Genomic DNA, 72,089 nt, shown 5'->3' with positions numbered 1-72,089 from the left:
GCGTGCCTTCCTTGCAATGTTTTAATGCTAATGTTTTAACGCAGACATAAATTAGGGACCTGGAGAAGGAAGGGGAAACAGTCCTGATAAGTTTGAGCGATTGTGGAAGTATCTTTTGGAGGTAGAATTCTAACTTTATCTGCATCTTCAATATTGTCCTTTTTCTCTGGGGATCCTGTCTTGGAAAAAATATCACATTTCACAATCCAAGGTAATTAGCCAACAACTGTGATCTAAATCATCAATTACAAGCATCTCTGCTTACATATGACTCTGCATTGACCTTTGTATGGCTAGATGAAGTCCTGTTGCACTGCTTTCTTGTATCGTTTCATCATCTTTTCTGATCAGTCTCTTTCGTCCTTACGGCATGTTGTCTTGCTGTGCTTTGCCTATAGGGTATTTCAAGCCAGGAAGCAGCCGTGTGCTGCCCTCTTCACAGGCAGTTCTTTGACTTGTGTCCCTTCCCACCGGCATGCTCGATCCTCGGTGGCAGCAGTGCCTCGGCGCAGAAAACGATGGTTGGCAGATTATCATAACACTGTCTTCACAGTGGCAGCCAGGTGTTAACCATGGCAAGAGAAAGAAATGTTGATTTTCTTTTTCTCAGTGTTATCCACTCCCTTTCAGTTAAACAAGAGGTGAACCAGGCCCAGCCAGTGCTGAGATGTCTGCTGATGTTCTCCAGCTGTGCATTTATCATCTGCTTCTATTCTTTATTTCCCCCCCCTCCCTTTTGCAGGATGAAAGTAATGACAATGTGGGATTCTAAATATATCCGAGCCACTTGCAGGTTCTGTGATTGCGCTGTAGGCTGTGTGAAATCTGCAGGCAACAGTACGCCCGCTTGCAGTGTTGCTTTAGGTGAGAATCTGTTTAGTGCCCTAAGACAAAGTCAGAGACATACAAAGACCCAAAGGATAACACACGTTCAGGCAGTATCTGCCTGAAACCCTCTGTCTGTTAGCAGGTAACGTCCCTGCCAGAAAATAATGCGTGCATTCAGCGGTAGATCTCCGTTACAGTGAATTAGACACTCACTGGCACACAAAGATTCATCAAGTGAAGCATTTCAGGGAGAGAGCACATCCATCCTCACAAGGGCACCCTAGGAGTACTTGATCCCAGCAAGGTAGTTATTTTTTTAGGCTGCGGGCCTCAGACCTGCTGAAGCAGTCCCTTCTGCTCCCTCACCTCCTCCTGCTTCCAGCCCCTCCTTCCCACTCCCTTACTCCTCCTTCTGCTATGCTGGCACAAGCATTTGGGCATGTGGTGAAGTGCAAAGGGAGAGCTAATCTGGCTGAAAAAATCCTGGCTGAAAAAGAAGGGGTGAGGGGGTTAGCCAGCTCAGCTCCCTGCTCCGATTTATTTGCAGCAACCTAGGAGGTACAAGGAGGAATGATGTAGGAGCAGGCACTCCTTAAGCAGACAAAGCTGCTGAAAATAATGCTCATCGGGCTATGACAGGATTTCCTTTTTGTGATGGCTTCTTCCTGCCACCTGCAAGGAGACAAGACAGCCCTGTTGGAGTTCGCTTGAAGAGGATGGGGAAGAAATTGCCTGCTCACAAGTGCTGGACTCCAAACTGGGCATCCAAGGGGAATTTAGAAGAAACTGTCAAGTGATGGTCAAGATCCTCCATATTCCTGTTTGTCTGGCATATAGTTCAATTTAAAATAACAGTTTTTAACTAGTGAAGCTCTGAAGTGGTTTGAACCTCACTACCTCCAAACAGAGGAACTGCCACTTAGTTCAAAGCACTGATAACAGAAACCAGTGGACCATTAGAGAATCATCTACCGAAGGGGAAATGTCTCCTTGGTTTATATCAAGGAGTACTCCATTTGTACTCAGAAACTTAACGGCTTATGTAATTTGTAAAATACCTTTCTATGCTTTTTTATTGTGGTGTTAAATATTATCGTGATGTTTATATGCATATATACATATATACCCTCCCCTCTTTTATTTTTCAATCCTGCTTACCTCTTGGCCTGAAGAGATAACTGGAGGCTCTAGAGAGCATTTTCAATGAGTCAGTTTGAAAGTTACTCTGGGGATCTGAGGTCACACAAGTGCTTTAGAAAACACAACCAAGGACTCAAATATACCCAGTAGCTTCAGGCACTGGGTTAAAGTGAAATAATGCTTCAAAACTAAGTCCTGGCCATCAGGCAGTGATTCCAAGCAGCTGCCCCAAGTCCTGCGGGTCTCCACATAGTAAGCAAAGACAGAGAGCTCAGATGGCACATCAGCGTGCCTGAGGCAATACCTCTCTTTCTGTGTGTAATGAAAACCTATGGGATGATGAAGCCTGTGGGCTGAGGAAGAAGCTCTTGGGCTAGCCGATGGGAAGTGATGGATGAAGATGTGTGTGAGACCAGGTGCTTGACTTGGGACTGCCTAAAGGGTGTCTCTCTCCCTTACAGCTCAAGAATACTGAGCTCGAGGAAGGTAGGCCTCTTAAATGGAAAAATACAAGCAGTCCCTAAGTGAGAACCAGATTCCTGCCTTCTGGAGATGTTCATCAGTAACGAGTAAAATTCATACTTACTTTCTCACTGGCCCATCGAAAGTTGTCTTCCTTGCAGCTCAGTGCGCCAGCTGCAGTAGGAAATGCACGGGAGTGGGACTGAGCACTTTATATTCTGATGGCTGGAAGATCTTGCTGAGAAGTGGGAGCTGTGGAAAAGAGGAGTCTGGGTCTTCAACATCGTAGGAGTGTGCTGCAAACACTGAGGTATTATACAAAAGGCTACCACCATCTTCTCCACCTGTGTTCTGCAGTGAACTCCCATGTAAGACTCACTTGGATACACCAAGATAAACTTTTTTTTCCCCCAGGGAGTTTTGCAGGAAGCACAAAAGCTTCACAGCAATTTTGAGGCAGGGACTCAGCATGTTTCTTCTTTTTCAGACCTCAGGTAAGTTTGTAGTCCAAAGTGATGACAGCAGTTGATATTTATATACACTCACATACACATATATGTGTATACATTTAGTTCCTCTGGGAGCTATTTGGTACTGCAGTAAGTGGTCAGAATCACTGAGAGGGAGTTCCCCCAAATTGGCTGATTTAGGTGGGGAGGATCTGGCCGCCTGGCTATTAAATCAGGCTGGCATTTTTTTTTTTTTTGAAAACTGAATTGTGTTAGAGAAGTACAATATAGAACAAGCCCCTTATGTTATGCTTTTTTCTCATTCCAGCAGGAATGGCTGGGGGCAGGGGTGTGGCACACGGAGATGAGCCATGACTTTGTCATTAGAAAGTAAGGGTTTACAAAGTGATGATGCAGTGGCTGTGTTCCTGCAGTGTGCTGGGCAGATTGTGACTGCTGGATAATCTTTAAACTATTGCCTCACTCTCTGTAACTCCGAGCTCCTGAATTACACTAGAATCCCGTATTTAATCCGTAAAGCTGTGAAGCAGATACATTTTTCAAACAGTAAGAAACTTTTTTCTTTCCTATTTTTTTCATGCCAATTCCATACCTTCCTGAGGGAGCTAGAGTGCCTGGCTGAGTGGAAAAGTAATAGTGGGTCTGCAATAAATAGGTAAGAAGAAAAACTTGCTCTATTGTAAAGGGTGCATCTGCTTGACTGCGTCTGCTTATTTTGTCAGTGTGTGATGCCCACTTTCTTGTTGTCAGGCTTTGAGATTATTAGTACTGAATCTTCACCTCATTGCTTGCATCTACTGATAATCTTTCTTACTTTCAACCTCATGATGTGATAGTCTCAGCTACTGTAATCATAGCTGACTTTATGCAAAAAAACCCCCACAAACAACAAAACCAAACCATCTGAGGAAAGGCACAGCACCCACACAAGTACCACAGAAGTACTTTTTCCTTAGCTGCTCTAAAGAGTGGCTACAAACCTTAACATTCCTCTGAGTGGGATTACAAGCTAGAGGAAATTTGGTATGCAAGGACTCACGGAATAGTGGAGTGGACATGCACGTCTGCCTCAGTTGGGGGTCTGCTTCTAGTGTGGGTAAATACATTTGATTTAGCTGTGATCTACTTTGCTTGGGCAAGAAGCAGGGTGAAGAGATCAGTGGAAGAGCCACCCACTTGGTTAATCACCCACAGCCCACTTCATGCTGCTGCGTCGTCACTGCTACCCATAGCTGAGATATATAGATTAGGAACAGTTTGCATATGTTTACAGGTGCTGCAATTGTTTTTTTTTTTTCCAGTTGCCGAACAGACCTGTTGCTTTGTGGTGTACGTGAAGGTATTGTGTGAAACCAGGTGTTCACAGACTTGAAAGTCTTCGTTTTTGCAAATGCTGAAGCTATGATACAGGAGGCTTGAACCATCGAGTTTTGCCTTTATACAGTAGTAGTATCAAAACATTTTATAATTCATTAGCAAAATTCTATACTTCATGGAAAAGTCGTTTGTCTGTTAGCTGACATATATTTCAGCCCCCCAAAACAAGTGGAGCTGGATGCAGGGAGGTATTAGTGGAGACACAGGAGCTGAGGGGGAAGAAGCAGCAAAGAGTATTTGAGAAAATTACCTTTTTCCATATAGCAGAAGAAGAAAATGCTAGTTTGGGAAGATGGGTTTCCTTTGATATCTCATGCAGAGAAATATTAAGTTTTGATGGTGACCTTGTATAACTTAGAAATGCTAAGGCTGGCATAAACCTTTATGGTGCTTGGGGTAGAGAAGCAAAAAAAGCGTAAATCAATGGACGGTTGTCAACAGGACTACCACCATAGGTCCGAGCACTCTGCAGTAGGTGACAGCTGTTGGATGTTGGACCTGTGAACTTGGAGTCAAAACAATACCCCATACTCAGCATTTTTACTGCTAAATGGATGAATACTTGCAGTGAGTTAAGTCCAACTAGAGATTTTGGGGATTCTTAATCAGTTTTAATATGCAAATGCCCAATAAAGATATATTTGCTTGAGTTAGAAGTAAGGTCCATCTCCGTTTTTGTGAATCTTTTTGTGGGAAGGCCTTGGAGAAGGAATCAGCCCATTCCCCTACTGGCAGAAAGAATATGCCAGGATTTTCGTGTTACTGAAGAGAATTAGGCCCTGGCCTCTGGGGAAGGCTGCGTTTCCACCTCCAAGTACTGTGTGCCAGTACCAGCCTCAGAGCCCTTCTGGTGTGTGACTTGTTGCAACCTGAAAAATTCACAAGATTCTCCTCAAAAGCCTTTTTAAAAAACAGTTCTGCTGCTTGAGAAAGTTAAACGCAGACTCGGAAAGATATTTGGTATAAGTAGCAGGGGTTTAGGAGATGAGGAATGGCATGTTGCTTTTAATGGTGCTTCAGACCAGCTAGTGCCCTACTCCTGCGGCAAGCCTTGGTCAGACCCCTTTTTGTGCCTCTGGGATTGATCCCGTCACGTGCAGTTTGGATCTCCATGATTTTGGACAGCTGTATTCAGCTATGATAAATGTTTTCTTGAAGCCTGATTAAATCAAAATGATGTTTGTGTTGTGTGTGACAGTGCTTGTGGTGACTCGGAGAACCAAAGACTTCATCTCCACAAAGAGGCTTCTTGATATCTTTGGTTTGGCTGGTTAACAAATGCGTTTAGTAACTGGAAAAATATGTTGCTGCTTTGTTGATGTGTTGACTCATTTGATGTATTTGAAAAGAAAATAAACAACAAACTGATTTGCTTGTCCAAACGAGTCTAGCTGACATATCTGCAGAGGTAGGCTGGGCTGGAGGATGTCAAGATCATCTCTCATCAGATTATTGTGATCTCTTGTTTGCTTCACGGTCCGTATGAAGAAATCAGTTCTGTATTACCATCAACTCTTCTGGGCCTCAGATGAGGTTTCATACGGCATCGTTGTGACAAACAGATCTATGCTTCATGAACAGCATGTTATGGGAAACTTACCAAACCTTAAAGCTTGAACATGTTTGATATTGATAAAAACTACACTGCATAAAAGTTATTTGAATGGTATTTTAATGACTCAGTGATAGAAGAAAATATTCCATTCAGTGCACAGGAGACAAGATGTGCAGTTTTCAAGCTAGAGTAATAGAGGGTTAGTTCAATCTGCAGGCAATTTTATTTAAGGATGGAAACCATTGGATAGGAGGTTCTGCCCATACATCTGTGCGCGGTTGCTTTTGAATGACGCACTTCTCATAGTGGGGGTGGTTCTTATATATGTGGAGCGGGGTTATTGTTTGCATCCTGAAGTACCCCTGGAGGAACTTAAATCTCTCTCTTTTTTGGTGTGTCTAAGCAGCCTGAATTGCCATTTTTGGAACTGGCTGTAATGCATCTGTTTCCAAGCAGATAGATTTGTATGGCCATACGTGCTCCAACAAGGACAAATTTATCACTGTGTTGCTGTGTTCTGCGCTATTCTGATGGCTTTCTGTAGCCATTTTGGGCAACTTAAGCAAATAGTCCTTTACGTAGTGGCACCTGGGAAGTTACCTCTGCCATGTTAATTTGTTGTTGTCTAATAATATAGATGTGCTGATGCTGCAATCTCTCTGTGAGGGCAATACTGGCCTTTCTCTGTAAGCTCTCAGCTATTTTCTTTACACAGCTACTGGACATGTTTACATCTTTCAGGCCTCTATCCTTTACTCAAGCTTGGTTGAAGTTGCCCAGTGAGTTCAAGTTGGAGGGAGGGAAAAAATTGTCAGATAATACAAGCTTTTTTCCTAAGAATACCAAACTGAAAACCCAAAGATGGAATTTCAAAGTGAATACTACAATTAACATAAAATCTTGAAAAATACAGATGACTTTATGCTACTGCCATGTTCAATATGGGCTTCCTTTTTTCCTTTTCTTAAATTTACAATTCCTAAGTGTGTATCACTGGTATTGTTTAGGAAGATGGAGTAGGTCGTCCTTAGGTACTTGGTAGACCTTCTGTTGTTTTCCAGATTTCTTCTGAAGTGCAGAGGCAAAATCCCCTGATGTAAAAACACAGCTTCTGATGTATTATTTTTAAAACGAGAGGTGTAATGTTTGGCAAATTCCATGGTGCAGCATCACAAAGTACACAGAACTGAGTATATGGACAAAATTTTGTGTTCCGTTTGAAAACCATGTAATGCAGTTATGTCATTGTATATATACACATACATATATGTATGCAGAGTTTTACTGTATAGTTAATAATAACTAGATTTCGAGGCAGACAGGTGTGTTAACAGAGGTGAAAGTGAGCATGACAGTTTACTGGAAGTCTGCTGGTTTTGCTTGAGTTTGAGGAACTGCTGCTTTCATAAATTATGAATGTTCTATATCATAAAATTTCTCTTAGAGAACTATTCTAAATCAAAGTATATTATTTACATAGGTGTTAGAGTTACTACAGTTGATATTCTCAACTAAAACTGGGTCCTGGGTCATGCTGGACTGGCTTCAAATTTCAGACTGTTACTTGTGAAATAATTTCTCAGCTGGGGTAAGATGAAGTTGTTAGAATTCAATTTTAAAGGCAAAGAATCGGAGTGGTTTAAAATAAGCTTTGCATAGCCTCTACCTCAAAGATCCTTTCTAAGGCATTCAGCTACCATGGTGATGAATGTGGTATAAATAGAATCCAAAATGTTTCTCAGTAGATCTAAATTAACAGTGGCCATTCAGGAAAGAGAGGTAGGAAGTCACTGTGCAAAATTTAAGAAAATACACACCAATAGTAAATCTAGAGTGATTTATAGGAAGAGGAAGGTAGGAAGCAGTTGGTAATATCACGGCTGGTAAAACAACACCAACAGGAGTATTGGATTCTGATTCTGTTCAACCCTAGTACAGAAAAACCAGACACAGGAAATGTTGCAGAAACTTGAGAAGCACATAAAGATTTTTACCTGGGAGACAAAAACCTCTTTTGAACAGACGGGTGCTAGAAATGGCAACGTTCACCTGTGTATCTAGGAAGAAAGTAAAGAATCCCACAACACTGGGATACAGAACTAGGAAAGACACTCAGAAATAAGTCACCTATTCCGCAAAAGACGTACAACTCTGTCCCTGCTCAACCAAACCCTCTTTAACTTGTCTTGTAACATAAGACCCCAATATAACTTAAAGACAGCAAGTACTTTTTAGTCTGTTTGCATGGGCAGCCTATAGTTTTCTGCCACAATATATTCAGGTCAACTGTTTGGCAGGAATTGAAGCTTGTTTAGGCCCTGGTTTGCAGAGTTATTTAAATGACATATAACTTTAGGGACATGGATAATGCTGTTGTTTTCAGTGGGACTATTCATGTGCTTTAAACTGCAGGTGGACTGAAGTACCCTGCTGGAGAATGGTCTTAGAAATAGCCATGTACAGGTCTATGTAGATATAAGGAATATACAATAGGTTAATGTGTGCTCTACAGATGTCTTTGTATGAATAGTTTGCAGTGTGTTGCTGGGTTTTTTTGGCTTTGATTCATCTGCAGCCAAGGGGAAAGCTTCTCCGGTAATTTACTTTCCAATGATTGAGTAATACTCTGTGATTGCTAGTGTGTGAACACCATTACTTGGTGACCTTTCCTAGTGGTTGTATGATGACAACTGCATAACAGGTGCCCTTAAACTAGCCTCATGTTTGAGACGATCAAGGGATTAAAGACCTGTCTTTCATGCTGCTACTTTTTGAGCTTCTGAATTGAGTCTTTTTTACATTGTCATCGGTTTTGCTAGTTAGAAAACAAGTTGAGACTGCAATCACGTACTTGTGACCAAGATGTAAGCGCATTTTTTGGCTGGCCAGGTGAACAAAATCAGATGGTGTAGTTTATCTAACTCAAAAGTAATTCACTGAACACGATCTGATAGCAGTTCTCTACTACTTGCCAAAAATCAAAGTTTAAAGGAAGAGTGCTACCCTGCCCTTTATCTAGAGATTGAAATTTTAGATTTGAAAGTAATTTTAAAAAAAAAAAACATAGCTGAAATTATTTTGGATGGAGGATGATAGCTGGACAGAACAGAAACTTCAGGGAATGTGTGATGGGGCTCCCTCACCCTCATGTTACTTGATTCAAGATACCGATGAGCTCTCTTGCGAGGAGGCAGAGGTGCAGGAGAATGTTCTCAGGGCCTCTATGAAGGTGTCCGCTAAATAAGGAGTGATGAAAGCATATACCCTTGCAACTATCCCTTTAACTAGAAGTTACCATGAACATGTGGCCTGCAGGTAAATTGTTCGGGCAATGTGAACCTAAATGCCGGCAGTACAGTCCTTCAACAAATCTTAGGTCTTATCAGTACCACCAAGATAGCCTAGTGCTTTTACAGATCAGCCCAGCAATGAAGAAAAGCTGACTGAAGCTGATCTCAAGCAGGGGAAAGGTTATGTAAACAAAGAAAACCTTTTTTGTAGTCTCGTTTCTTTGAGGGTATGCAAACACAATTGGTTAACTTGCTAATTAATTTGGTGATGTCCCTGGACTCTCAGCTGTCACTAACCTTGTGCATGCATTTTGTTCAGAAACCCCTGTCTCCTCCTGGCAGATTACATATGTAACCAAAGCTGGGTTTCCATTACCCCTTCTCTGAAATAGCAACACGATATATCTGGGTATGACACTATCAGCTTTGAAGACGCATGATCACAACGTGCAGTTCATCTTAATAACACAAAGTTAGCATAGATGCATGAAAAGCACCCTCTTCTTGGATGCCGGCTTCTCATAAGCTAACTTTTTCAAAGTTATCTAAGACTTTCTTGGAGGCTGCTCTGTTACTGTTGAATAAATTCTCACAGGAGTGAAGGGTTATCATAACTTCAACACCTTCTTCTTCTTTAGATTACCTTCTTTATTGTAAACATACAGTAGCATCAACACTTTAAGATAAAAACCCTAAAATAAAAAGTAAAAAACTAATCCACTCCTGCCTACACAGTTCTTCCTTTGAGACTCAAATGAAAGAATGGCAGACATTGGCCACATCACTTAACACATTCCTGGAAGGCATTTGGATGCTGTGGTGAAAAGGGGCGTAGACAAACCCACGTAAAACAGCATAGCTTCAGTCATGTAACTCATGGCAGGCTCTACAGATAGTCAAACTGAGACTACATACACTTCTTGGGTGTCCATTTCCCTTTCAGTATAGCTCTAACTCAGCTAACTGTTGTGGCCTATATGGTGTATAGGGCGGAAGGACATAATGATCCCTGTGGGCTTAAAGCATGAAATGATAATAACAATGGCTGTGTTCTGAGGGAAGGACCATGATATCCTCCAAATGCCGCATGATGATGGCATCAGAAGAATCTATTATTGAGTAAGCTGTATAGATCAGGTGTCTCCTCCTTCCTCTTCTACCTGAGGAATTAGTTATCATTATAGTCATTTAAATAATCATTAGATACTTGATCTCCAATGTATCACCAGGATGAACGAATGTTTTCACATTCTGTAAGACCATCAGCTGATGTGTGTTATCATAGTTTCATGGCACAATTTTTGTTCCAGGTTCTCCAGGGACTTGTCTCTTTGTTACTCAGACTATGGACAGATGTCCTCTTCTGGATCCAGCTGGAACAGCTTAAGATGTTATTGTGCTTTACCCCTCCCCTCACTTCTGCTAACAAAGCAACTTGTTTGAGTGCTCCCTAAACCCACTTCAGGCACAATCAACTGAGTTAGCGCATAGCTCCTCTTTAAACTGTTCAAGCTATCTCAGCTGATTCTGCTTGAAGTGGGTTAGGGAGCACTCACACAAACAGCTGGGAGAGCTACGGGGGCAGTAATCAATGCCCGAGGGACCCTGATAAACAGCTTGAGAAGAGAAGGGCAGGGCACAAATGTTTCAAACCTCTGCAGCTGTTTGCAAATTGAATGTCTAAATAGAGCCTGTAGGCTGCATGTGAGCTATGGCAATACCTCTGTTTCCAGATGAGGCACTGTGCTGTAACAGCTAGTGACTTCTTAAAAAAAAAAAAAAAAAAAGGAAAGTTGAGAATCATAAGAAAGTTTACAGTGATGTGCCCATATAGCATATGAGCAGATATTTTCTGAGCCCAGCACAGCATATTGTGCAACAGCATGGGAGAGGGGAAATTTTGGCCAGGAAAGTCAAAGCATATTCTTTCTTTTATCTGTTGGATGCTAAAGCAGTGCCTTTCACGTGCTGTTTTGATTTGACTGGCCTGAAGAGGGGGGCAGATGATTTCTATCGAGCTTCAATTCCCCAGTCCTGGAGCCTACTTATTAGAGTCTGAGTGTTTGCTGTTTCAACCTACCGATAAGGGAGCCCTTCCAACAAACAAATTGGGCTGCCTTCCACCACACTCTGTATCTTCCAAAATCTCCGAGGGGAATGGAGTGAACAAATATGTTGAGCGAGTGTGCTCAGTTTGCGGTAAGCAGCTGAACAACCCCCCCAGGGCATACGCGCAGTCTATAGCCATCACACCAACATTGGGTCTTGAGGACCAGAGGATACATCTCATTAATTTTCTTACACAAGCCCTCAGTCTGCACGAACTTCTGGTGTAGCGATGCGGAGCTGGGAGAGGGCGATAGAAAACTACACCCTCATGGGAAACACCCTTGTTCTCGTGGTTCATGCTTGGGCCCAGGCATCTGGAGGGTCTATTTCTGGCATTACCACGCACTCACAGTATGACCAGGGCTGAGTCACATATGAGACATCATTATCCTGTATGTAAATTAGGTATCAACAACTTCGCAGGTGATGTTTGTTGCAGCCTGTTTTTTTTTTTTCAAGTGCTCTAAGTGTACCAGTATGTTGTATTCTGGGCCTGTTTACAGCCAACCCAGAGGATTTGTGGGCTGTAGCGTGGCCACCTGCACCCAGAGAAACACAGCTTTGTCTTCTTTACAATTGACTGCTTCAATGTTGGTGTTTTTTCCTGGGGCAAACCCCACCTTCACTGAAACGTGAACTGCGAGGCAAGTCTTGCTCTGAACTGCAGCAGCATCTGCAGTGTTTGCTGGGGGGTGGTGAACCCTTTCTTCCCCCCTACATGCACTGTATCCTTTGTGGTCATATATGGCTTGAAAGAAGCTTTTAAGCTGATGAAATCCATCTTGGCCAGAATGTCCTTGCTGGGGCCAGCCCCAGCTGACAGGCCCGCGGCACTGGCCCAGATGAAAGCCCACACCTCAGAAAACAGGGAGTACAGCATCAAGCCCAGAACAAGGCTACGACCCTGTTGACACGCATGGCCTCTGACAAGCTTCTCCACCCGCCTCCAGAGCCCATGACAGCGGGCCGGGGCCGTCTGCAGCACCCAAGCCCGCAGCCCCGCGCCACACTGACCCAAGATGGCGGCCGGCGAGCGGTGGGGGCGGACGGCGGCGGAGGCCGCGTCACGTGGCGGCGGCGGGCGGCGCATGCGCCCTGGGGGCGGCGCTGACAGGCGGCTGCATGGTGCCCGCCGCCCCTCCGCCGCCGATGCAGTGAGGCCGCGCCGGGCCGGGCCGGGGGAGCCGGCGGCGGCCTGGATGGTGGCGTAGGGCCCGCGTTGCCGGCTCCCCAGCATGGCGAGCTACCTGCCCCCCTGCGTGATAGACGGAGGCACTGGGTGAGTGCGGGGAGGGAGGGGGACCGGCGCTGCCAGTCCCCTTTCTGGGGAGTGGGGGGGTGTCTCCGCCGTGCCGGCGCCCCTCAGCCGCCTCCCGCTGCCGGCGTGTGCCCTCACCGGGGATTCCTTTCCCCTCTCACGGGTCTGGACTCCTGCCGTGTGTCCCGGTCCCCTCTCGGCCTGTCGCCCTCCACCGAGTACCCTCCTCCTCCTGCCCTTCCTCGCCGTTGGGAGCTTGGAGCAGGGCAGTCCGGCCGTGCCCCAGCCCTGTGTCCCGGGCAGGCCGTGTGCCTCCGGGGTTGGTGTGTTTCTATGTATCCCCTTCTCCTCCTGGGTCCAATTTTTGTTCGTGTTCTCTGACTTTAAACTACTGCATGACTAAAATGCTAAAATTGGGCATGGCTTATTTCAAATGACTGCCTGGAGAGAGGGGACGCGTTTGCTTTGCCTGGAAGCTACGAACCAGCACTGGCTGTGGTCCAGAGGCAGGTGAGGTGTGCGTGCTGGGCTGCACTGTCTCTCTCCTTCGTGCACAGCTCCGGGACCACAGTGGCCTTGCCGGGTTGCATCTGGCCTCTAGACAGCATGTACATCTTCTTGAACCTTTCCAGGTATTACCTTTGGCCAGCAGTGAGATGGCAGCTGGCTGTCTCATACTGTCGGTGTTTCTTGGTCATTAGGTCATCCCTTCTTCACCTTTGTCAAGTCAGTGTGAGATTTATTCTACATTTAGCCAAACCACAAGTTTTGTAACTCAAGTCTTTGAGGAGTAAAATGAATCTAAGTTGCAGAGGCTGTGCGCGGGAGGTGTTTCAGGAACAGGTCTTTCCTACCTGTCTGTGGCTAGAGAAGACCTATTCATCATCTGATAGACCAGTTCTGCTGTGCCTCAGGAGAGGGAGGTGTCAGAGGGAGCTGTAATGAAGGTGATACTGAATATGTGGTGTGCTCTTGCTAATAGCTTTCCTTTGGCCCAACAATTACAGACAGCTCTGAGGAGGAGAGGAGACACCGGTCCATGAGTAATTATTCAGCCAATAGCTTTACTTGACAGGCTGTGCGTCAGTGTCATTGATTTCATCAATTTATTGCAATAATAGACCTTTCCTCTGCAGAGAATTTGCAGCACTGTTTTCATTTATTTAATGCTTGGAAAGTTACCTTTAAAATTTCCAAAACTGAGCCATCTTAAAAAAAAAAACAAACAAAAAAAAACCCATAACCAAACAAAAAACCCAAACCCCTAGGTAACCAGAAGCAGCACTTTCCAACGATGTGGTGTCACACTGCCTTCTCCTGAAAAAGTGTTTCATATTTTGAAATACATCTTTATTCAACTGTCACAAAACTTTTAGAAGTGTCTTGTCCTGTTTCTGTTTGTACCTCATCTTACCAGAAATCAGCTCTGTCCCCTCAGTGGAGAATACTGGAGTCCACAGCTGGAAACTTTGGGAGTAGACTAGAGACCGGGTTCCATCTTGCATGTTATTGTGCTTGTGCATTAGATACTCCTTGGTAGTTTCCCAGGTTCCTTTTCTTTATTTGCTGAAGATATTTTAAATATCTGTTCTCCACAGAACTGTTGGTGTTACAGGAATATTACTTGACAGTTTTGAAGAGTTTTTCAAGGAAAGAAATGGGAGCTCTAGGTGGATCCTTTAAAAAGGCTACAGTATAAACTACAAAATCCAGAAAATGCATTAAATGCAATGTCTGTCTCTTGCAGGAGTTTGTGGAATGATTCCAGTGTTGCACTAACAGTAGATATTGCTGACCAACAGTGGTACAAAATAAATAAGGACAGAAAATGGTTTATTGTGTCCTTTCAGAGAAATGGTAATTTAAGTAGAATTTCTAAAATCTATTTAGTAATTGCACGGGAAAAACTGGTGGAGTTTGTGTGCGTGGGTATGTATATCAGTTTGTTTCAGGAAGGGTTCGGGTAGTCCCCAGATCACGCGACTTCATGTTTCCGTGCCTCCAAACGATCTTAATTCATATGAGACAACATGGTGTCTCTGCTGATGGGACTTCTGCTTGGCTTTGCTGCAGGGCACTGAAATGTGGAAGACTTTTCAGCAATGAGATTATTGAATTTGAAATAAGTTATCTTGCAGAATTCAAAAAGAAATAAGAGTCTGAACCAAAGCAGCCAGAAGAAGTAGCTTGACTCATTGATACGCAATCTCTGGAATTTTCCTCTGTGTGGGCTGAACCTTCTTATTGTTAGAATGAATCTACTTTGAGTTAAAAGTTTCAAACAATTCATTCAAATTATTCATGAAAAGGCTTTCAGATTGAGAACTTGGATGAGCATTGCGGAAAGGAAAAGGTATAAGTAGACATGCACTGTGCAACATTATGTATATAAAATACACTTTTCTGCTTGCATCTCTGGTACTGAATGAGGTGCTTTGTCCAGGCACTAATCCCTCTTTTTTTGTCTGTAAGGGGATTTAAGAAGTTTGTGAAAAGACTCTTGTTGTTGTTGTTGGTTTGCACGTAAGGAGCCTTTAATTTACTGTTGTTTGCAGCCATAGGCTTCAGTCCTGTAAAATGCTGGAATTTCTCAAGAAAAGCAACAACAGGTGTGTAGAAAATAGGTACAGACCTTCAGTAAGAAACATACTGCCATAGCAGGACCAGATAATGTTCCTTTTCTCTATTAGATAGATGACTTGAACTTTCTTTATTTATAAAGAGTGAACAGTTTATGACAAATTTGGAGAAAGTGGTAATAATTTGCTACCATTTTTTCCATTACTATTTGCAAATGACTTGTCCGACTTCAATTTTGATGCACTACATCTTCATTTTCTTTGCATGAGGTTTTCCTCGTGATCAGTTTACACATTGCTATCGGTCTTTTTGTGGAGAAGGGCATGCTATTTTTAGTTTTTTAGGACTACCAGGCCTTTCTGGTGTTGCTGTTTTAAGTAGCTTTAAACTTCATAACTAGTTTTATTAACTGGCATTTAGCTGTGGACATCAGAACACTAGTAGGTGGGTGTGCGAAACAAAGATGTCTTAAAATACCTCTCTCCTCTTCAGTGTGTGTATTTGCAGACACTGAGGAATACTTCTATTCTGGGTGTATTTTATTGATGTCACTCCATGTTTCTTTTAGTAAAGAAAAAGTACTTTGGCAAAGTCTTACTGATGAGCTTAGAGGTAAATACTTGATTTCTGGGAGAAGTGAGCTGGACTTGTCTTAAAACTTGAAGCTTAAGGTGGTTTTTGTTGTTGTTGCTGGGCTATTAAAGATAGCTGGAACCCCAGATCATGTTACGTTTTCCTCCTCTTACTATATTTTTGATGCTAAATGAGTTGCTTTAGCCAAGAATTACCTCTGCTCTTTACATGTGAGACTTGTGAACAGGTGTTATTGTAATTGCTGTTCTGGGTCTAAGGAGCCCGAGTTAATTAACTGTTGTTTATAATCACAGGCTTCAGTCCTGTAAAGTGCTCAAAAAAAGCATTGGCTCTAATGTACACTTTATTCTTATAGTGTCTGCTGGTGCTCTTGGGTAAATTGTGCAGACATAATAGATTTTTTCTGTTTGATATTTCCTCCTTCATCCATTCTTACTTTATTCCTGTTCCTTCATCACATCCTCCTTCATTTGAAAAGTGCCTTTTCACATCTTTATGAAGAACTTTTGTTGCGAGTTTCTCAGGCATATTTGTAATAATGATAATACAGTCTGTTTATGGCAGCATGGCATCACAGGTGTTCTGGCAGTAATAACTTAGTTATTTAGCATCTTAGCTGTCAGAGAAAGTGTTTTCTTTAGAGAGGTTATTTTTTCTTTGTTTACAGGACTTTCTTAAAACATTTTGCTGTTTTCAATCACTTCATATCTATCTTTTCAGAGCTTTTTTTGTGGATGTAACACATTGTTTTAAGGATCTGGACCAAAAAGCAATAGAAATTGAGGAGATGCTGAAATGTTCACAGCTGGGTTTTGGTCTTTTGCATACTTGTCCAGAGAAAAATTGGATGTCTTGTATTTTGAGATAGATAAAGCAACTGCCTGAGTTTGTGATTTTAAATGCCTGAATTATATTGTTGTTACGCTTTAGTAAGAATTTTCCAAAATATATCTCTGCTCTTTAAAGTGGTTGAGGGTGCAGCATCTGCTTCTAAGTTCAGTCCATTTGTATATCTTTGCAGTCATTTTTCTATGTAAGTTTTTCTGTCTTTCCAAGGTAGGACCTCAGAAGAGAATGGTTAGGATGACCATTCCTCATGCAAAAGCTAGGGAAACTGATTTGTGTACTAACTAATCACTTGGGGGAAAAATAGTATGTAGGAGACAATGCTATTTTTAGAAACTGCTTGTTTCAACAATATATAATTTCCAGTGATTTTTTTTTTTTTTAAATGAACAGTCCCTCCAAATCCCCTTGCATGAAATAGCCTTAGTCTATTGGATCAGTTTTCTACTAATCTTTAATGCAGCCTCCAGTATCCTATATTTTGGAGAGTTTCCAGTAGGTTCCTATCTCGCTGGCAATAAATCTGCTACTTTTAATGACATTAAGTTGGAATACTGATTATCTACACATTCCCTACAGCTGTCTCTGTAATTTACAGATCACAAGACGTTGCATTACCATTAGTCTGCTAGGCTGTAACCCAGGAGAAAGAAAACCATGTTTTAGATGCTTAAATATTCATTGGAGATGGGACTAGAGACCAGGTAACCTCTCTAACTGTTTAAGTCCAGAGCCTTTCAGGACAATGAATATTTAAATATCTTGTATGAAAGGGAACAATCTCTGTAGGAGGTCCTGGAAGTGGGTCACCTAAACACTTTAATGTACTCTTGGGTATGGCTCTGGGAAGTGGAATGTGTTCGGGTCCTGCTGGGCAGAAGAAAAATCTGGGACCGAGTCTGCCGCGTCCTGAGTGAGTAGGCTACTGAATAAGAAAGGGCAGCACAACCGCAGGGTCTCTTTTCTTTCTCTTCCTCAGTGGTTTTGAGAGTAGTTTGAGTTACCCTTCCATTTGGTTTTGTCAAAACACCTCAAATATGGGTGCTTGTTCAAGTCTGTGTCTTGTTTGATCCTAAATAGATTATTTTTTTTTGAACAGCAATTTTTTTTCCACTTCCTTGCTTCAACTTTGAACTGAGAACTTAGTTATTCTCATAGTTCTAGTATTAATCTTTCATGGATTAATGGCATGCAAAAGAAACCTTTCCAGATGTTATCTTCTGTGAGATGTGTTCTTTGAAGAGAACTATTTTTCACTGATACTGAGAAGTAAGCTTATCCTGTAGTTTTAACTGGGATTAATTCTGCTAGTGTAAAAATAAATCGGTAAAATATGGAGCTATAGGCTTTTGGTAACTTATAAGTTGTTCTAGTAGGGCGAGCTGATCCCTACTTGAGAGGGAAGGTAAAGCTATTGCAGACTGATAGCTGAAGTTGACTTTTAGAGGGCGTTTTCTTTTTAATACTGTGAGTGGGTGTGAGTTTAGCATGTGTGTAGAGGGGGAAAAGATGGCAAACTGAACTCACCTCTTGGCTAGAGTTTAGTTTAAGAAATGAGTTCTGGTTATACTGCAGGAACCTTGTAATTTTATCTATATGTATATATAGATGCGCACACATACATAAAAACAGTATAAAAATACATATACATACTTACATGCTTAGGTATATGCGTGTATATGTATATATTGACTCTGTTTTTTGTCATTGGGGCTTGAAGGGCTGTTTTCATGGGGGTTTTGCCTGATTACCCTTTTTTTATTCTTAGAACTAGGTCTCTTGAATCCAAAAATGGTTTCCTTGGTCCTCACTATGTGCATTTGAGCAAAACCCATTTCAGAGAGAGAAACAAAGAGGAAGTATCCTGTCATGCATCTTAAATCCCAGTGTAACTCCTGTTGTTGCTTGTTACATTTTAACAATATTCCCTAGGTAGGCCTCATTCTAAAATGTGAAGAAACCATGCAATAATAATCATAAAAAGAATTCTTACTAGTAATGGTCTTCTTTACAAATCAGTCTAATTTAATGTCCTGGTTATATTTTTTGAGAGCTACAGAAAGTATGCATAAACACTTGGGTTAGACTGAAAGCATATGCCCATATAATGATGATTAAAAATACAACAAACCCTTGCCCCCATAACACAGCCCTTGTCTTTTTAGCCTTGGGGGAAATGGCTTTTCTAACTATTATTTGAAGTCTATTGAAGCTATAGCTTTGAAGAGATGTTGGAAATATAATATTTAAATTCCAAGGTCGTTGCTAATTCAGTTTTGATTTAATTTCTTTATCTAAGCAAACTGACTCTTAATGAGTGTTTTTATACCAAATACTCCATATAGGGGAACTTAACTGTTTAAGCTGTTAATGAAGAAACAACCCTGAGCTTTAGTGATGGCATAATATTGTTTGCAAATATTGAGAGTAGGCTGTAGACAAAGACCCTGCATTCACTTTAGGACCTAGATTGTGATTGGTCTCATTTAAGAATGTCAAGGCTTTAGGTTTTCATGGTAAAAATGGATGTGAATACTGCTAGTTTCCCTCAAATCATGCTATTATTGTACTTCTATTCCCATCTAATGACAATATTAGAGAAAGACTTCAGTCTCTGCAGCCATTCAATTAATTTTGTTGGGTTTTTTCCTTTTTTTTGGAAACTGCTTCTGAATTCCCCCCCCCAAGGAATTAGAGCTGTTTTTCATAGTCTGGGATGTTAATTATTTCTAGTTGCTAAAGACCAGAACTAGCTTGCAGCCAGTAACACCATGCAGAGATTTTAGGTTTTGTGTGAAAATTCCTTTTTTTTTTTTTCCATCCCCAATTTACCAGTTTCTTTTTTCTCTTGATCCTTTACTTGTTAAAATAGATATTATATGTATATTGAAAGAGACGGACAATGCTTCATATCATTTTCTGCCCATTTCCAAAGCATTTTATCAATGCATGCTTACTTTGGTGTAGTATGTGTATATTACCACACATGGATACTATACCTGTGACGAAGTGAGTGGTTTGTGCAAGGCTTGAAAGGGAATTGTATCAGAACTCTAGTTGCAATCCCGAACTGTGGTTTGTACTTAAGACACACTATTTTTTTTTTTCCTGTGTTTGACAATATTAAATAAATATGCAAAGTCTAATGACATTTTTGGTCATGGTAGCTTTCTGAAAGGTAAGATCTGCACAGCCCTTCTTTACCAAAGGGTGGCATGTGGCCTGCCCATCTTTTGTCATAGCGGGTCAACGAGATGAAGAAGCAAGAGCTGAGTTTTCAGATTTCATAGTTCGGAAAAAACACTACCAAAATTTGTAAGCCGAAGGTGTCTGAAAAATAAATAACACCTAAAATATTTACCACTTCTGAATTTTCTTCTCAGCAGGAGGACACTTGAAAGCATAACCCAGAATATGTAGATGCGGTATGCGATTGTTTGGCCTTCACTTGAAGAAGTGTAATGAATTGAAAGTATTTTTTCTTTTTTTACATCTAAGTGCATCTAACGACCTCGTGATCATTCTTTTTCTAGGTATACAAAACTTGGCTATGCAGGAAATACAGAACCTCAGTTCATTATCCCATCATGTGAGTAATTTTTTGTCCCTCCAAATTCTAATATACACCGCTATCACTGAACAGTTTCATGAGTAAATGACGTGCTTTCCAACTCCCAACTCAGCCTTCATAGTCTCTTGTCCATCTGGGAAGTGATATTCATTGCGTTAGCATCTTTGGCTAGAGTGTAGCTAAACAGAACTCCTTGTTTGCAGTTAGCTAGGACCGTTGCTCATTAAATCAGCTCTTGGTTGCTATGACAAAGATGAAGAGAACTCCAGTCCAATTTCCTTTTTATCTCCATTATTTTTCTGCCAGGACTCTAGAGTAGACAGAATGCAATTTACCTCCTGTCTACCTGACACCATGGTTACTGCCCGGATAATCTGGGCAAGGCTTCCAATCAAATTAAGTACTAAAGTGCAGGTGGTGTCTGCTGTATTTACATTGTCTGGGACTGTAGACAGTTTAATATTCAAAAAAGTTGTTCCTATTAGAAAATGTTCTTTTTGGGTGTGTGTTTAAATTAAAATGCTTTTGCCCATTTAACATGCTTTTGTTGAGCAGATTTACTCTTAATTTTTAGTATGTTAAACTTGTTTAAAATGTTATACCTTTCTGGTGTTCTTGATTTTAATTGTTGTCTTAATAGTTTCTCTCAAATGCTATATATGTTTCTAAATAGTAGTACTGACTATGCATTTACATCTATAATGGCATCTATTATCTCATGGTTACCTCCGATGATGTTAAACACTGCCTTTTACTTTTTGTGAACTTTGTCAATTCACTACTACTTAATGCATCTAGACTGCCCTGTAGCTATTCACAGTAGAAGGTATAAAGATAAGGAAATAATAAAGGTAATCGGGGGCCAAAGAGGTGGCGGGGGACATGCTCTGTACCAGATGTAGCTGCAGTACTGGTTATAGTCCAACTATTTTAAGTATTGTAAAAAATTCAAACTTAAACCACTGGTAAAGATTTAGATGTCTTATGTTAAAGAAGTGGGATAGCAAGAGTTTCCTGTGAATTTGTTATAAATCTTGTTTCATAAAACTATAAACTTGTTGGGGCTTAGATGCATTTCCAAAAGAATTGTTTGCCTGTCAGTAATTTTTGGTGCTGATAGTATTTGGCACGTTTGTGGATGATGCCTGTCTACTCTGCATTTTCTGCTGTATGTTATTTAGATCCTGATTGTGACCTATTAAAAGAAAACTGTATATAAATAAGGTTATGTTTTAGGAATACTGTATTCCATTTTTATTTATCGCTTGCCCCAGATTTGTTTTTTGCTGTCTCATCTTCTTGCCTATAGCAGCCATCATCTGATAACTTTCGTGATAGTTGCAGCCTGCTAATGGAAAGCATAAATGTCTCCAAAGATTTCTCTGTAGCACTGCAAATTGATTTCTCCCCTCCCTTCTTCCTCCTTCTCACCAACTGGGATAATGACTCCAATACTTGTTTCTGAAGTACATAATTTATTTTGTTCTCCTCCTGTGCTCTTTCTCTTCATTCTCAGAGTTGAAACTCAGAAAATCGTGTTGCTTACTGGTTTAAAGAGTATCTCCAGTGGAATGTTGCACTTGCACAGGTTTAGTGACTGCTGTAGTCTGTAACAGAATACATTTTTAAGATTTTCTCTGAGTTATTGTTGATGTTAATGAGGAATGGGTGACCAGAATCCTGCGTGATGCAATGAGAATGAACTCTACTATATTGGCTTGTCAATAGATCGCTTACATAATTTCTACTTTCTGGAAACTATGCTTTCTACATACCAGTTTTTATTTTTGGAAAAGAATCTTTAAGTAAATAAATATTCATTACTTGGTATTTACCTGCTTTAATTTTGTTTTGATTTGTTTGGGTTTTATTTTAAGGTATTGCAATCCGAGAATCAGCCAAAGTAGGTGACCAGGCTCAGAGGAGGGTAATGAAAGGCGTTGATGATCTGGACTTTTTCATAGGAGATGAAGCCATAGATAAACCTACCTATGCTACAAAGGTAAGCATTGAGTATTTTTAAGAAGTCTTTCCAAATTTTCACATTTTTATTATGTAATGTTCTAGGACTTTTTGATAGCCATTTAAAACACACATTTGCTTTTTTGTAAAGTATTTTTGTTGCTTTTTAAAAACGGCATGATTTGGTTCATGGCTTTACATTTTTTAAAATGTCTGTTTTACTAGTGCTGTCCTGTGTGATTGGTGCTTGAACCCTTGTGTAAATATCCATTGATACAGTGCAGCTGTTCAGTTTTAAAAATTATTAGCTATTAAAATAGTCATAAACACTGAATATTTACATTCTTGCTAAAAGTGTATCCTCTTAACACAGCATATGAACTGGGGAATGTGTTGGATACTTTTGCTTCAGGGAACGTCACAATTGTTTTGTGGAGGGTTGTCTTCAGTGCAACTTTTCTGTGAATCATATTTTCCATACCCTAGTAAAGGACTTCTTGTACTTACAGAATGTTACTGGCTTATGAATTACTTGGAAAAAATCATATTTTATACATCCTACTGTATTACTTAAATGTCAGCTGTGTTCTTAACATTGAGCAAAATGTAAACATCATCCCCGCCAGAATTTTTATTGAAAAATATATAGCCTGTGTGGTCTTTATTTCTTTTTATAGATTGGAAGGCATGTTGAAGCCAAGTATGATTCTCAACTTTATAAATTACAAAATTTATACAAAAGGAGATTAAAACACAGTGCTGCAATAGAGCAATAGCAGTATCAGGAATAGAGTCTGGATTCTGGCTTCTAGTCCTGCAAGATAGAATCATGATTTGAAGTACCTGGGAGCAGGAGATAACTTTAAATAGTTATTTTTTATATACATATAAAATATAAATAACTATTATTTAAATAGTAACAATTAAAATTAGAATGGAGGATTTGATAAAGTAACCATGAGATGAGGTGTTTTCATTCTTGCAGAAGATGTAAGGGTTTGGGGACTTAGGCTGTTCCTGTTTCTGGGTTTGTTTATCCTTGTATGATCTAGAGCATTGACAAGTTTTCTTGCTTCAGTGGCCTATACGACATGGTATTGTTGAAGACTGGGACCTCATGGAGAGATTCATGGAGCAGGTCATTTTTAAGTACCTACGAGCTGAACCTGAGGATCACTATTTTTTAATGGTGAGTTAATGAGACTGGGTAAGAAAATTTGTGTTTGTAAGAGGAAAACTAAATAATATTCCAAGCACAAGTAGCTCTGTTGGAGGATTTTTCTTTGTATATGTCTTTTATTTCTTCAGCAACCAGGGGGTGGGAGAAAGGGGGAGGAGGAAAGTAATCTGTAAAGTTGCATTATAACTAAATTCTGTTCATTTTGTGATGCAGGCTACTGCAGGTTGGATTTTATTTTTGAAAAGCTTCAATCACTTTGTTTAAACTAAATTCTGTTCGAGTGCACTGAGAATTTTAGAAGTTTGATTACCATACCGAGCTAATCCAATGCATGAACCATTATGAGTCTATTGAGGTGCTTTTTCAAAACTTTTTTTTGCAGACAGAGCCTCCGCTGAACACACCAGAAAACAGAGAGTATCTTGCAGAAATCATGTTTGAATCATTTAACATACCAGGACTTTACATTGCTGTTCAGGTGAACAAAGTGAATATATACTTCTAAAGTACAGTATAGCTGCAGTATGTATAGTCTTCTGTATGCACATGTCTAAAATGTTTGAAACAGTATTTTCTGAGATTGTAAATTAACACACTCTGCCTGCTTCTAAATATAAACTCTTTCTCATGTAGGCAGTGTTGGCCTTAGCTGCCTCTTGGACGTCACGGCAGGTTGGAGAACGTACTTTGACTGGAATTGTCATCGATAGTGGTGATGGAGTGACCCACGTAATTCCTGTGGTATGTAGCAGGGTGCAGTTTAAAATTATCAGCGGTTTGGATAAGGGTTTGTTTACTATAGGTTTAAGTAAGAAGTGTCAAACTAAACTTTATTTTTAAATTTTTAGTGTTGCTTGGTTGTTTGGGATTTTTTCCTCCCTTATGATTGTTTTGAAAAGTATATATATTATTATGTGAACTTATTTATGCAATTAATTTAGCTTGCAGACTATAGGAAGGTCACTGTAAGGAATCGTCTGGGCATCTTTTAAAGGCTATTTCTATGTAAAACTTTGTCTTCCGTTACTATGGTGCCTCAGTTCTGTTTAATATTAATGCTTATCACGGTTTTGGATCTCCTGCATGCCACCAATGTCTGGCAAGAGATGTCCTGACTTTTTTGATGTCCTGCATTTTGATTTTTTAATATAGCTGACAACGTGTGCTTTTTATATGATTTTATTGTATTTTAGAAGTTAGTGAACTCTGCTTGTGTGGAAACAACTATAAACTTGTATAAATGCGTGTTCATATGTATAAATGCATGTTCATATACATGGTCGATCTCAAACGGCTTAGTTATATTAGGATGTTAAAAATACAGAATTATCTGTGCATACTGACATCTGTTCTATTGATGTCATTTTGTGTATTTCTGAAGCATATCGTATGCTTGAATGATCAGTTATTTTAGAAATGAAAATTTTGTTCCCTTTAATTTCATCTTGCATTTTGGTATTAACCTGGTCTTCTCAATATTTTCTTCATATCGGAAATATTGGGAAAAAACATATGAAACTCTGAAAAGTGTAAAAAAAAAAAAAGGGGGGGGGGGGGCAAGAGAAGAAATAACGTTGGCTCAGCCATACCAGTGTTTTCAGTAAATGCATCCTGAAAAAAATTTAGCAAATAGATTTCTTGTTTTTATTGTGCTTATCGTTCGATACTACTTCATTTGATTTTTCTTGTCTGAGGATTTTAATAAATTTTATACTTTTTCCTATTCATTTTTCACTCTCAAACAGGGCATGAGTGGTCTATTTATATTACGTTTGCTTTTCAGATCATGCCTAAAAGGAACCATCTGACCAAACTTTGTCTTCTAATGTGTGCAAGATTTTTTGTCTATTGCTTGTGTATCTATTAGATAATCAGTATCTGTTTATATGTGGTAATCAAAGTCTTTTAAATAAAAATAAATCCCTTTGCAATGGGTTGCACGTTTTTATAGTAATTTTATGGTTTCAAGATCTTACTTTTAATTAAAAATCAAAACAATTATAAAAATGAATGTTAGTTTTGCTGTTAATCATTGATACACAGTAGGTTTTTCCCTAAATATTTTTTTTTTCTCCTCCTACATAGGCAGAAGGCTATGTAATTGGAAGTTGCATCAAACATATTCCTATTGCAGGTAGAGATATTACTTACTTTATTCAACAACTCCTAAGGGAAAGGGAGGTGGGAATTCCTCCTGAACAATCTCTGGAGACAGCAAAAGCCATAAAGGTACACCCTTCTTTATCTCTTAATACATAAATAAAACTCTTTGAGCTAATTTTTTGGCTTTAACAAGTTGCCAGTGGCTCTCTTAAAAATGCAAATGTTGGCAGTGTATTGTAGTTACGCAAACTTCTGGTGGTTTATCCAATCAAGTGCGGGGGAAGGAGAAGGAGGAAGAAAATCTTCATGCTAGACTGTTTGGAGTAAATGTGTTCTGCAGATTAAATCAGCATTTTAAGCTTTAGATTTGTTTAAAATTTGCTTTTTAATTTAATGAAAAATAAATGTATGTAATATCAGTAGGGTGATTGTGCGGGTCTGATCTTGCGATGAGAGCTCACCATTGAACTTCTTTATTGTTGCAAACCTAATGGTTGTGATATTTTCATTTTGAGACTAATCTAGAGGAGTCGGTGTGCAATCTTATTGAAACAACTAGGCCACGTGCATCATCTTGTAGGCCTGAGTCTTCCATAGTCATTTGGGTGAGAACATCTGTTGAACAGCTCCATCTGTAATAATGCTCATATTTTTGTTTTCTGATTGTGTTATACTTTAATTCAATGATAGAATAATTATTCTGGCAATTTTTAATGCATGGTATTTCTTAACAGGAGAAATACTGTTACATTTGCCCTGACATAGTGAAAGAATTTGCCAAGTACGATGGAGATCCTCGAAAATGGATCAAACAGTATACAGGCATTAATGCGATCAACAAAACCAAGTTTGTTATAGATGTTGGTTATGAAAGGTTCCTTGGTCCTGAAATTTTTTTTCATCCTGAGGTAAGAAAAGGGACTAGCAGTATTAAGTTACAGAAACTTTACTGTGCAAGTGAAAAGAGGGGGGAGGGTGGTACTGTCATTTTTAGTGCCGGTGCGCCATCACGTGGAAATAAGATATCAGTAAGTCTCCCGACTGCAAGTCTTCTACAGTCTCATAAGCACAGAAAAACGTGAGTAGCACTGCATTGATAATATTTTAAATCATGGACACTGGCTTTTGTGTACTTCTCTGTTGACACTGAGTCAATTTATAAAGCATGGATGCTAAATTTGTCCTTGTGGGAAGTCCATTGAAATCTGTGTTGCTGTGGTCATAAGTAACATGTACAATTCTGGGAAACATTACAATACCTAGTCTGTCTGGTTTTTGGTAGTTCAGTTTGAGTGAGGCTCAGGATATTGTGGGAGAGGAGAGAGTCAAGTTTTAATGTGTTACAGTATAGCAGAGAAGGTCCTCTCCATTCCTATGCACTCCATTAAGTTTATTGCAGGCAACCATAACCTGTAATGCTGTTAAATTTAGTCAAGATCCATGTTAACACTGGTGAAGTTTCCCTTTGTCTACCCTCTTCCTATTGGAAGGATATTAAAAAAAACCTCATTCTCTCACCTTTTGTCTAAATTCCAGCCTTAATCTGTTTGTGGTCAGTCTGTAGCCATCTGATCTTGTGCCAGCATTAAACCTCTGGGCTAAGTAGTTTCTCCTCCCCGCTGTTTATCCATGTGATCTTTCAGAGAGTCATTGAATCCCGTGTCAGACATCATTTTAATAGCTCCTCTTTCCATAGTCCCTTCAAAGACTGTTAGAAAAAGGATAAAGGACTAATTTCCATTTTCTTCATTTCTTGATAGTTTCTTGGCTCTGTATTGGGGGAAAAAAAAAACTGAACTGACTTTCTAGACAAGAAAAACACACTAGCTGATATGTACTGCATCCAAAGAGAATTTTTCACTGGACTTCATTAATTCCTCACTTCAAAGGGTATCAAGTTAGCTAGGTAAAAGCTGCCTTTGGTAAAGCTGTCTTGTAATCTTTTCCTATTTTCAGTTTATCTTCTTCTTACAAAACTTGTTCTGAAGTCTTTAATACTCTTGAAGTTAGGCTTTGGGGTTTGTAGTTCTCCAGATTCTCTCTCCGCATTTTAAATTAGGTATTTGCTATTCTCCAACCATATGGTATTTGCTAGTGGACTGCAATTTCACATGCCCGTTCTCTAGTCCCCTTTCTGGGAGCATGTTATACTCTGCTTTGGATGCCATAACTCTCATTTCTACCTATTCCTTTTGCCCTGCTGTGTTATCAGTATCTTTATGGAGAGCTTGGGAGAAGATTTCAGGCTGTAGTTCATTCAGATGAGAACTCTCCATGTGAAGCAACACCACTTCTTTCTTCTCTTTTAATTTATGTGGCTTCATATTTTAGCTTCTTGCATGATTAATTCTTACTATGGAAATTAGCTTGAATTCTTGGGGATTTTTCACATCATTCCTGTGGCTCCTGATCTCCAAGCCAACTTCCTTTGCTAATTTCTCTTTCAGTTCAATGTATACTTGTGTTTTGGCTTTTGTTACTCATCCAGTTAGATACTTCATCTTGTTTAGGATGTAAATCCCAAATAGTTTCTGCACCTTTGGGAAAGTTTTAAAGTTATATAATAATATAAATCTATAATAACATATTATTATTTATTTATAATTCATGTACTTTCTCAAAGTTTAATCTTGAAAGGGCAAAGCCTAGGCTATGAACTGTTTTGTTTGTTTGTTTTTTAAAAGCTTGTGTTAAGTTTTAGGTGGAAAATCACCATTAGTCCAAGAATGTTTTCTAGCATTAGCAACTCTGACTCTCAAGTATTTATAAATGCAGAAATTTACATTATTAATGTTTGCTTCGATGGGGATTTCCACTCAAGACCTTAAGAGTATCGATGCCTTTTTGAGCAGAGATTTTGTGGGCTTGTACCAAAAAAAAAAAAAAAAATTGACTTTTTGGTGGGAATTTAAGTATTGTAGTAGGGTTAAACTTTTTGCAAGGGAACATTCTGATTTGCACACTGACTTTTTTATTTCATTTAAAAGGAAAGGCACGACCACATTATACAGTAACAGTATCTTTAATATTGCAGAAGAACTCAAACTCACGTCACATGCAATAGTAGGCCCACAGTACGTAAATTTTAAATAGTGAATTTATGACCAAGGAAGAGAATATGAATTTCTCTGCAGAAAAAGGGATTCTTGTTTCCCTCATATAGAAGTGGATTTATTATAATGGAGAATAATTGGTGAGCAGGAGTAATAGTGATTTTGATTCCCACTCGCCCCCTTTGAAAGTGCTATTAAAAAATCTCTCTACAGTCTCACTTCTGCCTTTTTGTTTCTCTGTTCTTGGGAGGAAATATCTAATGTCTGTTCTATTTCATTGTAGTTTGCTAATCCTGATTTTATGGAATCCATTTCGGATGTAGTTGATGAAGTTATACAGAACTGTCCCATTGACGTCCGGCGTCCATTATATAAGGTATGGTTTTTCTGTTGTAAGATTAACTTAATTCATTTGAAGACTAAATATCAACATCGTCATGAAGCATATACGTAGCTACCGCTTCCCCCACTATGCGAAATGTGAACTTTGAATACAGATAAAGTTAAACAAAGAGCCACTTCTGAATGAAGAGTACTTGATATTTGCTGCTTTTTAGTTCTGAAAGAAGGGTTATCTGTAGCACTAGTTTGATACACAGGTAAGTATTGTCCCCAGGGAGCTGAGGCAGAGGGATGTTATTTGTATCTGACACTTGTAATGTGAATTCTTGTGCATGAAGGTCTTTGGCTTTTGCCCATTTTAAGGGTTACATTATGGTCTCGCCTCTCTCACCCCCCGCTCTCCCCCCTGCTTTATTAAGCAGTGGTTTCAAATACATAGATTTTTTTCATAGTCTTGACTTGTATCTGCCCACTGTCTGCAGTTTTAGCTAGGTATTGAACCCAGTATTAAAATACATAAAGACTTAAAAATCTTTTAGGAGACAGTAATTATGCCTGCTTAAACTTGTCCGGGGTGTAGTCCAGAGAGTACTTTCGGTCGCTATTTCTTTAAGAAATGAAAAGGAAGGTACTGACAGGCATAGCCTATGGCAAGCTCTCTTTATATTGGCAGCACATCCTATGCTTCCTGGTTGTTTTCTGCTTGTGCAGCAGCAGTGCCCTTTTGGAAATAACAGCATAAAGTAATAGCATGGAGAAGCTTGCTTGCTCATGAAAAAGTGGTAGTTTTTTTCACCCATTAGAATGAGCATTAAGTTCCAGCTAAGTCATATAGAATCATAGAATCATAGAATCATTAAGGTTGGAAAAGACCTCTAAGATCATCATGTCCAACCGTCAACCCAACACCACCATGCCCACTACACCATGTCCCTAAGGGCCTCATCTACACGTCTTTTAAATACGTCCAGGGATGGTGACTCCACCACTTCCCTGGGCAGCCTGTTCCAAGGCCTAACCACTCTTTCAGTAAAGAAATTTTTCCTAATGTCCAATCTAAACCTCTATATCTCAGGGTAATTCGTAACTATTAAAATTTTGCAATCTGTTTTACTTGCCTAGTAAATATACTCTGTAATCTAGAGAGACATAGTGCTTCAGAGCAAATCTGTGAAGCAGTTTAAAACGGGAAGTTAAACAACTAAACAAGCTCATATGCGGAGTGAATTTTGCAGTAGATGTCTTCAATGGCTTCAAGCTTAGGTATGTTGCAGAAGGTTTTAGGAAACTCTTAGTGTCTGGTTGTGCTTAGGGGCTGTGCTTTTTTTCCTGAAAGACCGAAGTTGCCATAGAGCAATAGCTTCATCGCTCGATAGGGTAGGGATTAGTACTGACTTCTGGAAAGCGGTATTTAAAAATTGAGGTTAAGTTACTCCTTCCTCTCTGTAATCAGCAGGCAAATAACTTTCCCTTCGCTTGCCACTGATTGAGACTTTGTTTTTCCATTTCCTGTTTTTCATTATACTTCTTAATTAAAACAATGTTACACAATTACCTATTGAATGTAACGATAGATGTCAATAGTTATTAATGCTAATAGTTGCTATCTTCTTTAAGCAAGATCTCTGCAAAGGGATGAGCATCTGTGTTCTCATTGTTTAAAATGGTGTATAGGTGCAGAAATCCACTCATGCTTTCTCTTAGTTTCTGTGGTTTATCAATTTCACTTACCCACAGTGCTGCATGGTGGCCATCCAAGGCGCTGTGCTTTGGAGCTGGGTTTCCATCAAATATATTTGGATTCTTCCTCAGTGTTCGTGCAGAAAATACCTGCAAGTATCCTTCTCGCAGATTATATGTGGTATGTAGCCTTTGAAGCATTGTTTCACAATCCATCTTTTGATGTCCTATGGTATATTTCTCTTTTTTAGTTTTATTGCCAGTATCCCTGTTTCCGAATCTGATCAACATCTCTCTTACGAGGCCAGTTATCTTACCTTATGTTGACGTTTGGACCAGCGGGACCTTCATAAGATTATTGTTCTTCAGCCAGATCTGATAGCCTGTAGCTGTTCAATACCAACCACAAACATTCTTTCACATGTGATGAAGCCTTTTTAATTGTATAATTGTTGCCAGCAATGCACCTTTTTTGTTTTTCTACCCAATTCCCATGATTACACTGTCTTAATGTGATTGCTGGGAAAAATTGATTTATGTTCTTATTCTGTCTCTCTCTGTGTCTCTAACACAGAGTTGAGAGTTCTGGATTGCTTGGGATGAGCTGCTTTCTGCTAAAATGGAAGAAGATAGGTAGGCTGCTGGGTTCGGAACCAGAGGAGTTGCATTAAAATTTGAAGAAATAAGGTGGATTTTTTTATTTTGTAATTTTTTTTTTAACAAGCCCAAATCTTTGGAAAGTGATACGAAATTTAAAGTGAGCGCTCAGGTGAAATGATGGAGGAGTAATTTCGGATCTTACCACATGGCTGAAATAATCTGGCATCCTTGCTATGTTGATCATTCCTGTGTGTGGAACTCCATTGAAAAATGACCCATCCTGCATGCAGCTAGAAATGCAATCATGCTTTTGTGGGGCTCAGTGAGGCATTGCATCACATTTGGCATTCTTTGAGAAGAATGGTGTGTAGTTTGTCTATTCTATTTTTCTGAGAATTCTTTAGCTTCCTTTTTTCTTAAAAGATTGTTCCACAACCTTTCCTTATACTTATCTCATATTTATGTAAATATATAGTATAACTGATATCACAGAAATGCAGAGAAACTAGAGGGAGGGAGTGGTAGCATGATGGGGATTATGGTCTGCAGAAAAATGTGGTCCTTCTCCTAGCTTTCAGGTTACTATGAGCATACTATTATAAACACAGTGTAACTAATGCAAACCCAGATTGCATCAATGGGAAACATCATCTCTGTGGTATGGCCACAAGAGATGCTAATGTTGGACGTTTTCAATACTAGTTGCTATTTAAAAAATCTTGTTTTCAACCTGGAAATGCTCTGATGCTTGTCCTAACTTTTGTCAGTTAGGACATGAGTTTTGACACTTAAGTGTCAAAAAAGAGTAGCTGAATTTAACAGTCAGCTAGTGAATATAGTTGTAATAACTTCAAAAGTGGACAAAGGGCTTTCAGAAGTTCTAAAAACGGCTTGATATTCTAATAAATGGTATTTTTTATTGGTAACAGGTTCAGAAACTGTCACCCTTACTCCACACTCCTTCCTCTTTCTTTTTCCCCATCCAGAGTCTTTCCCCAGATACTTCCAGAGTTTAGATGGTAACAGGAGATGAGAAAAGTATTGGCAGTTCTGAGGTCTGTGCCTTCTCCCAGTAGAAAGGATATAAGTGTAGGGTCGTTGGCTGTCCCAACTATTGATTTCTTTCAACTTTTCTCTGCTGTGGTTTTGGCACAAATATATGGATGAAAGAATTTAAGATAAGTGACATCTGAAACCAGGTAAATTCTGTCAGAAATACCTCTGAAAGATCCTAACCAAGCATGTTTGAATATTCATGATTCAAATTGGATAGATCAAGTTGTGACATTCTTGACCTCAAACATTTAAGCTAGTTTCTCAAGCTGAAAACATTGCATGAGATGGGGACTGTAATGTATTGACAAGTGTGGTATTTTATTGTAGATAAATCATCCAGATTTTCCGTGGAAACGCAAATGCATGGAGACGGGATTTTAATGATATTAGAATCATAGAATCATTAAGGTTGGAAAAGACCTCTAAGATCATTGAGTCCAACCGTCAACCCAACACCACCATGCCCACTAAACCATGTCCCTAAGCGCCCTCATCTACACGTCTTTTAAATACTTCCAGGGATGGTGACTCAAGCACTTTCCTGGGCAGCCTGTTCCAAGGCCTGACCACTCTTTCAGTAAAGAAATTTCTCCTAATGTCCAGTCTAAACCTCCCTTGGCACAACTTGAGGCCATTTCCTCTCGTCCTATCGCTTGTTACTTGGGAGAAGAGACCAACCCCCACCTCACTACAACCTCCTTTCAGGTAGTTGTAGAGCACGATGAGGTCTCCCCTCAGCCTCCTCTTCTCCAGGCTAAACAACCCCAGTTCCCTCAGCCGCTCCTCATCAGACTTGTGCTCCAGGCCCTTCACCAGCTTCGTTGCCCTTCTCTGGACACGCTCCAGCACCTCAATGTCCTTCTTGTAGCGAGGGGCCCAGAACTGAACACAGGATTCGAGGTGCGGCCTCACCAGTGCCGAGTACAGGGGCACAATCACCTCCCTGCTCCTGCTGGCCACACTATTTCTGATACAGGCCAGGATGCCGTTGGCCTTCTCGGCCACCTGGGCACACTGCTGGCTCATGTTCAGCCGGCTGTCAATCAGCACCCCCAGGTCCTTCTCCTCCGGGCAGCTTTCCAGCCACTCTTCCCCAGGCCTGTAGCGTTGCCTGGGGTTGTTGTGGCCGAAGTGCAGGACCCGGCACTTGGCCTTGTTGAACCTCATACAGTTGGCCTCGGCCCATCGATCCAGCCTGTCCAGGTCCCTCTGCAGAGCCTTCCTACCCTCCAGCAGATCAACACTCCCGCCCAGCTTGGTGTCATCTGCAAACTTACTGAGGGAGCACTCGATCCCCTCACCCAGATCATTGATAAAGATATTGAACAGGACCGGCCCCAGTACTGAGCCCTGGGGAACACCGCTCGTGACCGGCCGCCAACTGGATTTAACTCCGTTCACCACAACTCTCTGGGCTCGGCCGTCCAGCCAGTTTTTTACCCAGCGAAGAGTGCACCTGTCTAGGCCGTGAGCCGCCAGCTTCTCTAGGAGAAGGCTGTGGGAGACAGTGTCAATATTGGCTCTTTTCCTTAGAGAAGATGACTTTTTAGCTGGGTGTGCAACTATTGTGGACAATATTGAACTTGAGCTTGCTAATACAATTAAGATTTGGACTATACTTGTTGTATCCACATTCTCTCAGATTAAACTGCTGACTGCCCAGCTCGTAACGAACCATCCTCAAAGCCTGTAGAGGCATGCGGGAGGCTAAAGGAGTGGTAAATATCCCCCTAACATCACTTCTAACTCGAATTGCTGGTTAATACTTTGTGCAAAAACAGCTTCACCTGCGCTGCGTGGTGTGTAGATGGCGCTGTCAGACTGCTGCGCGGCGTCCGGCTGGACACCTGCGAGCTGCGGGGAGATATGCAGTCTGTGACGGTGCCCGGCTTATTTGCTGTATCAGCCGTATTCTTGCCTTTCCCCTTCAAAATTGTAGGTAACCTCAGACACAAGACTGGGTAGGATTCAACTGACTTCTGCTTATCTGTGCTTCAGTAAAATGACAATGTTTGCTATTAATTACTAAGTGCAGAGCGGGGAGGCTCAGTGGGTGACGTAAAGCTGGAGAGACTGCCAGGCCATGAGATCTGCATCATATTGGCACCGATGATAAGACATGGGAAAGGACAGGTATTCCTGCTACCTCATGTGGAAGCTGCAAGTGATTAACACTGAGAGTGTGGCACCGGAGTACTGAGGAGAAGCCTTGTTTATTCCCATCACAGCTGTAATTAAATTTATAAAGTTACCTGTGCTAGCTGGTTTAACAGTAGCTCAATACATCTGCAGTATTTAGTGGTTACTTTTGTGTCTGAGTGCAGGCATATTTCTGCGGAACATCACGACCATAAGTCATGCTGAAGTCTTTTGCTATTACTCGAACTGTTAAATGAACATTGAAAATCATGGTTTTAAAGAAACAGAAATTGTTTCTTCATCATCAGAAGTCAAACTTATTTAAAAAATAGTGTTTCTCACAATACATTTACTTCTTTGTAATCTATTTGTTGTTTGATATGTATAATATTTCTCTGTATACTTTCCATAAAATATTGGCAAATATTGCCCTGTTTTAACTAAATTAACAGAGGCATGTAGCTTAACTGATTCACTTGCTCATGAAGTGCTTGGCTTCAGCTTGTGAACCTTCCAGTTTTTACCCATAATAATTTTTATTAACAGTGATGTATTGCTCTCATTACATGCCTCTGATGATGTGGTTGTGTCGTGTTAAATAACTTTAATTTAGGTTATTTGGGAGGAAGGGAAACTGGGATGTTTGTTGAAGTTTGTATTTACCAGAAAAGCAGTGGATGCTTCTCAGTTTGGTGCTGCAAAGCCTGAAGTGTCCAGCTGAGAGTGCGCTTATACCACGTTACAAGGTGCAGTGTAAAGGTGCACAAACCAGTTCAGCACCTTGTGTTTGGTAGCATTGAGTTCTGCAGAAGCTAATTTAACTTTTTGGAATTTTAATGTAAACTTAATTTAGGTAGACATATCTCTTATTGTAACTGGGTGGTTTTGTTAGGTAGCCTCATATCTCTGCAGCATTGTACTGTACAGGCATAATACCAGAAATGGTATGGAGAGGAACTCAATGTCCTAGAGTTCATAAGAGAAGCAAAGGGTGTGAATGAGAAGCGAGAAATTTCTTTCCAGCCCTCTGAGGTGATTGGTGTTCACCCCCTGGTTTCCTTCCAGAAATGGCCTACTTCCATTATTTACTTGTTGTGGTTATCTTTTTCAGGTGTGTGGAAGGTCTTCATCCCTCTCTTCTAAAGGAATACATTCTTTTGAAACAAATTTTCAACCAGTTAGCTGTAAAAGTAAAAATCAGTGGGAGCTTCTTTCTGTCAGATGGTATGATTGATAATCAGTGTTAGCTGTGAAACCTGTGGTCTGCTTAGAGCTGTTAAACCAGCTGAAGTGCTTTTGAGCAGAGTGAGATCAGAAGTGGTCTTGTTTAAAGGAATCAGCTGGAAACAGACACTTAAATCCTAACTGCCTTTATGTCTTTTTCTGGGAGGCCAGAGAATTCTCAGGCAGGCTGAAAACCCAAACATCACTAATAAGCTTTCTCCACAGTTGTATTTAGCATGCTTCATTGTTATTATGTTTTTCGTTAAGTAGTTACTGGAATTACTGTGTTGTGTTACACTCAGAGAAGGTGTTTGCTGTCGGGGGTGGTTTCTCGGTTGGTTTTTGGGTTTGTTTGGGTTTTTTTCCCTGGCAGTCTTTTCCCACCTTCATTGGGTCCTTTGTAAGTGGTGGGTGGGGTGTTTGAGGGGTCGGGAATGCGTGTGGATTCTGCTTTCATTGTGAGTGAGGACTACTGGCTTCTGACGTCTTTGCAGAAGACTGACCTGCTGAGTTGTGATAGCTTACTGAAGCCCATATGTGAGCAGTCTTCTGCTAGGGAGTTAGCACAGATTTGGCCCAGTGCTGACAAGAAGCGCAGGGAGCAGGGGAACTGTAACTGTATAATTAACCATCTTATAAAGGCAGTTGGTGTCACCTAGTTACTTATATCCAATATTCTGCTTAGCCTGGCTTGTCCAGCTATGTGATAATGAGATGACTCACCTTTTCAACACGTATACCCTAGTGCTTCTGTTGTTCTTGAGCAGTATTATTGTTAAACTTCTTTCAGTGTGTAGAAATACTTGAATAATCATAATCTGAGGAAGCTTCTAATCCTGGAATGATAAAAGATCCTCCCAGTGTTACTGCTAACTCTGTAGTTGCATGAGTTGGTCTCGGATGTATTCAAACAATTATTTTCAGGTGTATTCTGAAATCTATTTTTAGGGGTAGCAATGTCCACTTTATGGAGTGTACTTGAAGTTTAATTTGCTTTGAATAGAATTATTGCTTTCACTGTCTTCGCTAACTTCATTATCTCCAGGTAATATTTTCTGATAGCATCTTTTTAATTACTATTTCATCACTCAGGTTGGTTGTTGTCTTTTTTTTTCCCCATTAGCAATTTTCTTTTCCCATGTGGAACATGCGACCACTTTGAGGCAGGGGAAGAGATGTTCTTGCGGGAGGGGGGAGCAGGGGGAATCTCCCTCCTGCTTTAATTTTAGGACCAACTGTGGTTTCTGGCTCCTGCTTATACGTATGTCTCCTTTCCTCTTCTCTGTTGTCCTCTTTCTTTTGGGAAATGTTTCAGTAATGTTATGGGGATGTGTGCTTTTCTTTTAAGTACACCTGCCTTGTTATGCACTCTTTTATACTGTAGATAATCTGAAGCTGTGAAGAAATGAGTTTTTCCTACTGTAATAGTTTTTTACGATGTGCAGAGATTTTTTTTCCTGAATAAACAAACGGCTTTCTTCTCACTTTACAAGTTACAAACAAGATTTTCCTTGTTAACTGTTGCTTAAAATCCAAGCAGTTATTTCTGCACCCTGCAAGTGTGAATGCTTATTATGCATGTCTTTGACTCTTCAGATCTGTGTGCAGGCTTCCTGGCTGAAAACAGTAGTTCAGGGATTCTTTCATTACATGCACAGTCTTGGTCTGCAGTGTCAAAAACTATTACTGAGAGATAATCCTTTGACCTGTGTATAACAAACTCTTGATCTCAGTTGAGTTCCCTGTGGACACATGTCTAAGGCATATAAGTGGTTTTAGTAAGCACTAATTGGCACTTTGGTTTGCAGTTGCAGCAGTATGCAAGGGCACACATGCAGTTTTGTCATATAGAGTTCATTTTTCTGATTATGAAATGCATTTTTGCTGCCACCAATGTTATGTTATAGGGTTCCTGTTTTGAGTCCTCCCACTTTTGAAATGACTTCTGCATTAGTCTGTGACCCTGCAACATTATCAGCGTTAAGGATGTGATGTTCTAAAACTCTGATTTAGAATCCAAGTGCAAGTCCAGGCTAAGAGGCTTTTTGTGCTGCTCGGAAAACTAAGTACTACTAAGCAAGCAGGTATAGATAAGAAAAGTGAAAGGCATTGTACCTTTCTCTGTACTGCAGTCCTCTTTGGAGGTGTGGTACCTTTTTGAAGAATCATTGGACTTGCTGGTTGCTATGTTTAGAAGTTTAACTCTTAAAATAAAAAAAAATTGAGTTCTAGATAACTTTACAGCTTTTGGAAAGACACTAACAGTAATATGATGAGGCTAGAGCCTTATTTGGTGTCAGGGCTGAAACTGCTTACTATGAGCATCCCTGGGAAACTTTTTGATGTAGTGTCTTATTTCTGCTGCTCTGCACATGTAGGGTATCAGCTCGCCATTTTAATGGAATCCTTCTCTTTTGTAATAACATATTTTACATAAAACTCTTCTTTAAAGGGGGAAAAAAAGAAAGTAGGGGACCATGGACTTCCTATGGAAATTAAGCAATGCTTAAGTTGTTCTGTGTAGCTTGTCAGCTTCCTAATGATGTTAAGATCCAAATAGTCACCTCTGCAGTGTTGGCTTTTGGGAAACTCGCTTGAAGATGGATTTAAAGAGTGTGTCTTTAATTCTGCACAGAATGTGGTTCTGTCAGGAGGATCCACGATGTTCAGGGACTTTGGACGACGACTGCAAAGGGATTTGAAGAGAGTAGTGGATGCAAGATTGCGACTTAGCGAGGAACTCAGTGGTGGTCGGATAAAAGTAAGAAAGAATTTCAAGTGCATTGATTACATGAGAAGTGAAAGAAATAAAGTTCAGAATTTTCACCTCACTAGTGAAAATGCAGTGTTGTAAAATGAGTAGTATATATGTATGTGTTGTTAAACATGTTGGTGGCCTTGCAATGTATGGCATGTCTTTACAGGAACCTTAAAGTTACTGTGAGCAGTCTCTCAGGGCATTTCTGGTTTCCCTTCTAGGAGATACGTGATCTTAGCAGTAGGCAAGAGGGATTTAACTGTTGTGTCCTTCAGCATACTAATCGTGAAGAGTTTTATGACTCGGTCTCCTAGGGAACGTGGCAGACTGAGTAATAAGTGTGAGATAGGGATGTGAATGGAGGGCTGAAGATGTCTGGGTCTGAGCATTTTCAGTTTGTAAGGATCTTGCCAGAAAATGTAAACCAACTAAATACAAACTGTTTTTCTTAGCCCAAACCAGTTGAAGTTCAAGTGATAACACATCACATGCAGCGTTACGCAGTTTGGTTCGGCGGTTCCATGCTGGCTTCAACAGTAAGTCTTTATCAAAATTGTTCTGATTTTTTTTTATTGCATATTGTCTTCTGGCTATATTTGATCTGAGCACTAAGTTTTAAACCTTTTCATTGTGACAGCCTAAACTGTGTCACATTCTGCAATCCTTATACAACTTTTATCTCAGTAAAATTTATACAGGGCAAGTGGGAGCTTTACTTGAGTAAGGGTGTAATGATTTGACATAATTCTGAAGTAGTTTTTATATGATAGTGGCAATATAGTCCCTTTATTCTTGAAGTCGACACTAGAGGTTAGTTAGGACTTCAGGAATACAGGATCCAAATCAATGGTCTTAAACCCGAGAGAGAAGCAAATACAGGAAAATGGGAGCAATTCCTGTCTCCAAAGTGGGATTTCTTATTGCTGTGTTTAAAAGCAGTCTTCTGTCCAGACAAACTTTTCTTGATTAGTTGTATTCATATCCTAATATTTCTAGTTTTATTCTGTTTTAAAAATGTAATGCCATGTCATAAAGCTGCAGTCTACAAAAATGTTAAGGCATTAGTTTATTTGTCGTTTTTTCTGCTTGATATATTCTTATGCTTTTGAGAGGGTTTGTTTTATATTTTCATAGCCAGAGTTTTTCCAAGTATGTCACACCAAGAAAGACTATGAAGAGTATGGCCCTAGTATTTGTCGTCATAATCCTGTTTTTGGAGTCATGTCATAATGCTCGTCTAATGGAAACAAGATCCCTGATATCTTGCTGGTGAAGAAACTCATGTAATGCAAAGGAAGGCAGCAGATACTGTAAATACTGAAGCAAGACGTGGTTGTCTTTTGGAAGCATTTGGATCACCACCGTGCACTAAAGCACAACTTACAGCCCCAAGTCATTTCAGTAAAAGCCATTTCTCTGCTGACTACTTTAAAGCCTATCCTTCTTTCTTCCTAAATGTGAGGTAATTGAAAATAGGTAAGTCTCGGTTTAGGAGGTTGTGCAAATACTACTGAAACTGAATCTAGAAGAATAAGGCAGTGCTTTACTGCTTGTGGAAAGATTTAAACCTTTCCCACTTCTGCCCTGATTCTGCAATCAAATCTTAAGCAATGAGCACTAAATACCACATTGCCTTCAGGGGAGTTGGAATGGATGCAGGTACCTGCCCAAATGGATTAGATTGCAGGATTGGGACTGTACTTTGTAAATGTAGGTTTTTCATATCATTTTGTATTTTATGATATTGGTAGGGTGAATTGATGACTAGTTCTAAGCACGAACAGCTATCAATGTCATGGAGTGATGTTACGCATTTCCAGGTGTGAGGCATGTATTGGAGTTGTGCTGGTATTTTTTTGGCAAAAAAAAAAGCCATGTATGCTAGAAACTGATTTGTTGTTTGGATGACACAAACTAAGTGATTTACAATATTGTATGAAGTTTATTATAGCCACTGCTACTTCGTTTTGAATTTTCTGAAACTGTTTTATAGAAGATGATGTTTTGTTTTGATGTTGGTGAGTGGTGGATGACACACGGGCCTTGCACCAGTGAAATAAAAGCTGTTAACATCTTTATGAATGTTTGTGGTAGTCATGATTTACATATTTGTCCATTTTATTTCACAAGGTTAGCTTTCCATTTATATGTCAACTTACATGGAATCATAGTTGGAAGGGACCTCTGGAGACTTCTGGTCCAGACTCCTGCTCAGTGCAGGGCTCACTTCAAGGTCGGATCTGCTTGCTCACGAGCAGTCAAGTTTCTGTGAATGTGTTCCTTAACGTCACTGGCAACCTGTTCCAGGGCTTAACTACTCTGATATGGGTACATGTTCTTGTATGGTGGACATGGTGTTTCTTCTTCTATGGTTTAAATCTAAACAGAGCAGGAAATCCTACTTATTTTGTCTGTGCTGATATTTATTTGATATCTGTCAGCAGAGATTCTGTAACAGTTTGTGTAGCCCGATAAGAATTTTGCAAGACACATCAATTTGGTTTTAACTGGCATGGAGGGATTGAGACCAAACAATTATTTGTTCAGCATAAATTAGAAATTAAACAAAATGGGACTCCATGACTCAAGCCTGGTTCTGAATGCTTTTGAACTTAAAGCTCAGCTCTCAGGAGAAACACATTGAAGCTTACTTTGCTCAATCCTCTCACTAAGAAAGAAATGGGTAATCTAATATAATGTGTACTGTTTCAGCTTGTTCCAGTATTACATCAGCTTGTATATGTTTAAATCTATGTTTCAAGTTTGTCACTGCACTGCTGGCTAGTTGGGTTTTTGGCCTGTACGGCAGGATCCAGAACCATGGGCACAACGTGGCTGGAGTCAGGCTTCAGAAGAATATTTACACGTTTAGTGCATTGAGCAAGTGTGGGCTGAAACACTGGCATGCTCACTTGGTGCTACAAAATCGGGAATGCTGGGCATGTGGCATAACTATGTGTTACTCTGTAGCCTGCAACCAGTTTTAGCCAGGGATTGAGATATCTCAGAGTTAGCAAGAGGTGACATTTTTGCTCCACACTTCTCACATAAGGCATGGGCACCTATTTTTTTGGGGGGGAAAAACTTCTTTCAAAAAGCAAGCAAGACTCACTTTGAAAACAAATGAGGAAATGTGCTCATGTTCACTCTTCATTATTAAAAAAAAAAAAAATCGATAGTAAGAAAACTAATACAGGATGTTCAAATGTCCTGGAGCTGAGTTCCTCTGTTCTTCAACTTTTTGGAAGACTGACCTGCCTATCACAGTACAGGCACGTGAGTTTAAAACAGTCATTGGGCGGAAAAAATGCAAGATGAGATGTGTCAGAGAACAAATGTAAATATGAGTTCTTGGCCCCTTTTCTTCTGTCTTGCTGACTACTGTTGGACTAATTTAAGCTTGTTAGCAAGTAAGCTTGTCTTTTCAGTTATGTTTATGGATTCCTTGTAAATAGTTAATGAATAAACACAAAGATCTGTGAACAGCAAGTTGAAAATTGATTCCCTAATCTGCTGTTTTGGGCGCTCACCTGAGAAGGAGCACAGGCATTGGGTTTGAATCCTCTTGGACAGAGGAAGGAATTGAACCCAAGACTTAAAGCCAGAAGGGCCAGCAGGTATCTATTCTGCCTCCAGACACTTCACCACCAGCAGTTACTAGTGCACTTCTGCAAAGTGTGGTTTCTTAAGAAGTGCGCTCTCTAAACCTAATGCATCAAGGCAGATTTCTGGAGCCTGGTGAGGGTAATGGTTTGCTGCTCTAATAGCTTGCTGTTGCTGAAGGGGTTGTGGTGCTTCTTTGTCCCTGGAGAAGGCTCTGGTGATCACAGGACACTTCTGTGAGATGACTTAATATGTTAACCTTGCAGAAAACTCTCCTCGCCCCTGTTTTCTTGAATGCAATGATGTGTCAGATTGACTCACCATGTTTGGTGAAACTGCAAATGTATTGAATAGAACAATGAACCTGGACCTAAACTGGTCTTGAGCTTTGCTCCTGGTTGCTTAATGATTCTTGTGAAATTGGTTCCTCTGTTCTGTTCTTTTCTTACTGGCTTGTAAAATGCCTTGAAAATCTATTGAAAAGCACTGTAAAGATGTAGGTCAACAGCATTGCGTCAGTGGTGGGACTGCATGGAGACAGAGCATAGGTAGGCTAAATTGCAGCAAGAGTTCAGTCTGATCTGCATAGTTATAACTGGGTCTTCTGGCTTCGTTGAGGGCTTATGGTACCATATGCCCGTTAGAAAAGGGGATTACCTGTCCCCATCAACTGATTAGCAAATTACGTGTTTTAGCCTTGATGAACTTTGACTTTATTTGAGTCAATGCTCTAAAAGTGCAAGGTATTGTTTCCTGCTACCGATCCTCTGAGCCTTTTCCTTTTTTTTTCAGTAGTATTTAAAGGCACTTAAGGCTTTTATGAACCTGAAGAGCATTGTGCACATGTTCAGTGTGGTACTTTCAATTAACTACAATTAGTGAAGTCTAATGTGAACTGGAGTACTGATCTTTCTGTAAATAATTAATTCTTTATGATCACTGGGTTCTCTCTCATCTGGAAAAATTACTGTTGTGCAAACAAGTGTTGGAGATGGAACAAGTGAAAAGCTTATTTAAAACCACCAGGGATACTGAGCAGAGAGATGCAGCCTCCTGCTTAATTGAAAAGTGCATTGCATAACATTAAAAAGTGCTGTGTGGTGGTTGTCAGATAGTTACAGTGAGTGAAAGCTCAGGTAAAACTATGGCAAAGGAATAGCCACTTACTTCATTTTTATACACTGGTCTCTAGCAAAACATAAAAAAAACCCACAAAGAAACTGTTGAAGGAGAACGTCCGTATAATTTTTCAACTTCTTAGGTTTCTTTCATGCAAGCTGAATGTATGTGATGGAAGAAAGAGGCAGAATTTGTACGTATTCTCACTGTTTATTCTTACTGTTTTCAGATCTGATGATTCTCCTGTAAACACTCAGGGCCTGACTCGAAGTCAGTGGAAAAGACTTCTCTTTGGCATTATTGATCCTGTAATGTTCTAGATTCCTTTCCATTTCTTACTGCCAACTACCATGTCAGTCTTGACCATGCTGCATCATTTTGGGCAAGTCACTTCATTTCTATATGCTTTTTCCTGATATTTTCCTAGGGACTGCCTCTTAGACAATACCTTAGCATTTGTCTGCTCTGGCATAACTATCAAATCCTTGGGTGCAGATGTCTGACATGGTCACTTTGGCTTCAAAGAGAGTAGCATAATAATATCCTGCGGGCAAGTCATCTCATTCTAGGATATGCACCTAAAACAGGTTGGTTGACTCATCCTTTGGCAGTGCTTTCTCCATTCAGTTGACTATAAAAATCTGTGATGTTTAGCATGGATGTTGCATCTTATTCTTAAAGGGTCAAAGTTAGAGGGAAAAAAAAATCCCACCCTGATTTTGTTCTCTGGGCACTGCAGACGGTACGCACTAAAGCAATGTGATGAGGGAGCAGGCTCACTGAGGAGGAGGAGGGCTGGGGTGGTTCACTGCACTATACCCATGAAAAGTGATGAAGGATGAGTGCTATGCTGCTTTAGCTTCCAAATGACTTGAGGATTTTTTACCTTAACATTATTTAAATGAACAACCTCTGTGGCCCTGCTTGTATGTTCACAGCTTTAGTCTAACTGTGCCAACCTGTTATGTGTTAGTTACGCTTTCTGCCTGTTTTTATGAATGGTTTAAGAGTAATTCCTGTAAACTGCAGCTTATTTACATGCAAGGTAAGGATGTGCTAGCACAGCAGTTTTGATGTACCTCAGGAAACACTTGAGTGTCTAACAGCTGCCGTGCTGTGTCCTCACAGCGTTCGGCACAGAGCTCCTGTGAGGCAGTGGCTTTCTCATGTGTACCAGCACTCGTCACATTGTTCAAGAAGGAAATTTTGTCCACTCTATATGAGTGCAGCTTAAATGGCATTCATGTCTTGCAGCACTCTCCTGCCGGGCAGGTGAAAGGCTCCGGAGCCAGCCTAAGGATCTGTCTGCTGCCTTCAGCTATTGTCAAAGTAGAGGTCAAGCTAAATCGGGACATTTGGATTATTTTTTCAGCTTTCCCTCTGGTGAAACTGGAAAGAAGAGAGAACACTTTGTAACTCCTTAGGGATTTAAATGAGACTTTAATTTTTTTACCAATACATTACAATAAAAGCTAGGTGTCATACTGGGGAGAGGCATGGGGTTCATAAGTATCTGTAAATAATTAAACAAACTCCCTGTTGCCTCTCCTGCTTCTCTAGCGCTATTTCCCTTTAAGTTCTTTTAAGTTCAACTGATGAACTTAGCTAGGTTATATTATTAGTCATTGTTTCTTACTTATATCTAGTTTGAAGTTTGGTACTCCTTTGCTTGTAGTCCCAGGAGCCTGTTACATCTTCCCAGTTACATCAGCTGTTCTAAAATTAAAGATTTTACATTTCCCAACAAACACAGCATCTTGTGTTATAAATGAATACTTGGAAAATCACGAAGGAATTTTTTCCTCACTTTCTATTTATCTTCCTCTGTAATTAGGGCAAGATGAGAGTTTGTGATGCCTTTGCAATCATGTGTTTCTCCATTTTAAGAAGCGGTGTTCTGTTATGTCTGTTCTGCATCAGTAAATAAAGGAGCAGTGTGGTTTAACTGGGAGGCTGCATTCATCTCAAGCAATTTTTCAGCAGTTTGTGCTATTGTTTTTCCAGCACCCTGTGGGGTAATGACAAGAGTTGCAGCCACTTTTACAAAGGGAAAATTGTTCACTGCCTTTGACAGGTGGTAGATACTGTATATGAAAGAGAGATACATTTTTAATGCAAACCTGTATTGCTCATAATTCTATTTCTATTGGTAATCTGTAGTTTGGTACAGGAGACGGATGCTTTGGGTCAGTTCCAGTAAGGATGTAGTCAAAACAAAATAGAAGTCACATTGCTGAGGTGGCAGGCACCTACCTGGCCCACAGAGTAGCTCCAGAGTTGGCAGCTGGGTGATAAGGGTCCCCACATCTGGACTAGTCACTTAGGGTGACTGGAATTAGTTTATGAGCAGTGACACAGACAGACCCTAAGAAATAGTAGGCATGACTGTGTCCTAATTCTTGTCCTTTCTCTGGAGCATCAAAATGCTTTAGGTACACTTTGGATTCAGAAACAGGATGCATTTTGGGGGGGGTTGCATTACCCTCCTTCAGAGTTCACTAACTTGGCAGGGCTCAGCCTTTTTAATGTGGCAAGTGATGCCTGCCTCCAAGGTACCAACCTTGAGGTAGGAACAGCTGCTGAGGAAACTTCTCCTCAGGTTCAAGTTGTCTCTTCTACTTTTGAAGTCTTACACTAGCAGAGAATGTGAGAGGCTGGATCTAGCATCCAGGACTGGAGTGGGCAAGTTCTAGTTTCTACATTTGAACTGTTTATGCATTTATAGTAGTAATCGTTGGTTAAAAATACAAGTAACTCTTGGATCAGTGAAGAGGTTCTTGAACACTGCGTTACCTACCTGAGAATAATGGCTAGGTTCCGAATTATGTTTCCTTGTCCCATACCCTGTATGTGCTCTTAGGCTGTAGATAAGCAAAAGGTTTAAGCAAACTCCTTCGGTTTCCTTGGCTCTTATTTTCTAGGGTAAAAACAAAATATTGACAATATCTGTGTGGAGAACATAAATAAGAGATGACCGGAAGAGTAGTCCTTAGTAGTACTTGGGTGTATGGTCTGTTGTGGTTTCACTCCGTTTTGGACTGGGTCAGCATTTACTGCAGTTTAAGTCCTCGTAACTTCTTGCCAAAGAATTGCTAGAAACCTATTTCTGCCCTTTGCTTGATGGTTGATTGATGTAAGTGGCAATTTATGACAGATTTCTTTCAGTAGTTTTAATTTGTGCATCCAGTAAGGTACTTTAGAAAACCAACTATTGGTGCAACAAATAGGCCAAGTGAGAGTAGAAATCCTGATGTTTCTAGGCTGTGTATTCTGATGCTTATTAATCTTGCTTCTTGTTTAAAGCCTGCATCGCTGGCTCTGCTTATTGCTTTTACTGTGGCTTGCTTGCAGAATGTTTTAGTACATTTGTTCATCTAGTTGTATGGTATGTCTATAATGCAGTAGATGATATTGCCAATTAAAGGATTACAGCTAGGATATAATTATGGCCCTATGGAATAAAGTTTTCAAATTATTCTGCTGCAGTCTATAATTATACTGTGTGTGCCCTGATGCCAAGGATTAATAGGGGGATTACAAACTGTTCTCCTGTAACATGCAGTTCACAGATATGCAGTTTACAATTCACTGGCTTTAAGGTTGTAGTGACCTCTCATGGGAAATGTTTTTAAAGGATACTGTCCAGTGGAATGTTTTTGTGTTATATTATGCTTGTTTCCCTCCCTCACCCTAAGTTTATCATGTGGTGACTAGTCAGGGTAGCTCAGATCTCGAGTAGACAACCGTTAAATTGGAGTATTAAGGAAGTGAAAACAGACAAGCTTCAGTAGACAGCCTTACACTGTTAAACTTGCTCCTCTTTTGCGCTCTTCCTTCACACCAGAGACATCTCAGCGAGATGCTCTGGATTCTCCATCTCCGTGGAATGGAGGTGGGAGCCTTCATGATATATTGTTACATATTACACAAGTAGTAGGATTTAAACATTTTATTTCTATATATCTGAAAATGATTTACTCTAAGAACCTCTGCAATCAATGCTTTTCTGAAGAACTGCAGTTGTTTAGCTGTAATGAAGATAAACCAATGTTGATGCTATTTAAAATGGATGAGAATGTAACTAAAAATTGTCTTTGAAGTGGCGAAATAGCGCTGAACTGTTAGTTGAATCCCCAAATGGGAAACTTCGGCTTCTTTCTGCCAAATTACAAGTAAACTAAATGCCATTTAATTTTCTGCAAACTTAGATTACTCTCTTTAAGGGTAGTATCAAACCTTACGTTAACTTTGAAATGCAACATCTTGCTTCCCATGTCAGTTCTGAGTGGTTACAGCAATGCTTGTAAATTAAGCGTGCTCAAAACCCTTTGGCACTGAGACCCACTTGCATGAAACAGCCGGTTCTTATTAAACTCTCCTGACTTTGACAATAAAGTGACCACACGTGGACTGCCTTTTGGGATGGTCTCTGTGCTAATTCCTGAGCTGTGCTCTCCCATTAGTTGCCTCAGTGACAATTGGCCATGGCCAAAATGGTACTATGGATCACACTTACAATTTAACAGTGTAGTTGATAGCACCCCCATGCATGGGAATGTTCCTCGGCACTGTTTAATTTACCAGCATAAATTGAACCTGTGTATTGTCAGTGGCAGAGCGATGCCAAATATTTCAAACAGGCTATTGTACTTTCTTAAGGTTCCAGATCTTTGTCATGCTGTTTTTTTACATAAATCTGATTTATGTTTTAGGAGAATGCTTCTACTATAGTTGCCAAAGAAACATGAACCTTGGGCTGTCGGATAACAATGATGAATAAAAATATTTAAATATTTAAAAATATCATTTTTAAGCCTGTCAGAATAATATTTAAATGTGTAAGTTCTACATATGTAAGAGTACAGGTCAGCTTATACTTTTAACTTCCTGTAGCGTGGGGTGGCAGGTTTTGCAATTTTTCATAGTTAACAGGGTTTTTTCCTTAGTCTTTTCATTTCACTATTTTGCATGAGTTACCATCATGTAACCTCAGTAAGGCTCTCAGATTACAGAGATGTATCTAGCATCTAATTTGTCCTTGAGAATCTTTCCTCCTGATGGGAGCATGTGAGAAGGAAAAAGAACCCAGCTTGACTTTTATATTTCTCCGAATGGCTTTACGGAACTATAAATCGACCAATTTGTTCTGGAGTATTGCCACAAATAAGGCCTGGCAGCTGGAACTAGCCTGCTATGTGCATTGCATGAACATTAAAGCTCCTATGTCTTTCTCTTCAAGCAGAAGCTGCTTTGAAATTCTAGTCAAAATTCTTTCTCCTTTCATGTCTGTATGGTGTTTTCCCTGTTCCACCCCCCACCCCTTGCCCCAGTTTTCTTCTATCTTGGACCTAAGAAACTTGCATGGATGTTTTGATGAAATGATTAAATTAACAAAAAAGATTGGCTGTGATGGCACTTTTTAGTGGAAAGGAGAAGACTTTTTGGGCAACTCTGCTAGAAATAGTTTCTTTGCATAGTCTTTTTTCAAAACAAGGAATACAATTCCCAGTGTTTGGCAAGAAGTAGTCTTTTGAACCTGTGTGTTCCCAAATGGGTCAAAGTTAGTGAAATTGTAAAGCAGAATTAAATATGCTGCTAGATGCAGTTGCCATCGTGGTTTGCATAGCAGCAGAATAGCACTGAAAAATAAATTGTTAATAGCAGTGGAAGACAGGTTTAATGGTGTCATTTCTTTCAAAGCCAAATATTGCTTTCTCTTTCATAGCCTAGGCTGTATGCTTATAATAAAAACCAAAGAAAGCAAATCTTTCACAGAATAGTAATTTAAATCTGTCCCATGAGTTGGAGACACTGGGTCATGAGTACTCCAAAGTCTTAGTAACTGAAGGTAACACTAAAATTAATTCCCCTTTCCTCTTCTGGGGCTAAATGTAATCGGGCAGTACTATCATCAGTTAGTGCACAGATATAAATATCCAAAAAATTACACTAAGTAAATTGCGGCAGAGCCAACTCAGTTCTTTCCCAAGGGAAGGTCTGCTTGTTCCAATCATGATTTGCGCCACGGGCTTTTATAGCAGGACTGCAAAAATCTTATAAAAATTGTATTAGAGTAGGATCAGCCATCCTTAAACATATTAGGCTTCCAGCTGTGAGCAAATTTGTCCCAGAAGCCCAGGGAGTTCTGTGTGAGGTTCCTAATTTTCTTAAAATCTTTCTTTAATGGTGTCTATTATTAAAGCTATTTCTTCCTCCTGGGTGTGTACGGAGAAACAAGCAACTCGTGATTAAATGCGTGTTGGGTCCTGGCCGTAGCACTTACTGATTCATGAGCCATTGTGTCTTCAGAAGCAAAAAGACAATTATGCTTCAGAGAGCACACTTTAATTGTTCAAATAGGTACATTAAACTTTTATGCTTGAATAATAAATTATGTGGAAGTAGATCTGCCTCTTTGCAGCTCCTTTTTATCTGCTTCAGCCACCACCAGAAGTTGCCAGGCAGATCAGCAGCCTGGAGATGGTTCAGGTAGCTTCTGACCATGTCCTGTGGGTTGGTGCTCACAGGTTGCCTTTGTCGGGATTGTGTTTTGGCTTCTGCTGCCTTCAGAGGGATAGTTCTGTAGCTTCCTGAAGTAGCTGTCACTTGAAGTGAGATGCCCTGAATTAAGCATTAATGTTTTTTAAAATGCGTGTAAGAAAAGAAAAGGGCTGGCTGGAGTGGAAAGAAAATAGCATTGAAAATGGCTTGGTGACTGTATTTTATGATCTGGCAGAAGTGTAATTGGGCACAGCACTCCTGAGCTGGAGAATGATCATAACAGGCAAGAGCACACATACGTGTGGACATCAAAGTAAAAGCCACCTTTCTTTTAATGAGGCAAGTTTAAAATAAATTGGAATAATCCATTTTCTTCCTTCACTCCATTCTGGGCTCTGCTGAAATTCCCAGTAACATATCCAAGCAGCATCAACTATGAGGATGATTTCTGGATTGGCACAACTGGGAGCTGAACTGGGATCAGTTAGATCATGGGAAAGGCACAGTCCTTGAGCAGAACCCCATTAGCTTTGGCTGTCCCAAAGTGGTGCCGGTTTAGTGAACAAGACTTAAGGAGGATTCATGATGGGCTGCTCGGCATTTTCTCAGCCACATTAGGTTAGTCCAAAAAACATTTTTGATTAAGCGCTTTTTCACGAAAGGAGTCTTTTTTTTGTGTGGAAAATAAAGCATTTCAATCCCCAAACGGAACTTGTTCTTTTCCAAATGATGCGAATATAAGTATTATAAATCCAGTACCATTGTTAAGCTGCACTTTCACTACAGATTGGCTCTGGTTGGGGTTTACCTTTCTTTTGGGAACTACAGGCAAGTGCTTCCAGGATTTCTCACATTTTTTTGTTTTTTTCCCACTTTTTTTTTGTTTTCTTTTGGTTTTTTTTTGAGAATAAGTTTTGATTTCATTTGACAAATCTCAAAAGAGTTTAGTTGAAGTGCTCTTTTGGTTTTGTGGGCAAAACTCCAATAAACCTCATATTTTGACCAATTTTACCTACTGTCAGAGATGCACTCAGCATGCTACCAGACCTTCACAGCAATAATTAACAGCAGATACTAATTTTCTTCAATCCAGATGATCTCTGATATTATCATGGAAATGGTGAGTGCTGACTAGAAGGACAAACATATGACAGCCTGGCATGCCTGGTCAACACCAGCATTTCTTGCTCTAGATCTCGCTTTTTTTTTTTGTCTTGCCAACCATGCTGTCACGGTTTTTCAGCTCTCTGGGCAGTTCTGTGAAGGACAGCAGAATGAAGATAGATGTGAGCGAATCCACCTGGAAGGGGAGGTATTGTGAAAAACTTGTTACTTTACAACCATTCCTTCTCCTGAAGGTGTCAGCTTTCACGTGAGGAAAACAGTCCTCACGTTTGATATTCTTGATTCCTTAGCGGATATTCAAGTAACTCACTGTTGCGTGCTGAGAAAACGGGGTTATAATCCTGAGACGAGGTGCTATTTTTTAGGACAGAACTAATCTGTTCCACTTTATGATTCTCAAAGATACCTAAATCTGAGCTCATCAGTTTTGGCTCCCTTTATAATCCAAGGAGAGAAGTATGCACCCGTGAGGTCTAAAATAGGTCAGATGAATGACTCTGTGGCACTGCCTGTTTCTTTCCATGAAGTTAGATCAAGATACGCAGCGGAACTTAGGTGAGAAGAGTTTTCTTTCCAGAAACTCAAATCTGTGTCACAAGCTTGGGCTGAAATTTTCTGGTGGTATATCTAGTCTCTGACAAGAACAGACGTTTGCTAACCCTTCTTCAGAAACGTTGGACTTTTTCTGAGTCTCAGAGCATCAGGTTAGGACTAAAACCTCCGAAAGGCTGAGAAAACCTGTTTACTCCTAGAAGCAGGGAAAGACCCTGCATTTCTTAATGAAATTTCTAGTAATGTTTTCACATTGTCCTGAATTTGAGTCGATTCAGACATCCATTTACCAATTACCAGCTGATAGTAGCACTAAATTGAGTGTAACGGTCACGATCAGATAAACTGTGAGTGTTTATTCTTTCCATGCATCCTTTCTACATTATTCAGTTGTACTTTGTGATGGTGTATTTTAACTGCCCGGTGTAATTTGTGTGAGTCTGAATATTACATATTTTCAAAGGCGCTCGGTTTATGTGCAGTGTCAGAGCTGAGAAGGTTCATTTCACATTGCTGCTGTTTGTGACAGTACTGCTTATGTTTAAAGATCTTCTTTTGACATCTCTGAAATCATCTTACTCCTGGACTGTTGCTGTTCTTGGGTCCTTCCTTGTTTGTGTTTCATGATTCTGCTTTTAAAGTTATTTTTCTTATTTTCACTGAGCTATCAACATCTCTTCCTTCTAACAAGCAATGCTGCAATGACTTGCGATATTGTTATTTATCAAGTGCTAGGGACATCAACTAAGGCATTTATCATAGCTTTGTAGTTCAGTAATAGGGAGTTCAGATTCCGGGATTCTGTCTTATTATCCCAAAGGCAGCTGTTAGTTCATCAGTGGTTGTAATTCCCGTTCGTGTGTCTGTATCTGTTGCCACTGAAGGCAAAGACCAAACTTCTAAATAGCTTTATGAATTCATTTCATATCATTTGGGATTGCTTTAACCTTTTCCAAAACAGGAACCAGAGCTTCTGCAAAAAAGCGGACAGAAGAGGAGGAGGAGAGCAACGTGTTCAAGTTTAAACACATGCACACTGAAAAAAGATGGGGACTAAAAGCCTGAGCAACCCCGTGGGGGGAAGGAGGGCAGCCAGCTCTTCTGCGGAGCCTGTTTTATCAGTGTCTGTTTGCTAAATGGATACTAAGATCTAAGGCGCTGTAGGGTTGAAGGGACTCTGTTACCTTGAGCCTGATCTTTTGTTTTTATTTTAATCTTAATGGGAATTATTAGACCTGAGACAGTCATGCCGTGGCTTTGCTGCATGTGGCCTTTTCAAAAGCTGCCTGCTCTTTTTGACATCTCTGATTGCCTATGGTATTAATGAAGAATGTGACCAGTACTGACAAGGTTTTGAATGCTAATGCCCAGCTCAATGGTCCTTCTCATGTTCTTCCACAAAGCAGGGGATGTGGTGCTGAAGATCTCGGTAAAAAAGCTGTGCTCTGGTTCCTGTGGTGTTGGCTAAAGTCCCTGTGCGATCTGTTAGCTGTTGGTGTAGCACGTGCAGAAGTAAAGAAGAACATGGAAGTCCCAAGTATTCCCTTCACATAAATTTTAAACAAATAAGTGACTAGTGCCAAATTCATTGGCCAACAGTTCAAAAATCACTTTTTGCCAGTCTGAAGCATTACCTGTGGTTAGCTTAGCACTTGCTTTCAGGACATTTGGACAACTACAGCTCGGTTTGTTGCTATAAAACTGAGTGCAGTGTTTCCATTCCCCACTCAGCTGCTGTGTGATGTTTGTTATTATACAGCTGCCATCTATCATTCAAGCTATTCAGCTGCATATTTATATCCAGCTATTTGACTTGCATTGAAAATTACTGCCAAATGTCCTGGTGTTTCAACCATGCTTGCTTCTCGTAAGGTCGTTACCTGTCTGATCCACTTACGTTCCATAGTGAACAACAGCAATTGCCATTGACATCAGAGCGCTAGCCATCAACTGCCTCTGAATTTTGAGGCGCATCCCAAGTTCCTCATCACAACATGATTCAAATGGTGAAGGTAAGTTAACCCATTAAGAATGACTCCGGAGAAGCAAAAGACGTGCTGTTATCTACACTTATTTGTACCATTATACGTGCTCTTAAAACCACATCATGAATTGTATGGTTAAAAAGGGTGTGCTCGTAACAGAGAACAATATATTCTGTGTTACAGGAATAACACCCTCCGCTTACATGTGGGTTTCCTTTTTGCAAGTCAGGAATTGTACAAGGTGGCTGAATATTTTTATGACCTCGTCACAGGTGGAGGAACAAAGGCAGAGGACAGTAAATGGCTTGCTGTAGAGCATACAAAGGATCGGTGGTTGTGCAGAAGTATCAAAGGCTCCTCTCCGAGCCCAGACCGGAGCATTACCCCTGCTTACACACAGGGCTATTAATATTCTCTTGCTGTGGGCTGCCGTTGTACTAGGATGTTACTCTGAGGATAAGCTTCTAATTAAATTGTTTACAGATGAGTGATTTGCTGGACTACCCAGACGGTGTCTTAATAAAACCGGCATTCCTGAGGGTGTGGGATGTTACAGTAAGAGGTATTTCAGCTGCATTGGTCGGGAGTGCTGAGCACATCACGGGGATTTTAGGTTCATCGCAGGAAAATTTTCCCTGTGAACGTAACAGGGGAAGTGCAGCGGCCCAGCCCGTGCTCGGTCTTTCTGAATGACTGACAGAAGCAATATAAGCAGCTCAGATGTTGGTCCTTGTAGTCTATATTGATGCTCTTCAGGACAACACCATTTTCTTCATCTGGACATCTGGAAATCCGTCACGTGCATTTCCTATGTGCTGTAACGGTGTCTTTTGAAAGCGTACCATGGCTATGGGATGTCGGTGGTGGTAGCAGACCAATATTTCATGGGTGAATGTTCCTGAATAATGTTCATTTATTTGGTTATTCGTTGGCAGCTTTAGAGCAAAGTTTGTGAGACACCAGCACGCATACAGGGGCAAATGTCTCGTACCTCCTTGGCTGGGAAGGATCTTGACAATTGATGTTTCTGGCAGCAAGGTGGAGATCTGGGGTACTTGGGAAGGAGTGACCTATAGAAAGCATGCCCTGGGGAGAAGGTAGCAGCCAAGATCAGGCAACTGTTGTTTTTTTTAGGCTAAAAATAAAAGAGCAACAACAGTGGCTGCAAACAGGACCTCCTGTCACTCACTGGTACTGGGGAAGGTGTCTTCAGTTTACCCTCCTGCTTGGGAGCACAGTGCAATTCTGCTAGTCAAGCTGTTATAATATGTCAGACATAACTGTAAGAGCTTCCTTAAGGAGTCAAAATTAGTGTTAATTCACTCAAAGGGCTGCATTACTCTGGAGTGCGTTGACTTCTGAACACAAAGAGTTGTGGGGCACAGAGGGACGGGGAGGAGGGTTGTGCTGACATTTAGTATAAAGCCTGTGGGCACCTGATGCTGTTTTCTCTGCACGCCTTTACTCCACAGGTACTTCACCTGCTGGGTGAAATCTTCTTTTGGAGAGTGCTAGGTTTATTGTAGCATTACATTTTGTCCTGCTGATTACCGCAGTACTTCTGATAGTCCTAAGCAAGAACCTGAGTTGCTGTGCAGGTTCATAACATGGGAGAGGGTGCACTGATTTATCCCATGTGACCACAAGTATTTTTATTGCTCTGTAATTTCCTCTAAGGAAGTTGCCAAAAGTTCAAATGCTTTTATAAAGCTGATTTACTTTTGCCTATTTGTTGTTGTTGTGCTTAACTTGAATAAGAATTTGAAAACATTTGGTTTTCTTAATGTTGATGAAAAAAGTTTGTATGAAAAATTTTCCAACTGCCATCCGCCACCACCACCTTCAACAGTGTCCATTAACCTGTCGGCTCCTGCTTTCTAGTGAGTTTTAAATCCTTCTTGTAGTGTTAAGATCCTGCCATTAAACTTGATAATTAAAAAAAATCCAAGCTTCTGGCCAGCTCATTGCATGAAGTTTTAACTGATGCAAACCTTTTACTCTTCAGCTAACGTTTGTATAAGCAAAACTAAATTGGACCACTGTGGTTAGCCTGCAAGATGCAAAGTCATAGCTATTGGGCAGCAAATTCCTTCGTTACTCTGATTGTTGTGTAGGTAAAGTAGTTCTGGTATATTGCCAACTGTTTTTTACAAGGTCATTTCTATTTAATGCATCGTACTGCTTAATTCTGCTACAGCTCTCCCTGAGCTGAATTATGAATCCCTTCATGCTGTAACAGTATCTTTTGAAAGCATACATACCTTAGTTATACTTTTCAGAATAGTGAAATGGCCAGATATTAATAGGGGTGCTTTTTCAAGGATTTTGAAGATGTTAAAAAAAATCTGTCATTCACCCTAGTGCTCTTTGCTGAAATTTAACTGAGACACTTGATGAAGTGTGGAGGTAGCCCAAGAGCCTGGACTTGATTTACTTTTTCCATTTCAGAAGTGATTGGGAATCAGCAGAGGAGAGCTTTCAGGCAATGTTCGTAATTGGGAATCTGGTGGACAGATTTTGCCATTTTTATGTACCCTTTATACAGTCAAAATGGGTGTCTCATCATAGAATCATTAAGATTGAAAAAGACCTCTAAGATCATTGAGTCCAACCGTCAACCCAACACCACCATGCCCACTACACCATGTCCCTAAGCGCCTCATCTACACGTCTTTTAAATACTTCCAGGGATGGTGACTCCACCACTTCCCTGGGCAGCCTGTTCCAAGGCCTGACCACTCTTTCAGTAAAGAAATTTCTCCTGATGTCCAATCTAAACCTCCCTTGGCGCAGCTTGAGGCCATTTCCTCTTGTCCTATTGCTTGTTACTTGGGAGAAGAGACCGACCCCCACCTTGCTACAACCTCCTTTGAGGTAGTTGTAGAGCGCGATGAGGTCTCCCCTCAGCCTCCTCTTCTCCAGGCTAAACAACCCCAGTTCCCTCAGCCGCTCCTCATCAGACTTGGGCTCCAGGCCCTTCACCAGCTTCGTTGCCCTTCTCATCAGTCTTAGCAGGATCCTAAACTCTCTGTAATGATTCCACCTAGTCTGTGCAGTGCTTGCTGTCCCATTGGAGATCAAATACAGAATATAATGTTCAGCAGTGAGTTAAACTCGGTCTGGGAAGGCTGCTTGTTCCTCGTCTATTTTTGTCGTCTGTAGAAGAGCACAGTTTAGGAGAGGTGGTGGGGTAGGAGGATTCAATATCCAAGGGGATCTTGCAGCTTGTTTGGGAGAGAGTGGTCTCAGTTCTTCTCTGCTGTCTGTATAGGATCCTCAACCCAGCAGGTGTAAATAGCAGCTTCTGGTCAGTGCAATCAGGATGAGCTAGAATACAATCCAGTGTTTCATGCATAGGTACAATTTATGTCCCATTTAGGTCACATATACGATAACACTGTGTGTATGCATAGAAATGCTACAGATCACATAGCCTACTGCACCCTTTCCCAACCATAGAAATGGCTGCATAGCTATTGGCCCCTATAATTAACATTTATGTCTTTGGTTAAAACAAATCTGGTAAGAAACCCCTTCATTAAAAGAGTTAGAGGTGGCAGGGTGTTGTGTTGTGCTTTTCCCAGAAAGCTCTTTAGAAAAATTCAAAATTCTGAAGCCAAAACGGGGAACGTTAGGGTGAGCAGCACCAAATGATCAGGGAGATACAGCCCAATACACCTGTAGAATAGCATATTTTAGTTCTGCCTGCTTGTACTGACCAACGTCTCTTTTTTACGCCTGCCTTAGAGTCTGTCAGTCTGTGCCACAGACAGAACACGCTGTCCGCCGCGTTTAACAGCCTCTCTGTTGTTGCGTGCGTATGTTCATCCTGTGCCACTTGTGAACCCACAAACCACACTCATCTAACACCTCATTAGCATCCAGGTGGCCAGCTGAGGGGTCTTCTGTCCCAAGAAAGGCGTGATGGTTTCCATTACAATCAGAATTGTGCCGACTTCCCTTCTAGGAATCCCTCTGTCTTTCAATAAAACCAGTTAACTTTGGGAAAGCTGCTGAGTGCCAGCAGGAGTTTTCATTGGCTTTGCTGGGCTGCGTAGGGAAAGAGTGGCAGGAAGGGAAAAACACAGTTAGTGTGAGTTTGTATATCCTAGTTTCTAATTTCTTGCTTTTTATAGATTCAACTTTTTCATAGTTTGGTACTCAGGGAGGACACATGATGCTGGATGGTAATTTAATGTTGAAGCTTCTTACCATGGAATAATGAAGAAACTTTAGTTTTTGATCTGACTGAAGACAGGCAGGAAAGCGTGTGTGAACTACAGCTTGGCAGGGGTGAGATTTCACATCATCCTACCCTGTCCTTCAGCCGTCCCTTCTGCCCAGCTTATGCTGGGCTTGACTTGACAGCCTCCTGTTTGGATTCAATGCAGTAGAAGGAGACTGTATTTGCTAACCAAATCCAGCCCAAATTGCCAAAGGACCCTAAGAGTAAAGCAGAGTAATTGATGAAAGCCGCCTTGTGTATTTGCATGTTTTACAACAGACATATTTTTTTGCAAAACATTTTTGCTATCTTTCACCTACTACTTTTCTCCTCTACCCAGAAGTACCCTGGCCTCCTAGGTGACGATGGTAAAGGGTTTAGTTTCGTAATAGAAATATGGCATGTAGCAGTGTTTGGACATCACTGCAACGCAGTTGGCCACCTGCTCATTGGTAGGTAGGTGTTAGCATCCCTGTGACTCTGTGAATTAAAATAAACTAGCAGCCAGCACTAGTTTGTTAGTTATGGAAAGGCAATTAAGGTACTAATTGGAAAGGGGGTGCATAAATTTGACTGGCATGAGTAGGAAATGCCTGAGGAAGCTGACAATCCATTTCTACAATGTTGTTCCTCAGAAATTCTAATTAGAGATAGCAATTGGGTTCTTTTAATTTTCTTCGTGTGCACTCCAAGCAACATGAAACCAATTAACTTTCTTATTGCGTCTATACATTACTTTATGTACAGAACATAGTGATAGAAGACATTTCTATTTGAATTCTTGCCTTTTGGCCTTTAATAGAAAATCAGATAGTTGCAGTTTATTAGACTACTAGAGAGTGTATAGGAACGCAAATTTTTATCTTTTTTTCTACCAGAAAGGAAATCCTAGACCTTTCTACTTCTAGAAACTTTTTTGTACATTGCTTGTGATTTCTCAGCAATTTTCTAAAACCTGATAGGGAGGCACATTAATTAAGTTTAGATGAAGGAAACTTCTTTGCAGTTAATCTCTGAAGTCCAACTGCTATTCTGTACATAAAGCTTTCCTTGACTATGAGTAGGTATTTAAGCAGATTTTGTTCTGGGGCAAGGAAACACGCAAGCTTAAGTCTGAGGACTATGCGCATTCATGCAGAGGATAAGCTTTAACTAAAAGTAAGTGTCTTGATACAGCTTGGGATGATTAATAGATTTAACTTTTCCCTTCCTCTCTTTCTTCTCTTTAGGTAGCATTTATTTCTCAGAGAAAGTTATATAAAGCTATAAGCTAAAGTCTTATGGTGATTCTAATTACTTGGTTAGGTGTTGCCCTAATGAAGAGAAATACTGAATTGAGTCTGGTGGGGGGTTGGGAAGAGGCAGACACAGATCTATCTCCAGACATTGCTTTACTCTAAGCCCTACTTCCCTATACTTTCTTTATCAGTTCTTCCTTCATGGCTCATAAATCAAGAAGAACAAACATGATGACTTCTGAGAAACAGTGTCTGTATTTGGGGACACTCAATGAAGGGTGAAAATTGGCAGAGACTGAAGTACCTGGCACTGTCTAGGTGTAGATTTACAGTGTTACAGACCCCCAACCACCCCCCACCATGGCCTCCCGCGGTGCTGCCTGCTCCATGATGCAGAAGAAGGAAGAGGCTGTCTGCTCCTGATGTAAGACCCTCCCCAGTCTTTATCACAGCTCTGTCCAGCTCTGATAGAGACCCAGCTCTCTGTTCAGACATCACCCCCAGATAGATGCAGTTGACCGATAAACCAGTTTTTCTGTTGCTCAGTCAAGCAATACAGGGAACCTGTATTATTTTTCTCATAAACCGTGCTTAGGTCCTTGGCAGAGGTTTAAAGAACGACATGAGTCCTCGTTATTTGCAGTAGCGTGCTCCAACCTTTGCAAGCGCTAGATTTGGGGAGTGTGACCCCATCCCCATGATCTCTCTCTCCAGGTATGTAACCTTCTTTGCCCTCTGGAAGATCAAAATCAGCCGTTTTTATCTCTTCTCCCACCTCTCCTGCCCCTCCAGCAGCCATTGCAGCCACGCTTCGGTACCTACCTCGTACCTGACGACGGGGAGAGGAAAGTAGGGCAGGGTGGGATGGTTGCTGCTACCTAAGACACAGTGCAGCGATGTTGCTGCTGGACACGTGGCTGTTTAAGAAGCAGAGACAGTAACTCGGACCTCTGTGGAGTCTGTGCCGGCTCAGGAAGGGGTGTTAGGGCAGTCAAGTTGCTTGAAGACCTGTGCCCCATCTCTGCTGGGGACAAGGAGGCAGATCGGTTGGCTCACGGACCAGGAGTCAACCCTGAATTTATCAGCATTTAGAGGGATTTTGAATAGGTGGGATCAACCTTTTTGGGAATGCAAAATGACGTTAATTAGCATGGCTGCAGTGAGTGTAGGCACTGCCCTCGTTAGGTTCCCAGGAGTCTCTTTTGCTGGAGGAGTACTTGTCCCTTTTTCCTGGCCAGGAAGTAGCTGTGTATCACAACTAATCTCTTTCCAGTGTGTTGGTTACTGGGGGAATGCTGAATCTCCACGTTTGCTTTCTAAAAATGGGAACCATCCTTTGGCTAGCGCTGCCAGATGCATTTGAAGAGTTCCTGCCTTGCCTCCCTAAAATGGCTGCGTTTCAGAGGTAATTGAACAATTTCTGCTTAGCCGTCTCCTCCTGGTGAACCTGGAGCGAAAATACTGGCTGCATTACACGGATTGACAGAACAATATTGAGAGCTGTGATTTTTTTTTTTTTGGTAAGATGCCGAGAGAGTTACAAAAAGTGGCAAAAACTCTTTTAAGCCAGATTGGATTTAACATTAAGAAAATAACCTCGGAAGTGACATCTCAGGAAGCCAAACTTAATGGCTTACTTGTTCATATTTATTGCTGTTCTCTAACCTGTGAGGTGAGGAGAAGTAGACTTTCATGCTGCATATACACTATGCTGCAATACTTTCTGTAGGGTACGGCTTGCGTATGCGCAGTGTTGCTCTGTGGTGCAAGAAATAGTTTTGGGCTACTGGACACTATTTGATTAGCTAGAGGGAGCTCTTTGTCTAAGATACATGCTGTTTCAGCCCTGCTTTTTCTCGTCATTAAACAGTAATTTTAATATCACCAACCTGTCACGAATGTTGTTTTCCAAACTCATTTTAAAATGATAATTAAAGATTTGGAATAGGTTTTCTGTATAAGAAACTGTTTTTTGCGGAGTTTGTTTGCCTGTCTGATCTTCAGAAAAAGTCGGTTACCCTGATAGGGGAATTTTTCAGCTTCCCTTGCGATGAATTCCTGCTGCAGTGGAAAGGCAAATGACTCAATATGTGTTTAAAAAAATCTCCTTTTTAATATCTGAGGTTGGCAGAGCTGTGTGTAAGTGGTGTTTTCCAGTGAGAAGCACATTTGCTCATGGGATGCTCATGTGCTGACGTGCTTGCTCCCTAACAGCCTGATCCAAAGCTCTTTGCTGTCTGTGGGACGACTCTGATTGACTTCAACAGTTTGACCCCAATTATTTCCTGCTGGAGTTGTGGCTTCAATCAGGAAGGATTCTGTGTCTGTTTTTTTTAAAAGTTTGTGAAGAGTCTGTAGGTTTTCTCTTATAACAGCTTCTCCCTGCTCTCACATTTGGATTTGATAAAAAGGTTTTGGTGCTTTCTGAATCTTGAATTAGTACTTTTCCATGTTCAGATCATCTTGCAACTATTAATGAAATAAACCCTGCAACATCACACGAGCCCAGCAATGCTGGTGTTCCCACTTTACAGATGGAAGAACTGAGGTGCGGCATGAGCCAACAGCATAGATCAAGACACGCAGGATTTCTGTGGCAAAGCTTCGAGCCCCAAACCTTCCCATTTTCCTGCCTTTATGGTGTGGCTTGGGTTACAGTGCTTGCAGGCTTTTAGATGTTTGCACGTGTGTCAAGAGTGCAACTTGCGACCCTTTTCCTTTCTGGTCAAGACTTTTGCTGTTTTATTTCTGAATATCAGTACCTCGATGAAATCCAATGTGCCAGAGACAAAACAAACTGCCTGACTGCCCCATACCTCAAAATCCAGTTTGTTGAACTAGAGCAATAGTGAGATGTCTCAGATGTGTGCGATGGATTCATATCTGTACATCTTTTACAGCAAGCTGGGAACTTGATCCAAAAATGTAATGTCCTAAAACTGGACAATTGGCATTTGTAATTCAAGGCTGCAGGATATGTTTTTGTGTGTGGAGATAATGGGTATCAAGTCTAAAAGACTCCCGCACAAAAGCAGCACTAAAATCAAGCGGAGCATGCAGTACTTTCCAGTGCAGATGAAATCAATGACTCTTTCAGCTACAGCTGCCACACGTGATGTCCCAGCCAGGTCTGTCTGTGCAGGAAGACGGTGATGCTGGGAAGATGCCTTTGCTCAGCATTACATGGCACAGTTGCATACTGGCTGAGAATCATAGGATCGTTTAGGTTAGAAAAGACCTTTAAGATCATCAAGTCCAACCGTTAACCCAGCACTGCCAAGTCCCCCACTAAATCATGTCCCTAAGCACCACATCTACACATCTTTTAAATACCTCCAGGGATGGGGACTCCACACTTCCCTGGGCAGCCTGTTCCAATGCTTGACAACCCTTTCGGTGAAGACATTTTTCTTAATATCCAATCTAAACCTCCCCTGCAGCAACTTGAGGCCATTTCCTCTCGTCCTATCGCTTGTTACTTGGGAGAAGAGACCAACCCCCACCTCGCTACAACCTCCTTTCAGGTAGTTGTAGAGCGCGATGAGGTCTCCCCTCAGCCTCCTCTTCTCCAGGCTAAACAACCCCAGTTCCCTCAGCCGCTCCTCATCAGACTTGTGCTCCAGGCCCTTCACCAGCTTTGTTGCCCTTCTCTGGACACGCTCCAGCACCTCCATGTCCTTCTTGTAGTGAGGGGCCCAAAACTGAACACAGGATTGGAGGTGCGGCCTCACCAGTGCCGAGTACAGGGGCACGATCACCTCCCTGCTCCTGCTGGCCACACTGTTTCTGATACAGGCCAGGATGCCGTTGGCCGCCTTGGCCACCTGGGCACACTGCCGGCTCATGTTCAGCCGGCTGTCAACCAGCACCCCCAGGTCCTTTTCCCCTGGGCAGCTTTCCAGCCACTCTTCCCCAAGCCTGTAGCGTTGCCTGGGGTTGTTGTGGCCGAAGTGCAGGACCCGGCACTTGGCCTTGTTGAACCTCATACAGTTGGCCTCGGCCCATCGATCCAGCCTGTCCAGGTCCCTCTGCAGAGCCTTCCTACCCTCCAGCAGATCAACACTCCCGCCCAGCTTGGTGTCATCTGCAAACTTACTGAGGGAGCACTCGATCCCCTCATCCAGATCGTTGATAAAGATATTGAACAGGACCGGCCCCAGTACTGAGCCCTGGGGAACACCGCTCGTGACCGGCCGCCAACTGGATTTAACTCCGTTCACCACAACTCTCTGGGCTCGGCCGTCCAGCCAGTTTTTTACCCAGCAAAGAGTACGCCTGTCCAAGCCATGAGCAGCCAGTTTCTCCAGGAGAATGCTGTGGGAAATGGTGTCAAAGGCTTTACTAAAGGCTTTAGTAAAGTTCCTTCATCCACTAAGCAGGTCACCTGGTCATAGAAGGCGATCAGGTTAGTCAAGCAGGACCTGCCTTTCATAAACCCATGCTGACTGGGCCTGATCACCTGGTAGTCCTGTACGTGCTGTGTGATGGCACTCAAGATGATCTGCTCCATAACCTTCCCCGGCACAGAGGTCAGACAGACAGGCCTGTAGTTCCCCGGATCCTCCTTCCAGCCCTTCTTGTAGATGGGCGTCACATTTGCTAACCTCCAGTCAACTGGGGTCTCCCCGGTTAGCCAGGACTGCTGGTAAAGGATTCAAAGTGGCTCAGTGAGCACTTCTGCCAGCTCCCTCAGTACCCTTAAGTGGATCCTATCCAGCTCCATAGACTTATGTGTGTCTCAGTGGTGTAGCAGGTCGCTAACCATTTCCCCTTTGATTATGGGGACTTCATCTGCTACGTGTCCCTGTCTTCAGGGGAGCTCCAGCGTGAAGGGGGGATGCTGCACCTCAGCTGTGAAAATCAAAATCACAGTCTGAAATATTTCTTCTGAACGTCCTGGAGAGGCAAGGTGTGGTTTGCCCTTTCCTATCCCTCAGGTGACTTTTGCAGGACCTGCTTTTTAGATGCTCTTTAGGAACATCAGTCAGTTTGGTCGATAGGGGAGCACAGATGAAAACACAATTTTCTTCCTTATCTGCAGTCAAAGATGCTTCAATTGGAGCTGTTGCTGAAGTCACTTCCAATCTCGTCTTGCAGAAATATGCTACCAGTTAACATGCACTGGCTTTCATTTCTCCCCATTACGGACGCAGCTGCCAGGAGGTGGGGCTGGTCACAGTGGATAAACTGGCCACCGAGTCTGCAAGGTGATGTGTGTATAGAGCAAGAGAGAGAGAGTGGGGAGATGGAGGAATGCTTTTTCCTATGGATCTCATCCCAGACTGGGGATCCTGGACCTGGCAATGATTTTCTCTTTTGTTTGTTGCTGTTGAGTCTGTTTTGCCTACCCAGGGACTGCCTCTCACTGTCTGTTTGTGCAGGGCTCGGCATTTCTGTAGTACCAGAAGTGATAGCAGCAGTCTGGAGGCTGCTCAGGTTGCGTGGAGAGCAGTACCTGTATGAAACTCTTCTGTAGGAGAGAGAGGCTGTGACAACAGTCCATTCCCCCCTGTCTTCTAGGTCCCCTCCTTCTGCCTGATGGCAAGAAGGGCAGGGGATCCTCTGCTTCTTGTGGAGCCCCCAACAAGAGGAAATGACCACAAGTTGCGCCAAGGGAGGTTTAGGCTGGACATTAGGAGAAATTTCTTTACTGAAAGAGTGATCAGGCCTTGGAACAGGCTGCCCAGGGAAGTGGTAGAGTCACCATCCCTGGAAGTATTTAAAAGACGTGTAGATGAGGCGCTTAGGGACATGGTTTAGTGGGCATGTTGGTGTTGGGTTGACGGTTGGACTCGATGATCTTAGAGGTCTTTTCCAACCTTAATGATTCTATGATTCAATGATTCTAACATTCATCACAGCTGCATCTGTGGACCGTACATGTGAGCACAGATTTACAGGGGACAGGCTAAGAAAGGTACAGTCCACCTTGATCAGCACCAGATGCTGAAGCATGTTCCCACATCACCTGATAAAGACACAGCTGTGTAGCTGTGCGGTCCTCCTGCTTATATCATGATGCATCTGGCCCTGTGGAAAGGTCAGGGGGATTCCCGGTACCGCTATAATTGTTTTCTGGCTGGTGAAGCATTGAAACTGCTCCACAGCCCCAGATTTAATCTCTTTAAAATTCCGAGGCCTGAGACATCTGCCATTAAAAAATCCCTGGCTGAAAAGTTCCTGCCAGGTTAACATTTTCAGGCCAGGATAGGAGTCTTCTGAATTGTTTGTCTGTGGTGTAAATAACTTATTATACATATATATGGTGTAAATAACTAATTTTGGGGAAAACTTTTAGAATGCAATTGTTGAGAGGTATAAGCAAAGTGGTGTAGGCTGGAAGTCTTAGAGCTGCCCCAGAGGCTTGACTCCACTGGTTCAGTGGAAAACAATGAAAATTATATGGGGATCATTTGATACCTGGTTTAGATACCAAAGATTTTGTGGCTACAGTGTAAGCACCTGCAAGCGAAGGAGATGTCTAAGCTCTCATAGCTGATGAAGATGTAGGCAAAATAATCAGTGGAGGTGTCTGCTTTACACTGAATGGAATCATTCTCTAAACTCTGTTGATTGACTGTCAAATACATTGGCATCTTAGACACCTGGCTTCCATGTATAGAGCTATGGGTAGTCACTTACATATAGGTTCATTCATCTGGAGCTGAACCCTACTTTAAATTAAAAGAAAATATGGTTTTCTGGAGAAAACCTGGAGAGACTGGGAACAACACAGTTGCTCAGCCTAAATATGGAAAGACTGAAGAGGAGTAGTGCTAGTCTTCAAATACTCAGAGGACTGCTACCAAGAATAACTTGTTTTCCAAATCCCTGGAGGATAAGATGAGAAATTATGGATTTTGGTTGCAACAAGGAGGATTTAACATCACAAAAAACTTGGTAATGAAACACTGAATAGATTTACTAAGGATGTAAAGTTGTCAACGTTTGAGGTATTTGTCAACAGATACAGACAAATAGCTGTTGGAGGAGGTTGGTTTAGATTCCTTCTTGTTCAGTGACTGAAAGATAAGGTCACTTTACTATTGTAATATAATTGAAAGACAATGTATAAAACACCACACAAATCATGGCTTTGTTTACAGAGACAGTTCCCGCCCTGGAATTGGGGATGTCATCAGACTGGGATGGTCCCCACGTGTAGCTTACTGACCGTGCTTCCATTTTCCTGAGGAGTCGCTGGTGTGAAGCAAGAAGAGAGACATCTTTGTGGAACAATGCAAAGGCGGTTTGGTTTTCAAAGGCTTAAGCTACTTATAAAACAAAGTGTAAGTCATTTTTCAAGACAAGTGGTATGAGCATTTCTGCTAGCATTTTGCCTGTTGAAGGAATCCCATCCACCATTTTGAAACTGTAGGCCATCGTGTCATGCAGAAGCAGCTCCTGAAGCTGCAAGAGTCCTAGCAAAACCTGTGTGATCTAGAGCACATCGCACCATTTGTGCTCTATCTTACGGCTAAGAATTTGCAATATGCACATAAGAAATGCTTGGATACCGGATTTTCCTGGCAAAAAGTAGGGAGAAATGAAATCCTCAAAGGCATTTGACATAAAGTAGTTTAAGCCTTGTGAACTGCTGAAACAGCATGTTTGGGTAGGGCTATCTGCTGTAGCTATTATAAATATCAAGCAATATATTACTGTGGCTGTGTTATCTCTGACAAGATTAAGTGCATTCCTGTCAGAGAGAATTTTCCGATAAAGATTTCATTGCCTGTTCCCCACATACAGAATGATAAATTACTCTGATATTTCTCTGCTCCACTTTATCAATAAAAATTGTTCTGGTTGGATTATTTCTGTTTGTCTCCTAATGAAGTGACATTTTGTGATGTGTCAGTCAATCCCGGAATTGAGAAAGACATATCAACTCAAATCCACATCCTAAAAGTAGTACCACACACTGAAATATGCTGTGCTGTGCTTTTAATCTGCTTTACTCATAAAAGCATAAATCACCCATTAAAAATAATTACTGAGGTGAGGGAATAGATTATTTGATGAACCAGATTGCTCACTGTGAATCATAGCGTCACTTGCTGAAACAGGCATATGATGGTATGGAATTGGAGTCATCAAAACTGATTTAGGAAGAGACACTAGCAATGTTAAATCAAAGTTACTGCTTATAGAGCAGAATATATGGTTTGCTGGGTAGATATCCAGAGGACCACATGGGGTCCCATGAATGTTAAATATTCCATGCCGCCTGTGAAAAATGCAACAGAAAGGTCTAAAATATGCAGAGGGACCTGAATTGATGACAGTGGCTGCTGCATCAAAGTCCGCCATCGTGACCTTTTCACCACTCACTCATCCTAATGCATCCGTTTCCAGGGAAACTCAGCAATGCTGTGATGAACCCTCCACAGTCAGTTGGGCCCAGCACAACAAAGGCAGTTGGGATTTCCATATTGGCACAGGTGACCTTACCCAGAATAAAAGTTACCCCTTGGCATCTGTGTAGGTTGGAGAAGCTCATGATGGCTGAGGCTGCTTTCCAGGGCTTCTTGTGAAGTGTGAATCCCGTTTTAAGAATATTTTTAGCAATGGAGATGGCTTGGGGAATGCTAGAAAGAGTCTGTGGCCAAAGAATTAGGAGCTTGGAATATCTGACCATTCCTAGCTTGGGGTGTTAGGGAACTGCTGCAGGTGGTATCTGGTGGAGACTGCAACCAGAGTTACACCTCCACTGGGAACAGACCAAGGTTAGTCCCCAAGCATGAGAGGAAGAAGGTGGAAGAGCATTTAGGAAAGGCTGAGGCTGGTGAGATTTTATCTGATTTAGAGTGTGGAATCTGCTATCTAAACTGAGGCGTGGAGCAAAGCGAAGAACCAAGAAAATGGAGCAGTGAGCTGTGACTAGAGAATTAACACCACGGTGTGGATGAATGATTGATTCCTTCCATCCAAACAAAGACGCATTGATTCTTCTTAGACCACTGGCTGTTCTGGTGGCCTCGGACTACCTGAGTAGCAAGACCAAGACCGTGAAAGTCGATGTGAGTCTGCAGCAGTTAGTGCCGCTTGTTCTAAAGGATCTGCAGCTGTTTTCATAGGTGACATAGTTTTCATTGCCCATTATGATGTCAAGTGTGTTAAATTTATGATGCAATGTGTTTATTTTAATGTGCAGCGTCTGCATCTCAGCAGCCACATATATTTCAATCTTTAATGTAGCCATCTCATTGTATTATAACACTCTTGCATATTTACTCACAGTCTCCCTGAATGGAGAATTGAACAGTATCTCATGGCATTTTACTAATTAAATAGATTGTGTGTTTTGCTGGCAGTGTGTTGTGAACATTAACTTCTGAAAGCTTTTTCATTTGTCATTGTCTCATTCCTTGGCATTATGATTACTGCAATTTTATATGTGGTAAGACTTTACAGCAAGTTAGACTGTATGTCAGAAATTCCTGCCCGCAGCAATCTGCTCCGCAAGATAAAAGTGTAATGGGATTCATAATGTTCACTCACACTCGCTCTTCATCAGCATTTCCTCCCTCCTCTTGACTGGGGCTTTTATTTGTGTCTCTCCCGGATCCATTTGGACTGTGGGGGGTGGGGCAGCACTCGTTTTTGATTTCCTGCTTTAACCTTGACTATGAAACACTCTTTCTTATCAGGAAGCTGTTAGGTGGTGTTTCAGAAAGGCCTGGGTGCTGGAGGAGCATATGGCTGAATAGGATATGTGCTCTCACAAGTGCGATCGAAAAAACCCTGCCTCTTAGGGTGTGGAAGAAGCTACTCCATCCCTAAACCTCCAGCTCGGTGGCACTACTCTGGCAGGGCGTGAGGCATAGAGCCGCAGAGCTGAGCACTTGCTTGCTCCTGAGTGAGGTTTATGTAGCAGTATATAAATCCCCATGTTGGCTTCAGGGTTGGTGCTGCTGTTGCAGTGGTGTTGGTACCTGTTTGTGCCCATTTTCTACTGTAGAAAAGCCGTGGCCATCAGTCTGAGTGGAGTTTAGATCCCCTAAGGATATCTTAAAGGCGCAGGAGAAGGCCGTCCCCATGTGCTGAAAGATGAGCCGGAAGGGAAGAAGACCGGCCTGGCTGAACAGAGAGTTTCGGCTGGAACTCAGGAAAAAAAGGAGAGTTTATGACCTTTGGAAGAAGGGGCAGGCTGCTCAGGAGGACTACAAGGATGTCGTGAGGTTATGCAGGGAGAAAATTAGAAGGGCCAAAGCCCAACTAGAACTTAATCTGGCTACCGCTGTAAAACACAGTAAAAAATGTTTCTATAAATACATTAGCAACAAAAGGAGGGCTAAGGAGAATCTCCATCCTTTATTGGATGCGGGGGGAAACGTAGTGACAAAGGATGAGGAAAAGGCTGAGGTACTTAATGCCTTCTTTGCCTCAGTCTTTAATAGTAAGACCAGTTGTTCTCCAGGTACCCAGCCTCTGAAACTGGAAGACAGGGAGGGGGAGCAGAATGAAGCCCCCATAATCAAAGGGGAAATGGTTAGCGACCTGCTACACCACTGAGACACACACACAGGTCTGTCAGTACAGATGGGATCCACCCAAGGGTACTGAGGGAGCTGGCAGAAGTGCTCACCAAGCCACTTTCAATCCTTTACCAGCAGTCCTGGCTAACCGGGGAGACCCCAGTTGACTGGAGGTTAGCAAATGTGACGCCCATCTACAAGAAGGGCTGGAAGGAGGATCCGGGGAACTACAGGCCTGTCTGTCTGACCTTTGTGCCGGGGAAGGTTATGGAGCAGATCATCTTGAGTGCCATCACACAGCACGTACAGGACTACCAGGTGATCAGGCCCAGTCAGCATGGGTTTATGAAAGGCAGGTCCTGCTTGACCAACCTGATCTCCTTCTATGACCAGGTGACCTGCTTAGTGGATGAGGGAAAGGCTGTGGATGTAGTCTACCTAGACTTTAGTAAAGCCTTTGACACCATTTCCCACAGCATTCTCCTGGAGAAACTGGCTGCTCATGGCTTGGATGAGCTGGGTGAAAAGCTGGCTGGACGGCCGAGCCCAGAGAGTTGTGGTGAACGGAGTTAACTCCAGTTGGCGGCCGGTCACGAGCGGTGTTCCCCAGGGCTCAGTACTGGGGCCGGTCCTGTTCAATATCTTTATCAATGATCTGGACGAGGGGATCAAGTGCTCCCTCAGTAAGTTTGCAGACGACACCAAGCTGGGAGGGAGTGTTGATCTGCTGGAGGGTAGGAAGGCTCTGCAGAGGGACCTGGACAGGCTGGATCGATGGGCCGAGGCCAACTGTATGAGGTTCAACAAGGCCAAGTGCCGGGTCCTGCACTTCGGCCACAACAACCCCAGGCAACGCTACAGGCTTGGGGAAGAGTGGCTGGAAAGCTGCCCGGAGGAGAAGGACCTGGGGGTGCTGATTGACAGCCGGCTGAACATGAGCTGGCAGTGTGCCCAGGTGGCCAAGAAGGCCAATGGCATCCTGGCCTGTATCAGAACTAGTGTGGCCAGCAGGAGCAGGGAGGTGATGGTGCCCCTGCACTTGGCACTGGTGAGGCCGCACCTCGAATCCTGTGTTCAGCTTTGGGCCCCTCACTACAAGAAGGACATGGAGGTGCTGGAGCATGTCCAGAGAAGGGCAATGAAGCTGGTGAAGGGTCTGGAGCACAAGTTGATGAGGAGCAGCTGAGGGAACTGGGGTTGTTTAGCCTGGAGAAGAGGAGGCTGAGGGGAGACCTTATCGCGCTCTACAACTACCTGAAAGGAGGTTGTAGCGAGGTGGGGGTCGGTCTCTTCTCCCAAGTAACAAGCGATATGACGAGAGGAGATGGCCTCAAGTTACTGCAGGGGAGGTTTAGATTGGACATTAGGAAAAATTTCTTCACTGAAAGGGTTGTCAAGCATTGGAACAGGCTGCCCAGGGAAGTGTGGAGTCCCCATCCCTGGAGGTATTTAAAAGATGTGTAGATGTGGTACTTAGGGACATGTTTAATGGTGGACCTGGCAGTGTCAGGTTAATGGTTGGATTCGATGATCTTAAAGGTCTTTTCTAACCTAAATGATTCTGTGATTCTATTATTCTAATTTAGTATGTCTAAGTTATAAAAATTTGCCTCAACTATACTCCAGTATGGAATGGAAAAAGGATTTATCTTCGTAAAAAGAGATGTATTCTACTCCTGATTTCAGAAACTGCTGGTAGGATTCAGTTTGTCCCAAAGTCGGGGATAGTTAAACTCTCAGATCAAGGTGGCTGTGTGTGAATCAGGTGCCTGAACTCCCATTTTAATCCATGAAGATCTAGTTGATGGAGCCAGCAGGATGCAGAGAGCTGTTCAGCTCTGCATAAATGTGGGATGAGATGAATACCTTCTAGATTTTACTAACTGTATGGGCTGGCTCTCTATGAGATGTGATGGGAGCTCACACGTTGACATCTCCATGTAGACACTGGCAAGATGTAGTGCCCAGAGGTGATGGTGCTGGATGTCGAAGCTACTGTCCTAGCTGCAGACTGCAACCATGATATCTGTCCCTAGGGATGGCAAGGACCTTGAAAATTGCCTTCTCCAGACACCTCATACTTCCTCATCTGAAAGAGAGCCCTTCTAGAAATGCTGTTGAGGTGAACCCCTGAGCAAAGGAGTGTGCACAGCGGCGCACGTGCTGCACTGCTATTTCTGCAGGATTGTTGTACCTTGATGCCTGTTCTCAGCTGCATCTCCAGGAGCGATCAGTATCCTCCAATCTGATGAAGGATGTCCTTCTTCCTCCCTTTCCTGGTGGCCTCATCACCTGACGACACACCTGTTCATGTACGTATGTGTTTTGGAACCCCTCTAAGCACTCTGATCTTTGACAGTTTTTTTATGCTTGTTAGGCCCTTCTATTTCTTTAAGGTAGGGAGCTGCTCTTGTAAGTTATATTTTTTGAATTGATTTTTTCTCAGGCAAAATAAGATCAATCAAATCATATGGCTAATAAAATTGATGAAGAACCAATAAAAGCACAGTGACACACCATCTGGCACGCTGAAGATGAACGACGAGAAAACCAAGCCACTGCTCAAATCTTAACCTTCCTTATCACATTAGAAGCTCATTCACACTTCATAATAGCCCAACATTTCATTTCAGCTACTGAGATTAATGCCAAAGAATACATAATCACACAATAATTCTCTGTATCTTTCTATCCAGATGCATTGAGTGGAGTCATCAAAATAAACAGATCAGCCATTTATTCCCCCCCACCATATTCACTAGCACCGTAACAGCAGCAACCGAAACAGAACCTCTGCAGGAACAGGGGATCCTGCCGTTAAACAAAAGGCAGCTGGAAAGAGCAGATATTCCAAAGCATCAAAATTATTTAGGAAGAGAACCCCTGTTAAAGTCCACAAAATTTCAACTTGTAACTCCTGGGGCCTCATACTGTCGAGCCATCAATGGGCTTTTGAAATTTTCACCTGACCCTGCCAAGAAGGATGTTACCACAGAATATAAAGTTGAGGCTCAGATACAGATCTGAGTCAACGGAGTTGTATCTTGCCAAGGGCTGATTTGGGTTTTCAAACTTCAGAAACA

The 72,089-nt window shown here is 41.5% G+C and overlaps 1 protein-coding gene across 7 annotated transcripts; it reads left to right on the top strand.

Annotated features, from left to right (window-relative positions):
* The first annotated feature begins 12,319 nt into the window (after positions 1-12,319).
* On the top strand, positions 12,320-66,338 carry ACTR3B (actin related protein 3B). Of its 7 annotated transcripts, XM_075144171.1 has the most exons (13): positions 12,333-12,510; positions 17,108-17,213; positions 20,043-20,098; positions 21,958-22,082; positions 23,121-23,231; positions 23,605-23,700; positions 23,856-23,963; positions 25,308-25,451; positions 26,060-26,233; positions 28,662-28,754; positions 38,055-38,180; positions 38,630-38,713; positions 39,312-40,255. In XM_075144171.1, exons 2-13 carry the CDS (start codon positions 17,176-17,178, stop codon positions 39,405-39,407), a joined length of 1,251 nt encoding a protein of 416 aa, XP_075000272.1. In that variant the 5' UTR covers positions 12,333-12,510; positions 17,108-17,175; the 3' UTR covers positions 39,408-40,255. The 7 variants fall into 7 exon arrangements, with proteins under 7 accessions (XP_075000271.1, XP_075000278.1, XP_075000274.1 ...); XM_075144170.1 differs by lacking the exon at positions 17,108-17,213 and having other exon boundaries at positions 12,320-12,510; XM_075144177.1 differs by lacking the exon at positions 17,108-17,213 and having other exon boundaries at positions 12,322-12,510; positions 39,316-40,255.
* Positions 66,339-72,089: the final 5,751 nt, after the last annotated feature.

Source organism: Calonectris borealis, chromosome 2, assembly GCF_964195595.1.
Source record: "Calonectris borealis chromosome 2, bCalBor7.hap1.2, whole genome shotgun sequence".
Taxonomy (NCBI): Eukaryota; Metazoa; Chordata; class Aves; order Procellariiformes; family Procellariidae; genus Calonectris; species Calonectris borealis.
Note: the sequence above shows the minus strand (reverse complement) of the source record. Positions and strands in the feature narration are given on the sequence as shown.

Bases quoted from the DNA above. Each gene is read 5' to 3' on its own strand.
- ACTR3B (XM_075144177.1), top strand. From the start codon at position 12,467: ATGGCGAGCTACCTGCCCCCCTGCGTGATAGACGGAGGCACTGG. The intron at 23,701-23,855 runs GTGAACAAAGTG...TTTCTCATGTAG, and splicing joins GACTTTACATTGCTGTTCAG to GCAGTGTTGGCCTTAGCTGC. The intron at 25,452-26,059 runs GTACACCCTTCT...ATTTCTTAACAG, and splicing joins AGACAGCAAAAGCCATAAAG to GAGAAATACTGTTACATTTG.